Raw genomic sequence first — 72089 nt, 5'->3', positions numbered from 1 at the left:
TTATTAAGCGCCGCGTGGGATTAGCCGAGCGGTATGGTTCAAATGGCCCTGCTGAGCACTATGGGACTTAACATCTGAGGTCATCAGTCCCTTAGAACTTAGAACTACTTAAACCTAACCAACCTAAAGACATCACACACATCCATGCCAGAGGCAGGATTCGAACCTGCGACCGTAGCAGTCGCGCGGTTCGGGACTGAAGCGCCTAGAACCGCTTGGCCACCGCGGCCGGCAGCCGAGCGGTATAAGGCGCTGCAGTCATGGACTGTGCGGCTGGTCCCGGCGGAGGTTCGAGTCCTCCCTCGACCATGGGTGTGTGTGTTTGTCCTTAGGATAGTTTAAGTTAAGCAGTGTGTAAGGTTAGGGACTGATGACCATAGCAGTTAAGTCCCTTAAGGTTTCACACACATTTGAACATTTTGAACATTTCTTAAGCATTGGCATAAAATTTCATTGGGAACCTGAACAAGTTTCGACTTCATATTTTTTTTTAAGTATGCTTTACGGATTTCCATTAAAGCAAACCGGAGATGCGTTAATGAAAATCAAGTGACGGTAAACTTGAAAAAAAAACAACACACATAGTGAACACAAACGAGCATTCACCGTCAGACAGTAACACATCTAACATTTCTCTACGTCCCAGTCCGTAGTGCAAAGTAGTACACACAGCAAGCAATCAGCGTCCGCTCTAAGCCACACCTAAGTTTATTCAAACTAGTGAACTCAAAATTATATCCGTAATTATATTGGTGCCACTTACGATTAAGTCAATAGGTTATAACAACTACGACAGTTCTTACGGCCATTAGCCACAACTTAAATTACGCTTCAGTTCCGTTTAAAACTAAACAGACACTAGCCATAATTGAAAACCAAGCTTCAGTTCAAGGCAGGGACCCCTTTAAAACCTAACAGGTACTAGCCATAACTTAAACTAAAATCCCTTTAATTGTAAAGTGCGTCTTTGGCTACTCAAGGATCGTCAAAGTGAGTATAGTTCTTGGTGTAGGACTCCCACAAAAGAAACTTAAGGGGCGCCACAGAAAGACTATGACGACGGTGACAACAAACACATATCGTTTGTTTCGTAGTATATTACGTGGCCAACAAAATAACTATGGGGACGCCTGCAACAAACAACATGGACAAGTATGAAACATGTTAACACAACGAGACGCAAAGCCTTCAGATTTTTAAAATCATTCAAAATACACACAACATCGAGAGACAACACGTCAGAGACAAGTCAGCACTAATTTTCAGCGGAGATGTACTAAACCAGTACAAGGTAAAACGACGGCGACACGGAATCGCAGACGTACTTACAAGTAGGAAAAACAACATGTAGCAATTAAAACCCAACCAGACAAATGCAATATCTGTCAGGCACAGCTCTCACAAATACGTTCACAGATCATGCCACATAAGTGGACACCTAACGATCGGTGGTATATCGCGTGTCACTGTAGTGTTGCGCACAAGAAATACTCGCAGTATTTTCCGGTCATCCACTCAGGAACGTGCAAATTACACTCCTGGAAATGGAAAAAAGAACACATTGACACCGGTGTGTCAGACCCACCATACTTGCTCCGGACACTGCGAGAGGGCTGTACAAGCAATGATCACACGCACGGCACAGCGGACACACCAGGAACCGCGGTGTTGGCCGTCGAATGGCGCTAGCTGCGCAGCATTTGTGCACCGCCGCCGTCAGTGTCAGCCAGTTTGCCGTGGCATACGGAGCTCCATCGCAGTCTTTAACACTGGTAGCATGCCGCGACAGCGTGGACGTGAACCGTATGTGCAGTTGACGGACTTTGAGCGAGGGCGTATAGTGGGCATGCGGGAGGCCGGGTGGACGTACCGCCGAATTGCTCAACACGTGGGGCGTGAGGTCTCCACAGTACATCGATGTTGTCGCCAGTGGTCGGCGGAAGGTGCAGGTGCCCGTCGACCTGTGACCGGACCGCAGCGACGCACGGATGCACGCCAAGACCGTAGGATCCTACGCAGTGCCGTAGGGGACCGCACCGCCACTTCCCAGCAAATTAGGGACACTGTTGCTCCTGGGGTATCGGCGACGACCATTCGCAACCGTCTCCATGAAGCTGGGCTACGGTCCCGGACACCGTTAGGCCGTGTTCCGCTCACGCCCCAACATCGTGCAGCCCGCCTCCAGTGGTGTCGCGACAGGCGTGAATGGAGGGACGAATGGAGACGTGTCGTCTTCAGCGATGAGAGTCGCTTCTGCCTTGTTGCCAATGATGGTCGTATGCGTGTTTGGCGCCGTGCAGGTGAGTGCCACAATCAGGACTGCATACGACCGAGGCACACAGGCCAACACCCGGCATCATGGTGTGGGGAGCGATCTCCTACACTGGCCGTACACCACTGGTGATCGTCGAGGGGACGCTGAATAGTGCACGGTACATCCAAACCGTCATCGAACCCATCGTTCTACCATTCCTAGACCGGCAAGGGAACTTGCTGTTCCAACAGGACAATGCACGTCCGCATGTATCCCGTGCCACCCAACGTGCTCTAGAAGGTGTAAGTCAACTACCCTGGCCAGCAAGATCTCCGGATCGGTCCCCAATTGAGCATGTTTGGGACTGGATGAAGCGTCGTCTCACGCGGTCTGCACGTCCAGCACGAACGCTGGTCCAACTGAGGCGCCAGGTGGAAATGGCATGGCAAGCCGTTCCACAGGACTACATCCAGCATCTCTACGATCGTTTCCATGGGAGAATAGCAGCCTGCATTGCTGCGAAAGGTGGATATACACTGTACTAGTGCCGACATTGTGCATGCTCTGTTGCCTGTGTCTATGTGCCTGTGGTTCTGTCAGTGTGATCATGTGATGTATCTGACCCCAGGAATGTGTCAATAAAGTTTCCCCTTCCTGGGACAATGAATTCACGGTGTTCTTATATCAATATCCAGGAGTGTATTTCATCAGTAACCACCACTTGTGCCATGTCACTAAGACACCGAATCAACCAGATTTCAGACAGTAACTATAAGGTCTTAACATAAGCTAACACAACACAACGGACAGCTAAATTATACGCTATTATCTTTCAAGTGGTTGACTTGCAAATGCACACGCCGCATGTACGCCTCATTACCGATCGCATGTCACAGTGGGTCCACTCCCAGTGGAGCTGTTACCGATTCCCAAACACGTGATCTCAGGCAAACGAAGAGCACATACGAGTACGTCACTGCCGTTTACTACACCCCGGCTCTGACAACAGCTTGCGGGTTCCGACCGCAGGAAGAATCCTAACAACTGGGCTGCCAGTGCACACCCGACTTGTGTAATTAAATCCACCACTCACCACGGAGCTGTTTTCGATTTCCGAACGCACGACACAAAATAGACAGAGAACACATAAGGCTTTTTCCCTTCCTACAAGAGCACACCGACAAGCGCATGCGAGTTTCCAGCCACTGGCAACAACTGTAATCTGGCCTGGTAGAAAAAAGTAAATAATAATTCAATTAATAATGTGACAGCAGACAGAACAATTCAATACCACTTCCACTTTCTGCAGCACAGTGTACCACCAAAGCAAAACTTTCTTGGCTAATCAAACCCTTAAGACAGCGGGCATAAACAGACGGGTAAAAACACTTGAAACACCGGAAGGCCAGAAGCACGACTGGAGAATCGAATATACACTTAGCTCACCGTAGGCAGTAAGAAGAGTACTAAACGGTACACAAACGGTTATCCGTACATGACGACTGTCTCGGCGACACAGTAGGAAACGCACGAGGCGGCCAAGATTACCAGCTCGTCCCAGTCTGAACCATGTTCATCGAGAGACGACCCTACTGCCAGCGCGACTGCTACAGCAGCAGTTTCGGATCCTGCGTCGGGTATGGATGTGTGTGATGTCCGTAGAATGGTTAGGTTTAAGTAGTTATAACTTCTAGGAGACTGATGACCTCAAATGTTAAGTCCCATAGTACTCAGAGCCATTTGAACAATTTGAACCCTACTGCCAAGCCGCTGCCCGCCGAGATCGAGAAAACAGCCGCCAGGGAGCGTCAAACTGACAGACAGCACCTTGCATGCAAAGTGTCGGGATTTTTCAAATACATTCAAGACAGGACCACACGGCACAATTCCCCTCCCCGACATCACCCAAAACTAGGACAACTACCGGTAGTCCAATTTTAAGACTAAAGTGAGGTTTGCTTACAACACAGCTTTCTCATTAAGAAGTGGGCTGGCGCTATCCTATCCCCAGTCTGCTATTACAGGTCAGGGACACTAGTTGAAACACCAAGAACAATTTTAAGATTAATTACTACCCAACCCATCAGTCCAATGCACCATGGGTACAACAACCCTCTGTTACGGAAATAACATATACAGAAAAATAAACAATTTACTCTCTCTTTGTTAATTTAAATTAACATGAAAAGTGTATAACATTCTTATGACAAATAACAAGAAATGCCATTTTTAAATTTATACAGTATACTAAGTTTATGTACGCAGCTATATAAGAAAATTTACTTCAATCAGTATTATTTATGAACTATGACTTCATATGAAATTTCGTGTCAGATATTGGTGGTCTCCTAAAGAATGACTGGATAAACACAGAAACTCCCTGCAGTCAGATAGCCTGGCAAAGGGGTGCCTGTCTGTACCAGCATGCAAGTGTCAGTTGTAGGAAAGCCAATAAAATCAAATTTGCTAGAGAAAACTACACAAGAGGATGCTGAAAGTAAGGATTAAGAAGGTCATGAAGAAAATGATTGCAGGAAGGAAGGAATGACATCACAAGAAAGTACACGCAGTCTTTGGACTAAATAAGAACCCTGTGAATTAGATAAATAAATCTTTCGAACTTTATTGTGGATCTTTTGAAGTAACAGGTATACACCCCTATCCAGTGTCAATTAATTTATTCTCCGGCTAACACCATGTTATGTTCAACAACCTTTTGTGACCTGAAGATAAATAAAAGCTGATTGAATGATAGAATATTTGAGATGGATGGAGCGTGCATGAATACTATTATCAGTATGTGTATAGTTGGGTCAGAGTGAAAGGGGGTGGGGGCCTTGGTTAGCATAGGTGGTACTTTCGGGGTGCAGGACTCGGTATGCCATCTCAGACCTGTTATCAAATAGAAAAACTAGCATTGATTATAGAGTCCTATTAGAAGAATTGTTGCTAAGATAAAGAATTCGATACGTCGTTTCTACTTATGCTAGCAATAATAACGCTTTTAAGCCGTATGTAGCTGTATATCACTCTTCATAATTTGTTCACGAATAACAACATGATCATGCTTCAGAAATAAAGCTGTATCACATTCTGTACACTTACCAGCAACTGTAATAGGAAATAGCAAACATGTAACCTTGAATTCACTGGCAGTCTGGATATCCAGCTTTAGGTTTTCCATGATTTCCCAAATTCGTTTAAGGAAAATGCTGGGGTGGTTCCTTTATGAAGAACACAGCCGATTTCCTTCCCCATCCTTGCCTAATCCAGGCTTGTGCTGGGCCGCTAATGACCTCATTGTCGACGGGTCGTTGAACATGGATCTCTCCTTTTCTCTTTTAAGTTGCAACTGTGTCGAAACCAACAACGTTCGTTTAGTAATAACTCTTTTCTTAAATTGCTGACGTAGCATAAAGAAGTAGTGTTGTAAGATTCCCAGCTTATTTCTAGTATTCGATGAGAGTGAGGGGAGTTCCATTTTTGTTCGATGAATCATACTTCACACTTGTATCCTTGATACTTTTACAGTGAGAAGTCTTCAATAGGCGATATGTTAGGAGACAGAGGTTGTAAGTACAAGTAGTTTGATGTTTGGTTGTCTGCAGTATTGTCGTTGGCTGCTTGGCATTCGAGAATATTAAGTAAGAGAGTATTGTGTTGCTCACTCTGCTGAGCAGTCTGGGCATAAATAGCAGGACTCAGAAACAAGAATGTAGAGAATATTGATTATTTGAAAACATAGTTTGGTAAAGATTGGATTTTGTAAAGGTTGATGTGGAGAATTCAGATTACGCTGTCGCTGGATTGCTTGCTCGCACGTAATTTATGATAAATTTGAGAAAGGTAAATTATCAGTATACATTTTCTTCAGCGATTCTTTTCGATTAATTTCATTGTCGAGGCGAGATTAAGCATAATTCTGTCTTCAATGTGGTCTGGACTCAGAAATTTGGATTCATAACTGCTTTACCATTTACATGGAAGAGTAATATTCTTATATAAGACGTGGATTCTGTAAAGATTATTGTAATAGACAGAAGTTCGATTCGTAATATAGTTATCAAATGCTGCTGTTTCCTATATGATTCCGTAAGTTCAGTTTCTTCCACCGTCCCCTTGCTAAAGATTTTATTTTATAATTTTATGTCACAGCATTGCACTCAGCGGAATTCAGTGGCCTAAAGCTGAAAGCCATGTGCATAGAAAAATAGCTTGTCCTTGTATTGCACTTGGGCAAGGTTTCTATGGCTGGTTTGTTGTTGTGCTGCGTTCTAACATTTGCCACTTTCGAGCAGTATCGAGTTTCCGTTTGCCACAAGGTAAATACTTTTTAGAGACAGTTTTGGCATCACTGATAGTGCATGGTAAAATTATTTAAACTGAAGCATTGCATTTCAAAATTATCATGAGTGTTAGTTCTGTCGAAGTTTAATTGCGATCTTATTTCTTTTGTGAGACATTCGTACTTCTGCAGTGCAGTGTTAGATCCTCGCATGTGTTATGTAATATTCGTAAGATTCGTAAGTATCAAGGATACGTAATTTTGCAGCGAATTTTAACAGTAGCATTTTCAATATTTATTCTTTCGAAATTCAATTTATAATTAATGCAGAACCGTTACTCTGTTAGTTATGTGTGTTAGAATTGCAAGACATGCACTGTGACGTCACCCATCGATGCATGAGGATCACGAGAAAGACAGGTCGTGGCTCGTACGTCACAGCACGTGACACTGCAGGTCTTAGAGTACCAGCAAACGTCTCTGGAGGGGAGCAAGTTACTATTTCAGACGAGGTGAGTAAATGTTGACTGCGTGTTAAAATGCATGCTAGTTCTCGACACTACACGACAAAATTAAGATCTTTAGTCGGTACCTTTTCCATTAAATACTGATTTCTCATGGACCCTGCACAAAGCCGAGCGTTCCCGAAGTGTGGCAGACAAACCTGCTAGTATGACGTCATAAGTTCGTTTCAGGGCCTCTTATATCTCGCTGGACCCATTGTAGCACTGTTCACTGCACTGCACAATAGAAAAATTCACAATACAGCTTCTTCAGTTCTCTAATTATATTAGCAAATGTTAATTGGAATACATTTACACAGTTTGAGAAAAATTTGGTGACTCATTTTATCAGACAGCATTTACGTCAGCATACCATTTGCAGTGTGTAGTCGACAGACAGAAAATCTACATTACAATACATACACACACGAAAATTAAGGGGACCTGTAAACAAAACAAAAGAAATAAAACAGTTAAAACCTAAAGAAAGGTTGTGTATTACATAGCTATTAACTAACACTTATAGTTCTAATTACCACTATCAGAAGTAGAAGCTAGAATGCATCTGAAAAACTAATGTCCACAACCGCTGATGGGTACCGAATTCAGAATTCGCTTTAGTTGAATTGGTTGCGGTTACGGGAGAAACAGAATTTCCGGCAATGTTCTGCTCTCCGAAGCTGCACTGTGCTTTCCTGACAATAGCAGATGGCCGGGCCCACAACGGCAGTCCTGCTGCGGCGTGTGTGCTCGAACGACAACGAAAATTCGAAGCGGCCGCCCCCTGGGGAGTGGCGGTGATGGCTTACCCAGGAACCCGCCGCGCCACCCGCTACCCTCCACGACCTGCAGTCTACGCCACTTCGCGGCCCGGCGATGCAGCAGCCATTTTCCTACGGCAGGGCCAGCAGTTTTGCCTCCAAACATATCGCGGCCCGCTGTCCGGTTTATGGCAATACTCGGTTATTTACTGTGCGCGCCTCGGAACGCCCTCCGCAGCTAACCCCGAGGTCGCCTCCCGACTTACGGCATCGACCCAGGTTTCCGGTATCTTTGGCTCGTGTTCACAATCCAAAGTTCATAGAAAACAAAAAACTCATTGTCAATGTACACTGCCTCATTGAAAAATCACCTAGAAGAAATGATGAAATTTCATACGCTTATACATCACAGTAGGATATGTAAATGACTAGCGAACCGAGCAATGTTAAAATTTTATATAAATCGGTCAAGAACGTTTCGAGATTTTTGATAACAACTTTTCCCCACATACGAGTATTTGAAGTAAATCGGTCAAACTGGCCGAATGGTTCTAGGCGCTTCAGCCAGGAACCGCGCGACCCCTATGGTCGCAGGTTCGAATCCTGCCTCGGGCATGGATGTGTTGAAACGTCCCCTTAGAAAAATTATAAATGACTGTGCTTAAACTGACACACAATATATTTCGCGTAACCCAATCTGACTTTCAAAAATCCCTACAAAAGAGTGGCCTGACTAACAATAACCTATACCTTTCATGAATTACTTACCTCATAAAAATCTTCTATTACAATACTGCAATACAGCGAGCGCCACTACTGCCAGCTAAATAAAAGATTCAAACTACTGAAGGCACTAACTACTGACAGGCATAGTTAGCAAATGAAAGATTTTGATAGAGAACGAACAATGTATTTACCTTAATAGTGTTCAAAAGTGACATCCAGTCTTACAAATTTACTGTCTTTGATGGACATACGTCCAGATCATCCGTTCTCAAAACTCCGCCATCTCTCTCCCCACATCCACCACTGCTGGTGGCTCACCTCCAACAGTGCAACGCTACGCGCTGTTAACAGGCAACTGCCTAACACTACAGTAGCAAATTCCAACAATGCAAACCAGCCACAGGCTGCACACAGCACATTCAATGATTTTCATATAGAGTGCTACGTGGCGTTACCAACATAAAAACCTAAACAGTCTACCTACAGTGTGTGATGTGCTTAGGTTAGTTAGATTAAAGTAGTTCTAAGATCTAGGGGACTGATGACCTCAGATGTTAAGTTCCATAGTGCTCAGAGCCTTATGGACCATTTAAATCGGTCAATCATTCTTGACACAGTATGCAATGGTGTGTCATTATAGTATCAAAAACTGAAAAAGGTGAACATATACGGTAATAGAATAACGAACGCACATTTAAACATCGGTCCGCAATTGACTCGTTCTCTAGTCAGTTCCAAATGTGTGGTTGCGAGCCACTGACCTCAGTATGAAATATTTTCCCAGTCATTGGAAATGTAATTGCAACGTAAACATTTAGACTGAGTCCCCCATAAAACCGTGGTGGGCACTGCGGTACATGCAATGTGCGGCACCGCCACATTTTGTTCCTGATGTAAGACGACATATAGTCCACCAGCATGGATAGGCCGAAGAGAAACTGTACCTCGTCCTCAGCCCTGTCTGTTTGGCGTCAGTTCAAATGGTTCAAATGGCTCTGAGCACTATAGGACTCAACTGCTGAGGTCATTAGTCCCCTAGAACTTAGAACTAGTTAAACCTAACTAACCTAAGGACATCACAAACATCCATGCCCGAGGCAGGATTCGAACCTGCGACCGTAGCGGTCTTGCGGTTCCAGACTGCAGCGCCTTTAACCGCACGGCCACTTCGGCCAGCTAGGGGTCAGTTCATAACTGAAATGTACAGCAGTCCGGTGAAGTGGGTGGAGCAATGGAGAGGCGAATTGTACAGTCGCGTCGACATATACTCGATTAACTGGCGTTGTTTGAAAGAATTCTTAAGAAACTGCAAGGGCCGAATTTAGTAATGCTTCAAAATGACAATTTTCTGTATAAAATTTGTTCGTCTTGATCAGGCATTTCCAAAATCGTATGACTAGTTTTGACTGCTCTCTTTCAGATGACTGAAATGTCATTGCAGTGAGTAACTCGCAACGTGTAGTATAATCACATACTGAGTCATTAAAACTCTGTACTTTTTGTTTATACTACACGCACGGAGCGAGGTGGTTAAGTGGTCAGCACACTGGACTCGCATTTGGGAGGACGATGGTTCAAAATGCGGCCGTACAGATATAGGCAAATGCTGGAATGGTTCCTTCCGCATCCTTCGCTACTCCGAGCTTGTGCTCCACCTCTAATGATATAGATGTCGACGTTAAACCCTAATCACTCTTCCTTCTCATTTTGTACTACATGTAAAGAGTTACTCACTGCAACGATATTATAATGACCTGAAGATGTTTGTTAGGCATTCCAAACGGGTCATATAATTTTACAAATATGTGAACAACACAAATATATTTTATATTCTTAAGATTTTTGTCGATAAATATGACCACATCAAGGGACTATCGCTGTTTTCTGCTCTGAGAACATTGAATTCCTGTTAAATTTAGGTCTGATTGATGTCCGTTAGAACGTCAGTCAGTCCCACACTCAGAGATAATAGGAAACTATAACAGTGGAAGACCAAACAATGAATCTGTCCGACTAAAAAAGGGTAAGACAGGGATGTAGTCTGTCGCTCTTACTGTTCAATCTGCACATGCCATGTCGGAAATAAAAGAAAAGTTCAACAACTGGATTAAAATTTACACCGAAAGGATATCAATGATACAGTTTGTCTGATCACATTGCTACCTTCAGTGAACGTGAAGAATAATTATAGGATATGTTGAATGGAGTGAACACAGTCTAACAGATACACAATACGGATTGAGAGTAAATCGAAGAAAGACAAAAGTAATAAGAAGAAGCAGGAATGAGAAGTTCGAGGCACTTAGCATCAGAGCTGAGGATCACGAAGTAGACAAAGTTAAGATAATTTGCTACCTAGGTGGCAGAATAACCCATGACGGACGGAGCAAGGAGGACATAAAATACAGAGTAGCACTGGCAAGAAGGGAATTCCTGGCCAGGAGAAGTCTACTAGTATCAAACATATTCTTCTTTTGAGGAAGAAATTTCTGAGAATGTGCGTTTGGAGCACAGTATTGTGTCGAACTGAAACATGAACTGTGGGAAAACTGGAAGAGAATCGAAGCACTTGAGATGCGGTGCTACAAGCGAATACTGAAAACTGAGTGAAATGATAATATAAGAGGTGAAGAGGTTCTGTGCAGAACAGAGGAGGAAAGGAATTTAAGGGAAACTCTAACGATAAGAAGGGACAGGATGATAGTACATCTGTTAAGAAGTCAAGGAATAATTCCCATTTTGGAGGTTAAAACGTAGAGGAAGATTGAAACTGGAATACATCCAGCAAATAATTGAGCAAGCAGGTTGCAACTGCTACTCTGAGATGAAAAGCTTGGCGCAGGAGAGGAATTCGTGGTTGCTCGCATCCAACCAATCGGAAGACAGATGGCGGGAACTGTAAACAGAGACAACGCGTAGCGTTAGCAGAGATTGTTTCCGGCTGCCTTCCTTGTATCTGTTACAAAGTGTCAAGTTTGCATCTGTGTCGAGCACATGACCGTGATGAGCGTTTGCACTTTAGTGTACCTGTTTTTATCGATGTAGAGAAGAGAGTGAATGAATCCTAGTGCCGACACATAGCCCATTATTTTCCTTTAGTTCCAATCGGACATCTGAACTTAGCTTATACATCTGACAGACATTTCACCATCAACAGTTTCTCGTCTTTGCACTGGTCGCCTAATCAATCTAATTATTACATTGGTATTTTATTTAAATTATTTTCTTCTACTGGTCAGCTAGAGTCCACTCTGGTCCATTGCCGATGTTGCCGCAGCATAAATTGTTTGTTAACCTGAAGTGCTGGTGTCTACTATGCCCTTCGTGCACTTTATATGTATAGCCAATAGGACACGTGGCAAAGGCTTCTTGTGTGGACAACAATGCCACCGAAAAGCAACACTGGAAACCACAAATTCTCTCTTGTGCCTGCAGCTAGATAGATACGCAGCGTTTCTCCCTAAATCCTCAGTGGATCTACGTCGAAAACGACAAAGTTACATTTCCAGCGCAATCACCAAACGAACCCATCAAGACTAGCTGGCAACCTTGCTCCTGGGTGAGCCCAACTCTATTCTGTCTACAGTGAATGAACTACTTATGGAACATGTAAAACTTAGTTTCATATTTGGTGCACCCTTAAAGACACATCTTGTCTAATCCCTATCAGGCACGTTCAGCGCCTGCACATCCTCACTCGATGGAATACCGTGACGAAGTTTGGAATTTAATCCAGGATACTGGCGTAAAGTGTCATGCACAGGAAGTTATTAACTCAAAGTGTCTCCTCCAGGAATAAAACAGGCTACCTCCGAGTCGAGCGAAAATACAAACACGTCACCTCGCCTAAGGGAGACGGTTGATATCATTTACCTAAACTTACTCTAAGCTGCTACTAGTCGACAAGACATTGAAACACAATCTCTCGTCCTTTCTTTCTATCACAGGACCACCATGAGTATTTACTATATCACGATCAGTTTTCTGGTCGATAATCATAACTGATCTAACACCACACATTATATAACTAAAATCGGCATTGTTGCCTGTCTTAGGTTGTCTAATGATAGGTCTAACCAATTTAGCAACCATCATTTAAGCTTAAGCAGTGTAATATTGCCAAGGACACTCACATTAAAGATGGGAACTGTTCATAAAAACCATCATAGGTGTGTTACAGACAGGTTTGTTACCCACAACAGGTCTCGTGCTAAATAAATATCTTCAGGTGACACCGAAAATTAATCAACTGTCTCGGTAACTAACGCTCGTAGAGTCACAGTAATATGCCGTAGCCGGCCGGGGTGGCCGAGCGGTTCTAGGCGCTACAGTCTGGAACCGCTCGACCGCTACGGTCGCAGGTTCGAATCCTGCCTCGGGCATGAGTGTGTGTGATGTCCTTAGGTTACTTAGGTTTAAGTAGTTGTAAGTTCTACGGAACTGATGACCTCAGAAGTTAAGTCCCATAGTGCTCAGAGCCATTTGAACCATTTAATATGACGTTGTTATGACTCAACAATTTCTACCCGTTAGATTTGGTATCAGTGCCTGCCGATAATGCCATGGTAGCGAAGGACGAGGAACCAACGATGCCGGCAACCAGCGAACTGGTCGTGGAGGCTCACCCGCACCGTGTGTGTTGAAAAGTGGCTGTGGTGAGCGAGACGAGAAGGTAAGGTGGCCGCACACACACACTTCCCTAGTTTAGAACTAACACCTGCTAATATTGCTAATTACGTGCGAAGCTGACGTTTCTAGCTTGTGTACAGTTTCGACTGGTTTAGTTTTTTGGCCGTTAGAATACTCGCTGTTAACAACCTGATGCGGCACGGCAACCTGTGCTCCCCAATTTGCGAGGTTTAATCTTTAAACACTCACACTGGGAACGAATTGTAAAAGCGGCGATAACTCCGAATCACGCATTGTTGCTTCATCCTGGAAGACTGGTCTAAGGAATTATGGCAGCAGCAGCAGCAAACAACAACAGCAATAATAAGAACAACGACCACAAAATGCTATGAGCAGCTGCATGTGTCGACAACTCGAGAGAAATGGCAAACGCAGGTCCCGCCGATCACCCTTAGGACGTCAAAAATATTAAAAAAATAGGTTTTTCAAAAAATATTCATTTTGTAGCGCCCGTTTTTCTGAAGAGTTTGATATATAAAACGTGCATGTTCGAGGAAATGTTAGAGCTGTTATTTGGTCTTAAGCGTAAAATAAATGCAATGCCACGCCTCTTCACACAGCATTATTCTATCGCACTTCACGGTATTTTGCTCTGTGAAATTCAAACGTGTGTATTTTTCAATGAAAGCTATCAGCCTTTGTTCAGTCGGCCGTTCTGACATCCTACCCCGCTTTAAAAAAAACACAAAATTAATACTGGATGGGATTATTTGTGAGCGGGAGAATAAGAACTCTTCAGAAAATTTGCACTCTTTATTGACTATTAGCTAATAACTTTTTCCCTGTGTGTGACATGGAATTAAATGTAGAAACATAAAACCAGTAAAGACGAGGGAGACGGCCGCGGTGGGCGAGAAGTTCTAGGCAGTTCAATCCGGAACCGTGCGACTGCTACTGTAGCAGGCTCGAATCCTGCCTCGGGCATGGATGTGTGTGATGTCCTTAGGATTAAGTAGTTATACGTTCTAGCGGACTGATGACATCAGATGTTAAGTCCCTGTGCCGTGTGCTCCTGCGATTTGATTGTTCCGGTATAGTGTGTTCGATCTCTTTCGATTCGCTTTGCGGTGCGCCCTCTGGGATTCCGTGCGGGAAGCCGAAAGGGAGTCTCGGGCGGAGAGAGACGAGCAGGCCTGGGCGGAGCGACGCCGGAAGATCGCGGAAGTCGCGTCGGCAAGTGGTGGAGTGTGGCAGTTGCATTGGAGCCGGCCGAGCACCGGAACTGGAGGTGTTGCAGTGACTCGCTGTCGTTCGTTCTGTTTAAGAGTTCAACCTTCCTCATGCTGTGGCTAGGGACTGGCGTTATTCTGGCCATTACCTTATTAGCGGCATTTGGTTAATATTGTTAAAGGTGAGCTGTTAGTTTGGTGCATCTTCATCTGGTGGAGTTACAGCGAGACTTCTTTCTGTCGTATTCTGGCTTGCGCTGCTGAGCAGTGAGTGGTCCCTCGTCGCGTGTAGAAATAAGGACTTGTGCCCTAGTTGATTTACGTATGAACTGGAGTGCCTATGTGGGCGTGTTTTCTTAAATCGTTGAAGTGTTTCACAGTACCCTTACTCGAGTGTCCTTAAATAGCATTTCAATTTGTTACTGAACTTGTCAGTTAAGGGACGCCCATATTGTCATACTAGTTAAGTCTGCTGTGACACCACTGTTTACCTGTTGGATTAAAATTAATTCAATCTTAACCACAGCTAGGAATAATTCAAGGCTAATTGTAAGTGCCGTGTGCGTTTTTATATTTATTTTTGTTCTTTTCTCTTACTACTGTTGAGTGTTATATTGTTTTGGAAATCCCTTTGACGTCATTTCGCAGTGTGGTTTTAGAAAGAGTTCTGTGGGTTCTGCTGTGAACGGCTCCTGTTGCAACGGGTTTTCTGGCCCACATATCTATCGCACGCCAGGGGTTTAGTGCCAACCGCCAACAGTGCGGTAACTTATCAATCCTTTCCGAATCACCGTCTAGCCTAAGACTATTCATGGATTTCTGTGGTAAAATTCAAATAGAAGCACTGTCTTGTTAACTTGTCTGAACTGAATGTGCTTGCCTTGTAAAACAGTTCATTACAGATTCTGAGTAGGGCACTAGTTATTCTGGACCAGACGATACTTGGCATCAATTGCATTGTCTTGGTTAATCGGTGTACTACGTAAGGTTATAACGCAAGCGCCATTGTGGGTAATATTTACCATTTAACTATATGAGTTGGTTCTGTGAATCATTGTGGCACACAAGGTCACGTAAGACATTACTGTAGTGGGCAGATATTGCTATTCGTCTGTGATATTATTTCCCGTAAGCCAATGTGCCCATTAGGTTATGTAAGGCTGAAATACAATTACCAGTTTGGTAATTTTCCTTGTTTCGTAATAAGTTTAAAAGCCTTAAATTGTGGGAAAGGTTTAAATCTCATATTTGCAGATTGTTTGATGTTGGATAACTTGTTGATGATTCATGTTAAATCAGCTGATGTACATTTATATTGAACAAGTTGTATGTCAATATGTTGTTGCCAGTACCTCGCATGAATTTTCTTGTGTAATAAATTAAATTTTATATTCTATCCTCAATTTGTTACTCAGCCTTCCACTCCAGCAGCCCATATATCCTGCTCCCAACCATATCATTGGTAGCAGAACGTGGTTGCGATTTTAACGGAGGGGAGGATAGTAGTCCTTAATAGTTACTGGTAGCAGCATAGTGACTAGTTTGTTGATTTTGTTGTATTTATTTTTATCTTTTTCTTGGTACTGTCCTGTGTTCGTGCTTGTTCTAGCATGGAGGATACTCGAGTAAGGAGGGTCATCGGCATAGTCAGTCTTAGAAAACCGTGTCTACAGTGTGAGCTCCGCATCCGTGGACAAACGGAGGAAGGGTGCGTAGCGGAACTTGCTCAACGCTTTCGGGCTGCCTTGACCATGCCAGTTAATTTCTTGTCGAAAATGGTGGGAGAGGTGAGTGATAATGTACTGTTTTGTAGAAATCTGTTAGCGAATCTGCAAGACGATGTGTTAGGGTTTGAGGCTGCCTCCCCGACGTGAAGGCAAATTTGCCGGGTTCGGGCTTTAGTCAATCATTTGGTAAACAGAGTGAGAGATATTGTTGCCGTTAGTGATGATCCCTCTGAATTGGCTAAAGTTAAGAAGTTGGAAGTAGATTTTATGTGCGCAGCAGCAGGTGTTGTTTGCATTGGCAGGGCTGAGTCGAATGTGGGTGGTGTTGGTGCAGAAAAACCGTTGTTAGGAGGCCCTAGTGCGTTCACGAGGTTACTTAACTCGTTGATGGCTATTCTTAATGTATCGTAACTGTCTGTGGAAGGTATCGATAAATTGCTGCAACTTTTATGGTTGTTAGTGAAATTGCACGTGCAGGCCAACGTATTGTGCGTTAGTCATAGTGTAGTGTTACAGCATATTCACCAATTAGCCATAGGACGTTTATCTAGAATAGTGGCGAAAGCATTTGAGAACCAGGAGTCACTGTGGGATTTTAGGAAAACGCTCTTGAATATATGCCTCGGTACGCGGGAGAGATAAGACATTATTCATAAGTGTGTTTATCGAGTGCAAGGTGAAGGTGAAACACTATCCCACTATATACATGAAGTTCGTCTTGGCATCTTAGCTTTATGTATTGAAATTTCAGAGGCTGATGCCGTCGCAAATATCTTACATGGTATGCGGCCTGCCGTTAGCAGGGCCCTCTTTGGTAGAGAACCAGTGACATTTGCCATCTTAGATGAGCTACTGAGTAGAATTGAAAATGTACGTTATAGCGATAGCAAACGTAGAGAAGTCGACGTAGGCGGTAGTGAGTGCCGGGTAAAGAACGTGGAAATTCAGTGACGTCGACAGGGCTCTGTGGTTAAGGGCACTTGTTATCACTGCAACAAGCCAGGACATTTCGTTAGGGATTGTCCGATACCGAAGGTCAAGCATGAAGGTGGCTGATTACAGGGGGCGGGATCTGTCGGCGAATCGCAACAAACTGCCAGCCGGTTGCCGTAGAATATGTGCCGAGAACGGTGAGCGTCTGCCCTATGTGTGCGCGCTACGACAGGTACGGAGCCATTGTGTGCCTTAGTACATTCAGGCAGTAGTGTCCCTGATTCAGTACCATTGGTATACTAGGTACCGGCGCCTAGCCAAATTGCCGGAATTGTCCTGTTAATCAATCTTGTCCTGTGGACGGACGACCTCTCGAAGTACATTTACATTACATTTATACTCCGCAAGCCAGAGGCAGAGGGCACTTTACGTGCCACTGTCATTACCTCCCTTTTCTGTTCCACTCGCGTATGGTTCGCGGGAAGAACGACTGCCGGAAAGCCTCCGTGCGCGCTTGAATCTCTCTAATTTTACATTCGTGATCTCCTCGGGAGGTAGAAGTAGGGGGAAGCAATATATTAGATACTTCATCCAGAAACGCACCTTCTCGAAACCTGGACAGCAAGCTACACCGCGATGCAGAGCGCCTCTTGAAGAGTCTGCCACTTGAGTTTGCTATACATCTCCGTAACGCTATCACGCTTAACAAATAACCCTGTGACGAAACGCGCCGGTCTTCTTTGGATCTTCTATCTCCTGTTAACCCGACCTGGTACGGATCCCACACTGATGAGCAATACTAAAGTATAGGCCGATCGAGTGTTTTGTAAGCCACCTCCTTTGTTGGACTACATTTTCTAAGGACTCTCCCAATGAATCTAAACCTGACACCCGCCTTACCAACAATTAATTTTATATGATCATTCCACTTTAGATCGCTCCGTATGCACACTCCCAGATATTTTACAGAAGTAGCTGCTACCAGTGTGTTCCGCTATCGTATAATCATACAATAAAGGATCCTTCTTTCTATGTATTTGCAATACATTACATTTGTCTATGTTAAGGGTCAGTTGCCACTCCCTGCACGAAGTGCCTACCCGCTGCAGATCTTCCTGCATTTCGCCGCAATTTTCTAATGCTGCAACTTCTCTCTATTCTGCACCATCATCCGCAAAAGTACTAGGCAGCACGAGATTTAGATTAAAAATTCAAGACTTTGCCTGGCCCATCGAGTGTTTGGTTGTTACGAGGTTGTCGATCAAGGTCATTTTAGGGTGCGATTTTTTGCGCTGAGCTGTCTGCTAGACTATGGTAGTGGTTGCTTTTGGTTTAGGTTTAGGCCAAGTGAGAGATTAAAGTTTTGTTCCCATAATGATAGGGTGAAAACAAGTAAGGTAAGCGATCACCGGGAAAAGGGGAATGTTCAACACCATAACGAAACGCAAGCGGCCTGGATTTGTCTGTTGTTGGAACAATTCCCAGAGGTTTTAACCAATAGGTTGGGTGTTACTAATAAAATCCAGTACAAAATTCAGCTTACTGATCAAATTGCTGTGGCAAACAACGTATCGGTTGTCTCCTCCCAAAATGCTAAAAATGCGAGAAATCATTGAACTTCTCGCTGACGAAGTGATTAGACCTTCTGTCTCCCCATACGTCGCTCCGATATTTCTGGTGCCCAAACCCCACGGCGAAGGTTTTCGGCCGGTGGTTGATTACCGCGCCTTGAATAAGAAGGTACTACTGGAGTCGGTTCCGTTGCCGGAGTTGCATAACTGTTTTACGAGTTTTGCGGGGGCTAAGATATTTACAGTGCCTGACTTGAACCAAGCTTATTACCAGATGCCCCTTGCGGAAGAATCGAAACATGTCACGGCCTTTTGTACCGACTACAATCTGTTAGTCCCCTTTGGGTTGGCTACTGGGGCTGCTGTCTTGTCCCGCTTGTTGGATTCGGTGTTGGGCGACCTTAAGTTTAAATGTGTGTATAATTATTTAGATGACGTGGTGGTGTATAGCGCCAGTTCGGAGGATCACTTAGAACATTTTAGGGAAGTTTTTTCGCGTCTCAAGGGAGCGGGTCTCACCATTAAACCCTCTAAGGTGACTCCAGACCGTGATAAGATTTCCTTTTTGGGGCATATCGTGTCTCAGAAGGGAGTTGAGGTAGATTAGAGGCGCACCGGGGCCATAAAGCAGTTTAAAGTGCCGCGAGACAAAAAGGGTATGGGTCGTTTTATCGGCATAGTAAATTTTGTTAGAAAATATATTCCTAATTTCGCCCAATTGGCGGAACAGAGCTGTGAATAGCCAAAACACCTAAAGTACGAGTAACTGCAGGTAAAGACGCAACTGGTTGGTCTTATTGGATGAAGTTTGAAACAGCAACTACTCAGCCATTCAACTTCCATTTTGTTGTATTAAACCGCAATTCTAGCCAATGCATAGACTATTTGGTATGGGAAACACTTTGTGAAAATGGCACCATTCCGAAAGATAGGGTGAGTATACTTTATGATATAGCAGGAACAATTACGTAGCCCGTGGCATTAACTAAACGTTACATGCACTAGAATCTATATATGCATTGGAAAAGCTAACAAGAAAGTCAACTGTTACTTAAAATTCATTGTTCTAAATTTCACACGTTATTAAGCTCGATTAAGATTCTAGCACAGCAGCGAGAACACTCACCATTTTAACAGCCGTCTCGGACCACGAATATTCACCAGGTGCTCTCCACCGCTTTCTGAAACAATGTTTTCTGTACCTCCCCCTAGAGCAGCTCTTTGAAACAATGTCCTTAGTGTTCGCGTTCCTAATTTCTGAATCTCATCAAATATAATTTCCTCCAACACTCGTGCCAGCCAACAAGGTCTCGTAAAAAGGGAAAGTTTTTCATAAGTCCTTCTCTCGCCTTACTATTGTCAGAACTATTTATATCACATTTTAGTGACCAATAAGAGCTCTAGTCGTTAATATGAGATGTGCATATGCTCTTTTTCTTCCTGCTGCTTTGAATATTTTTCGAAAACATTTTAACTCTTCCCACTGCTCTGGTGAACACCGTTGGTATCGGTACATCGTTGCTGGAAGCGTAGCTTCCACCTGAGTTAGCAAGCTGTTGAATTTCCTACGGCGCCATTATGACACGTGGGCATGAAACAGTCATTAGGTTTTTGAACAGTTTTTGAGAGATGCGATGTGACGTCAGAGATGCCTACTGAAAATTGGCGTCAACGATCTTATGGCTAAAAAAGATATTGCTATTCAGCTCGACGGGATATTGCAGAGTAAACCACACACAGATGATTGGTGCATTTTCCTACTGCCTCCTACAACTGGAAACATTCGAACGTGGTGGGGTCGCGAAGCACTGGTTTTCGTTGTCAGTGCGCTGTGCAGGGGATAGAGAGGCTCCTCTGGTCCGCCAAGGAGAAGAGGTGCACTGATAGTATCTCCTCCTGGTGGTGCTCTTGCGCAGAATTTGGAGGAAGTCTGTCTCAGTGATCTGGACAGAAGTTAAGGTTGTTCCTGGAATTTATCTCGTCGGTTTCTGTCTGTGGTCATCGATCATCGGAGATCCCGGCTGTACAGAGGTCAGAATCTGTACCATCAGACTACTGTTGCTGTTCACACACTGCCTGAGATCTTGACAGTAAAGTATTTGCAGCACTTGTGTAACAAGGACTTAAAATTGTTCTCTGATAGCCCTGAGCAGGGTACGCTCTCGTTTTGCACTGAAGTACCCAAGATTTCGCACGTGCATTTTTCACAGTTCTGATTTGCGGTCGGCATTCTGTCGCACAGTTGGGGTTTATCATTATCTCTCGTCGTTGACACACACATACATTACCGTATTCGGTATTTCAGAGTAGATGCCCTAGTAAAAAACCTGTGCCCTGTTTCTACTAAATTTGTTCAGTGACTCAAATATTTACACGTTTATCAGATAAAATAAACCTCTTTGTGGTACATTGTTTATCATTTGGTAGTCAGATGATGAATTTCATTTCCTGCTCGTTTTTATAACTATAGAGCACAGACTAATTAGTAATTTCATTAAACTTTAGTGTGTGTGCGCGCGCTACGCTTTCTGCTACTCATCCAAAGGGATATTTCATAAATTTCCTTAGCGTTCGTTCCTCCATATTGCCTAAGTTGGTAGTTAAAGGACGGGGAAGGGATGGGGATAGGTTGAGTGTATGAGCAGCTCTCATACAAATGCAGTTGAAGTCAATTGTTTAATACACTTCTCCGCCACGACACGTCGCAAAAATTCATTTAGTGGACACACGCCTGCGTCTTCCTACATTCTTCTTATTAACGTACCTCTTTATCCTTTTGTCATATTGGATTTACATATTCGTTGGATTAAAAAAGAAACGAGAAGTGCAATCCCCGATTATCATTTGTTTGACTTTGTAAAACCCAAAGAAAACAATTGCACGCAGTTCTGAGAGGTTGTTGATATGTTAGTGATATTTGGAAAAAATTGACAAGTGGTAAAAGCCAATGATTAATTTAGAAAATGCAAAGTATATGAGAAGGTGCTGAAAGATCCTTCTCACTACTGAACGCATTCAAAGACCATTTCAAGCAACAGTGCCACCTTCGGGTTGTTAACACTCAGCAGATATGGCTCAAACGCTAAAAGCTAACATATGTGTCGTGTTTGTGAAATGAAATAAAATAATAGAAACGGTACTAGTTTTAGCTTTAGCTTTTGAATAACACTGGCTGAAGATGAGAGCATTTGTCTCTAAAAGCGATTCTGAACTGTGTTAAGTAAGATAAAAGTAGAGGAATGCTACCAGGGATTACTGATAACACATAACTGGTACCTCATATCCCGCAAAAGAGATAAAATTAACCAGCAAAGAATATCTTCACAAAACTTGATGACAAGTATGTCTTTAGCGAAGATATTGTTTCGCAGTTCAGTCAAACACGTATCTTCGATTTTCCAGGGAATATTGTTCTTTATATCCGAGGAGTATACTTCATGTGAAGCAAAATTTGTAAATGATGCTTCAGCTCGAATCAGTTCGATATTTTTTCTACTTTCATTGTACTCATATACTCATGCTCATGTGCATCATTCAGATAGATTATTTTACGACTTGTTTCTTAGATGAAGTTACCAATAGTCTTCTGAATCTTTCATTTGGTTAGTAAGCTATGGTGACTTTTATCCACAATAAGGAAGGTTTTCTGTGTGCTTAAGTGTTAGTGGATGGTGTAAGACGTCATGGTCTCCTGACCTTCATTGCTTACATATTCCGCCCTCACGATCATATTCCACACATCATGACTCTTCATTCAAACCTGAACTCCATAAGATAGTTAATGTTGTATGAATTCATGTAAACGATATGCAAACAACTAATAAATCGCAAGTGTGCACCATGGTTGAAATACTAGAGGCTGGCATACACACATACATTCCAGACACGATGGTCACAGGAGCTTTTAGTTAGGTAGAGCAACCACACACCAGGAGGCCGGTCCCAACCCATCTACATCGGCCAGTGGTCGCCCATGGAGTGGACAGCATAAGCCCGAGCAAAAGGAGGAACGACCCCGTGTTCGGCTTGAAAGCAAATTCCGCTACATTGTGTGGGAGCGGCCAGCCTACACATTCTTTACACATAGCTCGCAGTTTGAGATTTTCACAGGGAGACAGCAAACGCCAATGCTACAGGTTTCCAGATTGGTCACCTTAAACGAAACTTCATTCTCCCATTTTAGAAGAGCAATGCTGATTTGCAGACGATGTTTCTGATGCCTTAAGCTGAAGGAGTAATGGAAGAGAGCAAAAGATGTACCTTCGTCTGGCGTGGCGAGGGGCCTTTCCGTTGTCGCTCTTGGAGCGAGGAACAAGTCTCTCCTCAGTACTTCACTGGGAGAGCAATTCTGTCGAGAGCGAATCGAAGTGCAACTCTCTATATCGAGTCCTTACGATTAAGCATTGTTCACTTGGCCGACATTGTGTGGTGTGAACGGACAGAGTTAGTCAAACGCCTGCGAGCGAATTTTTGAGTGGCATGGCGGTGGACTGGTTATCTGACCGGTGTACCACGCCAGTAGTTAGACTAGGAGCGAATAGGAGTCCTTGACTTCATCAAGGCGTAGGGAGAGTTTGATTGGCAAAGGTCATTCCAGATAGAACGAGAGTTACCTTGTTTGTCAGCAGCGAGCAGCACAGACAGCAATCATCGCAGCTTACGGTATTGCGCACTACAGCTCTTGCGAGCCCCATATTTCCTCCACAACAATACACTTCACTGCATTTTACACAAGACAGCCCCGACCATACCTAGCAACATTCTAATGGATAATTAAAGTTGAGTAGGTGCAGCTCTCAGCCATTCTGCCAAGTCAATAACAATCTTAAACTTTGTATAGAAATTTCATTAGCAAATCCTATCGTTAAGATGTAACTTCACATTCCGAAAAGAACACGGAAATAACTTGTTCAGTTCATAACTAAAAGTGCCATAGTGATTTCTCAGAATTTTTGCAAAATAAATTAATTTTCGTTAGTTTCATGTTTTTCTTACACTAACTAGCACTACTCCAGTACCTAAGTATCCCACTAGTTACGTAAGAAATTTTGTGATTTTTGTGTCATTTCCTTACAGTGGACGACTCCAGAAGATACTTATTGCTGAAAGTTTTTCAGGCATTTCCCTTCAGAACGTTAGGAGCGTCCGCCTGACTTCTGTAGTAGAGTAGGGGAGGGGGGGGGGGGGGCAATTGCATCTTGAGGAGCCACAGCACAGGGTAAAGGGTACATCTCAGATTAATCGCTTGCGCAGAACAGAATCTGATCAACCCCACGCTCACAATGGTTTCGCTTGCTGGCTCAACACTTCCATCGAAAAAACGACTCTTATCTTATCAACGATTTGGCTTTAAGAGCGAGGATTCGCTTCCTACTGACACTGGTAGCTACCACAGCTGCGGGGAAAATAGATTGTAACAGCAGCTGCCTCGGCTGTTGTTAAAATGCAGCCCACAACGGTCATGAGCGCTGGAGACGATAGCGAAGCGCAAACAAGCGTTACGGGAGAAGGCGGCCAGCCGCGCGGCCGGGACACGTCTGCAGACATGAGCGGACGGCACGTGGCTTTTATTGCCGGCCCTGTGGGCACTCCCGGCCTGTTATTAGGCCCTATTCTTGAGGAATGGTTCAATAGGGACGCGCCGGGCCGGCCTGTTGAGCTCACACGTTCACCAACCACAATTCGAAAAGGATTTCAAACACGCAATACTTCATTCATTTTTCCGTTTGTGTTCTTACAACACTGGAACGGGGTTGTATTTATCAAAGCGGAGAAAAGCGCAGGTAGTGCCGGAGTGTAATTCTCTCGTCATTTCTTGACCAAAGCTTCAAATAATACTCAAGTGTCGAAAATGAATATTTATCTGCCACCCCAGCTTATTACCGAGCGAGGTGGCGCAGTGGTTAGCACTCTGGACTCGCATTCGGGAGGACGACGGTTCAATCCCGTCTCCGGCCATCCTGATTTAGGTTTTCCGTGATTTCCCTAAATCGCTTCAGACAAATGCCGGGATGGTTCCTTTGAAAGGGCACGGCCGATTTCCTTCCCCATCCTTCCCTCACCCGAGCTTGCGCTCCGTCTCTAATGACCTCGTTGTCGATGGGACGTTAAACACTAATATCCTCCTCCTCCTCCCAGCTTATTTCAAATCATCTATTTGCTTATAGTGGCAATCAGTTATTCTCTGCATATTACAAAGATTTTCAGGAGCTTCGTGTCTTACCTTTGAAATCTGCTGGATTTATTATATGTCACTTTTGTGACATTGCAAAATTTTGTGCATCTGGATTGCGGGGCTAACAATTTTTTAGTCAGTTTCTAAATAAAACTAATCATCACAATGAAGTGACCAGTGTCATGCCATAGCGATGTGATCATATACAAATGGCGGTATTATCGTCTACAAGGTATTGAAACGTCCCCTTAGAAAAATTGTACAAGATTGTGCTTAAACTGACACACAATATTTTTAGCGCAACGGAATCTGACTTTCAATAATCCCTACAAAAGAATCGCCCTGACTAACATTAACCTATACCTTTCACAAATCTCTTCTCACAAAAATCTTCGTTACTCGAACTACCACAATACAGCGAGCGCCTCTACTGCCAGCTAAATAAAAGATGCAAACTACTGAAGGCACTAACTACTGATAGGCGTAGTTAGCAAATGAAAGATTTTGATAGGGAACAATGTATTTACGTTAATAGCGTTCAAAAGTCATAATATATATAGCAGTTCATGACATCCATTCTTACAAATGTACTGTTTCTGATGGACACACGTCCAGATCATCTGCTCCCAAAAATCCACCATCTCACTTCCCCACATCCACCATTGCTGGCGGCTCACATCCAACTGCGCAACGCTACGCGCTGTTAACAGCTAACAGCCCAACACTACAATGGCAGACAACAATGCAAACTAGCCACAGACTGCACACAGCACAGCTAGTGATTTTCATACAGAGCGCTACGTGGCGTTATCGATAAAAAAAATCTATACAGCCTACTTACATACCCCCATGCTCCCCACAAAAAATTTTACAAATATTTCTTAAAAATTTTTCACAATTGCAATAACAAAGAAATCAAATGCACACACTTATCGATAAAATGTTGGTCAAAAGCTAAAATTTTCTCACAGTCCATATACAGTCCTGATCATTCATCACAGTAAAATTGCAGTGTTTTTCTCAGTCTGAGTAGTAAAAGAAAATGCACACGGAAGTAGTGGATTTCCATGCAGTCTTGAAGTAGTAGTGTTGTCCTTCCAACAGAAAGACAGTGCTGACTCTTGAAATGCAGACAGGTAATGGGCCACAACAGAGCAAACCCACAGCAGTCAGTCGAAGTTTTGAAGAATATTGGTAGGTAGGTCATCACAGAGCAGACCCACTGTAGTCCTGGTAGAGATTATGGTATTAGTGGGCCACCAGAGGTCAGACCCACTGCAGTCCTTGTAGAAATAATGGTATTGGTGAGCCATCAAATGTGTAGAGCCACTGTAGTCCTTGGAGAGATGGCTGCTAGCCATTTGTTGCAACTGTGCAGGTGCACAATCACCATCAAAGAGTCTTCTGGACAATATAGCAGGTCCATGAACCACCACTTGTGCACTCTGTTTTTTTTAAATGTCCTTAGAACCAGCAATGCTGTTATCCAGTCCCTTGCTGAATTATTAACACATGTGCAAACACTAACAGTCCTCTTTTTTCACATATTGTGCATATACTATGACAAACAGAAACGTGTGCACTGAAATGAACGCTTACAAGTTACTTAATTTGATGAACTGGTGTCCATTACAATTTTATAACATGAGAATACAATTACAAAGATACAGAAAACATCATTAAAACATAATAATACAGATAACATTTGTAGTAATACAGGCTTTACAAAAGAATAGAAATAAACATATACATCAGTGTTACAGGAATTATGACATAAGTAAATATAAAAAATGAGAATAGTTTTCGAAACATTAATTTCACTCACAAGCATTGACACAGAACAGAATTAATGTCTATAATTATCTTTACAAAGAAAATAACATGTTATTAGAAAAATTCTACAACATAACTCATATCAGCTAAACACATAAAGACAGGAAAAACACAAATATACAAGGTTACACAAACACATAGTGGGATAACACAGGGAAAGGACAGGGTTTGTTTTACTGCAGTATTTTGCAAACAAAACTTTCTTTACTTCTTGGAGATCTCCCATCATTCATCATAATTCCCAAAAAGTCCTATCTATACCTCCTTTCTGTATTCTATTCATATTTCTTTCAAAATAATTATTTCTCTTTGTACAATACTCATTTTGGCCCAAATCTCTTTCATATAGCTTCTCAATGCATTCTTTCCCTATTCTTCATAGTTAGTTTCTTACATAGTCTACCCCATCTTAAGCTAACTTAAATCTACTGAGCTCAGATATATATACTAAGGGATGAGGCAACGCAGCAACACACAACAAATTAACACAAACAGCAATGACAAATTGCAAATTGGCAAAGCAAGCTACAGTAAATCTAAATTACCAAGTAAATGCAACATTACAACTAATATGAGCCAATGTGCAGCAACAAGAAAACTAAATCAGTAGTAAAACTGGTTTAACGGAGTAATACAAAGTCAAACTTAGTAACACTGCCTGGTAAACAGCAGCAGAAAATGCTATAACTCATACCTAAACATGACAAAGCTCAAGCAGAAAAAATATTACACTAAAGACAAAAATGCAGATAAGGGAAATGTACATTCACATCTTTATATCTATGTAATTAAAGCGGTGCACCACAACTTATTCTACGAAATAAATTACCAAGTACTTGACCACCCGGGGTGTCCATAACTCTTTTGTGCATACGTGCATGGCGAGCATGGGGCCCCGAGCCATTGCAGCCTTCTTTCTCTCCTGGGCTGCATTTCCTTTCCCTTCCCCTCCTTTCCCCTCCATGCTCCTTTCCCCTCGCCCTCTCCTCTCCTCTCCCTCTATTGGTGTCCTTGCTTATGTTGGCCCCCGCTATCCTCCTGGTTCTGTTGGTTTTACCCTCCGTCTTTGTTGCGTAATCATCTCCTCCTTTTGGCATTCCTTGGTCCCCCTCTGGGGTTTGACCTCCATTACAAAATTTCTCCTCCGTAGTGTGAGCCATTTGGGGAAGAGCACCTTACCTAGTGTCTCCGACGTGCGCCCTCCTAGTACATTCCACCTTTTCTTTCGCTTCATTGTCATGCTAGGGTGCATACCAAGCACGGTAGCCAGCCCATGTGGTGGGGTCAGGTCGCTATGTACCCTTTTGGTTGAACCCCCTGAACACACAGGGATCACACTTCTGATACCTGAGCTGTGACCTCCTCATGCTTACCTTGGAGTGGTTGCTCGTCATCCTGGAGCATTGGAACTCCCGGCAATGGCCGCCGTGCCAGACGGCCCTTGCTGTGGCTGGATGGCGCCCGTGAGGAGAGCCCCTGATCGGAGTGGGTGGTATCACGGCGGACGCTATGCACATGAAACGCATACGGGTCCAAAACTCTGGCCGTTCTTCTGCGGCCGTCTCTCTGCATGGAACTGATTCCTCAAGTGCTGCTTCTCTTGCCCCTTCCCTTCCATGGCTACCCCCTGGGAAGTGGGTCAGGCCCGTCATCTAGGGGCAAAACCTGTCCCCCGTTATCTAGGTTGCACCAGGACTGATGGAGATACTTTCACCAGCGTCAAACCTTTATTCTTTGTGGAACACATTGAAGACAAGTTTGGCGAAGTGGACTCCCTGAGCAAGATGCGGTCGTGTTCGTTGCTGATAAATACTGCTTCAGCTGCCCAACCTGTGGCCCTTCGTGCCTGTACCCATTTTGGCACAATTCCTGTGTCCATTACCCCTCACCAGTCTCTAAATATGGTACAAGGTGTGATTTTTCACAGGGACCTCATCCTTCAAACTGATGAGGAACTTCGGGACAATCTCGGACGGCGGGGTGTTCACTTTGTTCAGCGTGTTCAGAAGGGTCCTAAAGATAATCGTATTGATACTGGTGCCTTTATCCTGGCCTTTGAAGGGGATACCCTCCCTGAGAAAGTTAAGATTATGGTCTATCGCTGTGATGTGAAGCCGTACATCCCACCTCCTATGAGGTGTTTTAAGTGCTTGCGTTTTGGCCACATGTCTTCTCGCTGTTCCCAGGCCCCTCTCTGTGGTGACTGTGGACGTCCACTCCTTGAGGGGAGTCCCTGTGTTCCCCCTCCTGTATGTGTAAATTGTCATGGTAGTCATTCTCCACGTTCACCAGATTGCCCAGTATATAAGAAAGAAAAAAAGATACAGGAGTATAAGTCCCTCGATCGTTTAACCTATACAGAGGCCTGTAAGAAATATGCACGACTGCACCCTGTGTCCATGACATCTAGTTACGCCTTGGTTACATCTTCATCCCTTCCTCCCCCTTCCTTACCCCCATCCCGGACCCTTCTACTCCCTCCCTCCCCTACCTTCTCCTATGGGCGCTGCTCCCCCTCCCCAGCCGGGGAAGTGTCCCACTCCTTCGGCGTCTGCCGGTCAAGGGCGCCTCTCCCGGGATGCCCCTTCCCGGCACCTTCCAGGTCAAAGGTCTGCTGCCGCGCGACGACCGCGAGAGCCACGGTCTGTCGGCCCCCAGGTCGGCTGGTCTCTTTCTGTTCCTGTTCTTGCTGCAGCTGGCTCCTTTATGCCACACAGCCCTCCTCGATCTCAGCCTGAAAAGAAGAAACATAAGTCCCGGGACAAAGAGCCTCTGGTGTCACCGGAGGTCCCTTCCCCGACTTCAAAACCGGATTCTGACCTGTCGTTCATGGATGACGCCCCCTCCTTGTCGGTGACAGATGGGGACCCAGCGGTATGACTGGATTTAGCGTGTTCAGCCCTCATTTAAACCATCGTTCTGTGGTTCTCCAATGGAATTGTAATGGATACTATCGTCACCTTCCGGAATTGAAATCCCTTCTTTCGTCCTACTCTGCAGCTTGTATGGTTCTCGAGGAATCTCATTTTACTGATCACTCACCGACCCTACAGGGTTCCGTGTTTTCTGTCGAAATCGGGTCAGACCCTTGCGGGCTTCTGGTGGCGTTTGTACGTTGGTCCGTACAGACATTGCTAGCGCGTGGATTCCTCTCCAAAGTACATTGGAAGCGGTTGCTGTTAGGGTCCACTTAGACTCTGCAGTCACAGTTTGCAATCTTTATCTCCCTCCTGACAGGACTCTTACCCCTGCTGCCTTAACCACCCTTCTTCAGCAACTTCCTCCTCCCTTCCACCTCCTTGGGGATTATAATGCTCATCATCCTTTGTGGGGCAGTGCCTTTCCATCTAGACGAGGTCTTCTTATAGACCAATTTATGGCAGACCAGGACTTGTGCCTTCTTAATGATGGCTCCCCTACTCATTTCAGTGCTGGTCATGGTACCTTTTCTGCCATTGATCTTTCTCTTTCTTCTCCCTCTCTCCTCCCTTCATTACACTGGTCGCCACACGACGACCTTTGTGATAGTGACCATTTCCCGTTGATTATCACGCTCCCTTCCCGCTCCCCGATGGACTGGTTACCTCGTTGGTCTTTCCACCGCGCCGATTGGCGTCTATACACTGCACAGGTCGAGTTTTCTCCCTCTTTGTCAGGTTGTATTGATGACGTCCTACGTGACGTGTCTGACGCGATTGTTCGCGCTGCTAACCTTGCTGTCCCGCGCTCATCTGGACAATTTCGTCGTCGGCAAGTCCCGTGGTGGGGTACGGCCATTGCCATTGCCATCCGTGATGGCCGTCGAGCTTTGCAACACTTTAAGAGGCACCCATCTGTAGCCAGCCTTTCTACCTTTAAGCGCCTTCGCGCTAAAGGCCGTTATTTAATCAAACAGAGCAAGCGGATATGTTGGGAACGATTCGTTTCTTCCCTTGGTTCCACTGTCCCTCTGTCACGGGTATGGGCTACACTTCGCTCTCTCCAAGGTTGCCATCGGCAGTCCACCCTCCCAGGCCTTCACCTCCCAGATGGCATTTGTACGGACCCATTAGTTCTCGCAGAACATCTTGCGACCCATTTTGCAGTGGCATCAGCGTTGGCCTCCTATCCAGCTGCTTTCCTTCGTCAAAAACAGCAGGCTGAAGCTGTCACCTTATGTTTCACCACTTGTGAGTCAGAATCTTACAGCGAACCTTTCACTGAATGGGAATTTCTTTCTGCTCTATCTTCTTCTCATGATACGGCCCCTGGCCCAGATTCCATTCATAACCAGCTGCTTCAACATCTCAGTGCTCCACAACGGCACCATCTTCTTCGGGTGTTTAACCGTATCTGGCTCCAGGGTGACTTCCCTTCTCAGTGGAGGGATAGCATTGTGGTTCCTGTCCTTAAGCCTGGTCAGAACCCCCTATCTGTTGACAGCTATCGGCCAATTAGTTTGACCAATGTTGGTTGTAAGTTACTTGAACGGCTGGTAGCCCGTCGGCTCACTTGGGTCCTCGAATCTCGGGATCTATTGTCCCCTTACCAGTGTGGCTTTCGAGAGGGACGATCTCCAATCGATCATTTACTTCGCTTGAAATCCGCAGTTCGGCAGGCTTTTTCCCAGCGCCGCCATTTGGTTGCAGTGTTTTTTGACCTTCGCAAGGCCTATGACACGGCCTGGCGCCATCACATCTTACTAACCCTTCATCAGTGGGGTCTTCGGGGCCCACTCCCGATTTTTATCCGCCAGTTCCTGATCCATCGGTCATTCAGAGTTCGAGTTGGTACTGCTTTTAGATCTCCACGGACCCAGGAGACGGGCATCCCACAGGGTTCTGTCTTGAGTGTCCTTTTCCTCATTGCTATCGATGGACTTGTGGCCTCTGTCGGTCCCTTGGTCGCCCCTGCCCTGTATGTGGATGATTTCTGCATTTGGGTTAGTTCCTCCTCGATGCCATCTGCAGAACGGCAGCTCCAGGTGGCTATACGGCGTGCCTCTGCATGGACCCTCTCACACGGGTTTCAATTCTCTCCTTTAAAATCGCGGGTGGTCCACTTCTGTCGCCGTACTACGGTCCACCCTGATCCAGAGCTCTATCTCGCTGCACAAAGATTGCCTGTGGTTCCACAGTTTCGTTTCCTAGGTCTTCTTTCCGACAACAAGCTCACTTGGCTGCCCCATATCAGACTCCTGAAGGTAGGATGTTTCCGTAAACTCAATGTCCTTCGCTTCCTTGCCCACTCCTCTTGGGGTGCGGACCGTTCCCTCCTCCTCCGTCTTTATCGTGCTCTAGTTCTGTCACGTTTGGACTATGGTTGTCAAGTTTATGGTTCAGCTGCTCCTTCCACGCTGCACGTGCTGGATCCAGTCCACCATCGTGGTATCCGTTTGCCCACCAGTGCCTTCCCTACTAGCCCTGTTGATAGTCTCCTGGTTGAAGCTGGGATCCCCCCCTTTCTGTTCGGCGGTCCCAGCTTCTGGTGTCTTATGCCCTTACTATCCGTTCTTCTCCCGCTCATCCTTCCTATTCCATCCTGTTCCCAGACCATGGACGTCGCCCGCCTGACTCCCGCCCTCGGGCGGGTTTACCGGTTGGGCTGCGCCTTGCGTCTCTTAACCGTGATTTTCGGCTTCCTTCTTTGTCCTGTCTTCCTCGCTCCCTCCCCTCCACCCCTCCTTGGTTAGTTCCTCGGCCTCGAATTCGGATGGATCTCCGCCGCGGTCCGAAAGATTCCATCCCCCCGGTGGTGTTCCGTTCCTTTTTCCGCCAAATTTTATGGGAGTTTCGGGATGCTGTTGTTTTTTACACTGATGGCTCTAAATCTGCTGATCATGTTGGGTATGCCTTCACGTCCTTTGTTGGAACGGAAAATCATCTGCTGCCACCCTCATGTGGAGTGTTTACTGCGGAATTGATGGCAATTTCCCGGGCCCTTACCTTTATTAAACAATCCCAACACAACCGCGTTTTGTTATGTACGGACTCGATGAGTGGCCTTCTTGCCATTGACCGGTGTTTTTCGCGCCATCCCTTGGTCTCTGCCATCCATGACCATCTCGCTGATCTCTACCGTGCTGCTTGTTCCACTGACTTCCTATGGGTCCCGGGCCATGTGGGTATCCCGGGTAATGAGCTCGCTGATCGTTTGGCTGGGGGAGCAGTTACTTACCCCCCCATTTTCTGTAACCCCTCCTGCAGCGGATTTACGGCTTCACATCAAATCCCACTTTGCACAGTCATGGGCCAGTTCTTGGGAGGCTACTCCACTGTCTAATAAACTTCGTGCCATTAAGGTGAATCCAGGCCCATGGCGTTCTTCCTTTCGCCTCTCCCGCAAGGACTCGACCACACTGTGTCGTCTCCGCATTGGCCATACCAGGCTGACCCATGGTTTCCTTTTGCGTGATGAGCCACCCCCGCTATGTGGTTGTGGAGCCTTCCAGTCAGTGGCCCAAATTTTGGTTGAATGCCCCCTTCTTTTGGCTCTGCGTGCTAAGTACAGACTCCCCCACACTTTACCTTTGATGTTGGCTGACGATTCCCGGATGGTCTCTCTGGTTCTAGGTTTCCTCCGGGAGAGTGGTTTTTATTCTCAGTTTTAAAGTTTTTAATCTCCCTCTGGTGTTGGGGCAGGGCGGTGAGTGTTTGGGTGTCTCCCACTGTAGGCAGTGTTCAGAGATTCCAGTTTCACCTCCCTGACCGGAATCCTCTTTTCTTTCCCTTTTACTCTGTTTTTACCCCTTCTTTTTAAGGCTTGGTTAGTTTTTCTATTCCCATACGTACTTTCTGCATTATAGCAGTTGTACCTTTTAAGTCACAGGTGGTCTTGCCTATGCTGCTTCAGCATAGTGTTGGGTTCGTTCTCTTGCCAACTTCCCTCATTTGATTTTATTAATGACAACGTGACTGCCCTTTTACGTTTCCCCTTTTTCCGTTTTATTGTTCTGACTTTTCTGAGATGTCCCGTGAGCAGAATGGAGTCTATTTGAAACAAGGGACTGATGACCTTGCTGTTTGGTCCCTTTAACCTCAAACAACCAACCAACCAACTCAGGTCCACAGTAGTTCTACCCAGGGATGTGTAATTCCACTGGCGTTTGTCTAGAATGCCATCACCTCCTCTAAAGCGTCTCCTAGCGCGCATGTTATGCTACTGCGGTGGTTTATGTATGTCCTTTACATAGCAAATCATCAGCGTCAATCCAGCTTTTTCGTGTAGCAGGAAAACAAAGCCATTTGTTTAGTGCTTTATTTCCCCGATGTCTTAAGACTCTCTCCACGTGAAGAACATCCGGTGCTGAGCTTTTCTGCAACACCTCAGTTGTCCAGTGGATCCAGCATTTTAACGCAATAGTACATCGTATCCAAGAGTCCATTACCACGGACATCGATGGGTCTAATTTTTATCGTGGTATGTTTGGTTCGATCATACTGAGCAATTATTTCTGAGAGGATATCTGTCCATAGGTATGAGCTGCGAAGTTTCGAACGCATCCCCATTCGACCTTTTATTGTTCTGTTCAGACACTCCACAATACTTGCCTTCAGAAGAGTGAATGTTGAGTACTGATGTATTCTGTACCATTGCATCACGGTCTTGAAATATCCCTTGTAGAACTCCCCACCGTGATCTGTTTGGAATTTGTCTGGACATCGATTCCTCCCTGTTGTAGCAAACGCTCAAAAACATCGGTAACATTTCTACCCGTTTCCGTTTTGACAGGTAATGCCCAGGCAGATTTGGAGTATCAATAACCATTAAAATATATTTGAATCCATTATTCTCATGTGAATATTCTTTCATATATACAAGATCAGCTTGACATAAGTCATCCAACCCTTTAATCACAACACGTCTACGAGGGTATGTTTTGCATGCTGGTTTATGTAGTTCTCGAACTACTGTCTCCATACTTATTCGATGATACCTCTAAGTTGAGACAACCTCATTCGAATGAGCTGTATTACCTGCAGCAGCTGATGCCATGAGCAGCCGTAGTCGATCTATCAGCTCGTTGGGATCGTCATTATACTGTGGATTCGATTGTTCAATGTCAGTACCATCACCGCTGCTGCTGCCGTTGTAAAATTTGAAATTTTCCCGGCGAATCAACTGTTCAAAAAGATTTCGGGCTTGCAGCTGGTCGTCGTAAACTTCATTCCACGATATTTCAGCTGGACAACTGCCAGCCATCTTCAGGTGAGTCGAACGGGGACTGACGAAGACGTTCTCCGCTCCAGCTTACATAGTGCGCTGATAGTACTGCCGTGCATGCGTTGCAATTGCGGAGACATAAGGGCCACACCGCCCGGCGGCAGCGCCCTCGCTGGTAGAACTGCAGTACTCAGCTGCCGTCGGTATTGTCGCTGGCTGCAGCTACCTAAGTCTTCTGGCGTCTTCGTCTCGAGCAAATTCGGAGATGATGGGATTCCATGCGCTATTCACTTGGTAACCACTGTCACGGTTCGTTAGATTTCCCGCAATGCATATTTCAACAGATTCTTTGATAATGGAGTCCCAAAAAGTTGTTGCAGTGGCCAAAATCGAAGTTTTGTCGTACTCCATTGAATGTCCGTTAGAAATACAATGTTCCGCAACTGCAGAAGTACTGGGTTGCAGTAGGCGAGTGCAACGTTGATGTTCTGTACAACGCTCTTCCACGGTAAGCGTTGTCTGTCCTATATAAGCCATACCACATTGACACGTTATTTTGTAAATTCCCGCCTTCCGCAGTAACAAATCATCCTTCACCGATCCCAGCAAATCCGCAATCTTAGATGGTGGACGAAAAACCACTTTCACATTAAAATGATTAAGAATGCTTGCTATCTAGGAGGAGATATTTCCAACAAAGCGAAGAAAAGCTAGGGACTTGATTGGCGCGTCCTCCTCTTCATCCACTTCCCGGTTCCTGGCTCTAATTGAAAAGGCCCTGTTAATTTGCCGGGTCGAGTACCCATTGTCTCTGAACACTGTTCTCAAATGTGTCAGTTCCTTAGGCAAATTGTCTGCATCCGACACTGTGTGGCCTGTGTACAAGGGTTTTAAATACACTCATGGTCTGGGATGGGTGATGGCAACTTGAAGAATGTAAATACAAATCAGTGAGAGTGGGCTTGCGATAGGCAGAATGTCCCACAGTGCCGTCACTCTTCCGTTTAACCGAAACATCCAGGAATGGAAGGCAGCATTCTTTCTCTGGTTCCGTAGTAAATCGAATATTCTCGTGAATGGAGTTCAGATGATGAAAAAGCTCCAGTAACTTTTCTTCTCCGTGGGGCCACACTATGAAAGTGACATCGATGGATCTACAAAAAACAGTTGGTTTACAGACCGCTGATTCAAGTGCTCTCTCCTCAAAATCCTCCATAAAGAGGTTAGCCACCAGAGGAGACAGAGGGCTGCCCATGGCGACACCGTCAGACTGTTCAAAATATTCCTGGTTAAAAATAAAATAAGTTGAGGAAATAGTATGTCGCAACAGTAATGTCCTATTCGAACCGTTGACCAATCAGAATCAAGGAATCCGCAAGAGGTACTTTTGTGAAAAGGGAAACTACATCAAAACTCACTAGAAGATCCGAACTACTTAAGTGGAGAACCCCAGTCTTTTAATAAAATCAGCATAGATCCGTGTATGGTGTGAACATTTGCCAACAAATGGTCTCAACAAAGAAGCTAGATGTTTGGCTAAATAATATGTGGGTGCGTCAATATTACTCACTATAGGCCGTAAAGGCAGACCTTCCCGATGCACTTTAGGAAGACCATACAGTCTCGGTGGTACGCTGCTATATGGTCTTCACCGCTTGATGGTCTCTGGAGCTAGCGAGAAAGAGTTCAAAAGTGCTCATGTCTTCCGTTGCACACGTGCTGTTGGATCTTGATCAATTCTCCGATACATAGTATCACTAAGTAGACTATACATCTTCTCCAAATACAACCTGTAACACTCCCTGTCCGCTACTGCTATACCATAACCTTAAAGTAGGAGTCAGTTTGCAAAACAGAATTATTTTGTTATAGCAATTATGGTATAAAGCAACAGAGCAGTGTTACCCTCTGAGAGGAATTTTGCTAGGTTGACCGTGTTGTTCCTAACGGAGGTGGCTTATCGGAAATGAAAGTCAGAATTACGTAAATACTTGAATAGTAACAAACAAAATTTTGCCTAGCTATACTGTTTATAGAATAATGGAAACGGTCGCCAGCCTAATTAGGCAAGAGAAAGAGTAATGTTCTCGTTTAAGAAAGTAGTTATTAGTAACTTTAATGGATAAACACAACCTATACTTGGCCACACGCGAGTGCAATGAACTCCGACACTCATATGTTTACGGTAAGATTGAAACTAACAATTGGAGCAGCACAAACTATTTGCAAAATTATAACAGCTACCGAAACACACTATTACTTTCAGGGCTTACACAAAGTGAATGGTCTTTATAACATTACTATTAATATGCCCTTCTAATACACAAGAGAGACAAACACTTAGCAAACAAGAGTGTATAACGTTTCACCACTGCAGCTTTCTCACTTTTACTACATCGAAACACAATGCTAACAAAATTGCAAGAAACTGGCTCACCTTTTAGAATTTACTACAGATATCAAAGTGATCATTAGCTAAGCAAAACTTTAGAAACCTCAGTCTTAAGGACTTTTAATTTTGCAGTTGGCAACAGCACTTTAATAAGCAGTATTAATAGGAAAATTATTTTCATCGAACATCATTTACTTTAACCCACTTTCTTGCCACATTAACTTTAACTTTCTTTTTACTAAGTTCAAGAGACATTAATTTGCATAACATTGGTCATAAGTTCTTTCAATAGGGACACTCGGTAATTACTTTAGTTCAAACGGAAAGGAACCTGAGAGGTGTTATGATGAGGAGAAAAATCAAGGTTGGTACATAAATTCAGATATAAATTACCTTATATTTGAGCACAATAACACATCCATTAAGCTGATCCTTCACTGTACATCATTATAGTATTACGTTACAGTGATTGCGCAACGTGGTGGCAACTGCATGTTGGTAGGTGGATTCGCAGACAGAATTGCTAGACTGTCATTTCTTGGTGGCGATGATAGATAAAAATTCCAGAATAGTTCCAGCTATTTATCCATCCATCCGAGGCCTTAGAAAGAAGCAGGAAAAACCTCTCTCAGAATCAGCACAATATGCATCCTTTACATGGTAGTGCATGGACTCGTAGCTCGTCTCCAACTGCTTGCTCGTCCTCGACTGACTATCAGTTCCACCTTTTCTACATAGGCGAACCACAATTTGCGCGCGCTACACAGTTCCGTTCCCGAGGGGAACCACTACAACTTTTACATATAGAATAACTAAGAGCCCTAAGTGAGGATCAGCAATTTACATAACAGTAAACAAATACATTAAATAAGACAGAACATTTTCACATATTGACACTTCTACAAAAAATTATTCACACAAAATTACAATTATATATAGTAAGTTTTGTTCCCTCCAAATGGGACAAAGAATTTTAAATTACAGATACACTACTTTGCATAGAATCAAATCACGACATCAAAGGCTTGACAAAGAAAAGAGTACACAATTTTATGCTATCGATTCAAACACATTTACAGACGATCAACAATGTAACATTAAGTAAAGCAAAAAAAAAACAAAATAAATCCATACAGCATAAGAGCTGTGGTGTTACAAACCCACAAGGTAACAAAACGGTAGAGTTACCTTTATCAGCCTTAAGCACCATTACTTCCGGATCTTCTCGTAGGTTCTGTAGTGCAACCTCTTCTTCAGCGGTTATATTACTGCGTTGATGAGGTGCTTTCAGAAGAACCCGACCAGTTTCCCTTCTTATTTCTTCAGCCGCGTCCATAGGAAGGTTCAACACCACTTACGAAACTTATAAGAGGTACTGCACTAGGCGTAGGTGCAAAGTTAAGACCTTGGCCCAAAACCGACAGCGTCGCATCGTCTAAAATCTTCTCCGTGAAATTAACCACGGAACGTCGTGCAGTTATTTCCTCTCCGCAGTTGCAATGCATGAGCGGCAGTACTATCAGCGCACTATATAAGCTGGAGCGGAGAACATCTTCGTCAGTCCTCGTTCGGCTCACCTGAAGGTGGCTGGCAGTTGTCCAGCCGAAATATCGTGCAATGAAGTTTACGACGACCGGCCGCAAGCCGAAAATCTTTTTGAACAGCTGCTGCCGTTGTTGTTGTTGTTGTTTTCGCCTTCAAGTACCGTTTTTATAGTGGTTTTATATTTCTTGTTGGTCAGGCTTTTCATGATCTTATCTACACCAGTCATGCGCAATATTTCACAGTACGTTTCCCTATCATTAACTGAATAATTTATAGCTTTTTGGTAGGTCTTAGGAAAATAAGATTCATTAAGCCGGGTGTTCTCTCAGACCGTCTATCACCAACCTGTACTGTGTCATCAGTTACAAATACAGGATGCGTACCCAACATGTACGGTCTTCCCCTGCTAATGCTGAATGTTCCATCTATCTGTCCGGGGGTGTGACGGATAATGAATTTGTCAATGGCAACATCCTCATTATCATGTTTTTGTTTTTGGTGAGAGTTGTGGGAGAGATGCAGTGACCGGCTTAAAGGTCTCTCTTAGTGTTTGCGGTCGATCCATATGCCCTAACCTCAGAAACCGCGATTCCTCCCGAACTCCTTTCCGTACTTGAATCACTTTCTGCTTGATCGACATCTCAGTGTATAATAATCAGACATCTCCACAGCGTGAAGTTTTATATATCCGATCATTTTCTTCTTCCTTTTACTATGTGCCTGCTCCTCCGTCTCAACAACAGGAAGCTCTACATCTATTTTCCCCTGAATAGCATCGACCTTTTCAGTTAAGTCGGCTATTTTGCTACCGACTTCATTAACTAAGTTATTTAACGCATTCACCATTCTCAAGAGTCAGGTAATGTGTTTCTAGTTCCCTGCTCATACCTCCAACTTTATGGACAACAGCCTGAATTTTCACATCCATCTACAGGCGAATGTTCTGTCTGTGTACACACATTCTTCAGGTTGAGAGCTAGACATACTCGCGAATTTGTCCATGGCGCAGCGTATACTGATGTACTAACCACTCTTACCGTGGTATATATGCAAAAACTCTTGTAAGTTTCGCCTGTAACTACCGTCAATCAGTTTTCGTGTTTTATCAACGACGAGAAACCCATACTGTGAATGAGTCCGCCAATCTGCACACGCCTTTACAAAATCAATGAACGACATGTCCGTTCCGACATGGGCCTGGTAAATGTGTTTTAAATTCTGGTTGTCTTGTCTGAAGGCTATAATGAAGGTTGCATTATCCCTAAACAACTGTTTCGGGATTCAGGGTTACATAAAATACATCAGCCCCAAAACATGATGACAGAAACAGAAATATTTTAGAATTTGGTCTTGGTTTTACACAGCAACATTGCCAAATATGAAGACAGTGTTTGGCTTTGCTTTTTCAGGTGGAGCGGTATCACCACTTTCACTGAACGTAGTGTATGTAACGCCATCTACACAGTGCAATATCTTCTGCAATAGCTGATACTTGGTTTGAAATAGTGTTTTTGAGAATACACAAATATGCTCAAATCTGACTGCATCTGCATATGTTCGCCGCGTGATGGATGGACCTACAATAATTATTGACCTACTCATTTGGAGTAGTGAAATGGAGTAACACAGACCTAGAAGCACTAAATACACTTACACGTTCACAATGCCACAAATATAGAATACATCACATACATTCAGCAACAGAAAGATTCACATTAAGCAGAAAGGAAGGAGGAAGGGATTCACAGACATGAAAAACCTACATTATGGACAGGTAGACATTTTAAGAAAATTATTTCTAGAACGAGCAGAAACTAGCAAAATATACAAAGCAATCACTCATATAAATACATCGGCTACACCACTGCAATTTCATAACCACTTCCACAACCCTTTAGATCACATAACATCAACAGATACGAAGAAAGTAAATTGGACAAAGAAAACACTACATGGCAAGCACCCATATCATCTAACACAGCCACACATCGATCAAGACGCATCCAACGCATGGCTATGAAAAGGCAATACATACAGTGAGACGGAAGGATTCATGATTGCAATACAGGATCAAACAATAAACACCAGATATTACAGCAAGCATATTATTAAAGATCCCAATACCACAACAGATAAACGCAGACTTTGCAAACAACAAATAGAAACAGTAGATCACATCACAAGCGGATGTACAATACTAGCAAATAAGAATACTCTAGAAGACATGACAATGTAGCAAAAATAATACATCAACAACTTGCCATAAAACATAAACTAATAAAACAACACGTTCCCACATACAAGTATGCACCACAAAATGTACTGGAGAATGATGAATACAAATTATACTGGAACAGAATCATAACAGATAAAACACCACATAACAAACCTAACATCATACTCACCAATAAAAAGAAGAAATTAACACAACTAATCGAAATATCCATACCCAATACAACAAATATACAGAAGAAAACAGGAGAAAAAATTGAAAAATACATCCAACTGGCTGAGGAAGTCAGACATGTGGCATCAGGATAAAGTTTACATTATACCAATTATACTATCAACTACAGGAGTCATACCACACAGTATCCACCAGTACATCAATGCAATACAGATACATCCAAGCTTATATATACAACTACAGAAATCCGTAATTATTGATACATGTTCAATTACCCGAAAAGTTCCTAATGCAATTTAACATATACCGTACAGTTAAAAGGAAGTCACACTTGATCAAGGTCCGCGTCACTTTCCATTTTTGACCAGACATAACGACTGAGAAAGGCAATAATAATAATAATAATGTATTGGTTTGAGCCGAGCCGGCAAAGCGCGTTGCGTGCAGGGGAGCACGCAGCGCTGCTAGGCGGGGCTGCGTGCCGATTGCGCTCTTTAGGCCTTCTTCTCTGTCTTCTTTGGCAGCAGGACGGCCTGGATGTTGGGCAGGACACCACCCTGTGCGATGGTGACGCGTGACAAGAGCTTGTTGAGCTCCTCGTCGTTGCGGGTTGCGGATGGCGAGCTGCAGGTGGCGCGGGATGATGCGCGTCTTCTTGTTGTCGCGGGCCGCGTTCCCGGCCAGCTCGAGCACCTCAGCCGCGAGGTACTCCATGACGGCGGCGAGGTAGACGGGCGCCCCGGCGCCGACGCGCTCGGCGTAGTTTCCCTTGCGCAGGAGGCGGTGGATTCTGCCGACCGGGAACTGGAGCCCAGCCCTGCTTGAGCGGGACTTTGACTTGCCCTTGACTTTGCCTCCCTTTTCACGTCCGGACATGGCGATGGGCTAGTGGCGAGCGACGGTGTAAACGGTGCGAGCTGCAGCGAGTCGAGCAGCAGAAAGAGAGATGTGATACAGGATACTAACTTTTTCCATTTCTTCCTGTTCTGCAGGGCTGTGTTGTATTGTGACTGCTGTTGATGCTTCACAGTTCTTCTTCTGCTGCTGTTCCTGCTGCTGACTGACCGAGCAAAAGTGATGTCCCAAAGCTGCAGGGTCTCCCCTATACCCCATACAATGACGTCATCAGATACTATCATCCTACTGGCTGAAATCTAACACTTGACTGGGTTAAGGTCTCCTATAGGTTATCACCATTTTCCCCCACCCCACACTGACATCTTGGATTACATCACAGAATGGATGACAGCACGCTCTGGTGGTGGTACTGTGTACTAGATCCAGGCCTCATGATGAAGACACTGGACCCTGCCGTCTTGGATAATGGTACTCACGATATCAGCTGACATCATAGCAGCTATCTTGGATTACATCACAGATGAGAGCACCCTTTGGTGGCAGTACTGTGTACTAGGTCAGTTGGAGGGTGAACTTACTGGATGGGTGTACTGCATCAGATTGTTGAAATAAAAACTGGTGCACGCAAAATAATAAAGACTCATGTTTAGCACAGGCTGATTCCTATTCCCACCATTTCCTAGGAGGAGGTGGCTGTTGGATGACTTAGGTTAGTGGAGATAGTCCAAGTGACCTGTCTTCCTGCCATTCTCTTAGGTTAGTAGAGAGGTAACTGTGGTGTATTGCATTATGCTGTTGGAATTTGAACTTCCCACCATTTTCTGGGGGAAGGGGTTATGTTACTGGAGGTAACTCAATTGATCTATCTTCCCACCAAAATTCAAACTTCTGCAAAAATCCGCCATCTAGGATGATGTCATACACTGTTGCCAAATATACATGCCGCCATCTTAGATGACATCATCGCCACCATATTGGATACATCTGGTAACAATGCAGGGTGTGCTCATACCGCCTTTGTCCCAATCCTTATTCCTTTTTTTTCATTTTTGGATTGATTTAAATGTCATTGAATTTGCCCAGTTAAAGTTCAGTTTGATGTTAGTGTGAGTTTATGTAAATTACACCGATGAGCCAAAATTTATGACCAATATCGACCACGAGATTGTGTGCTGTCTGGTAGCGCTGAGGGCAAGTGACATGGTAGGAGCATATGAGCAGAGGAGTGTGCAATGGGGAATCATTTAGCGACGATTAGTGGCGCAAATGCGAAAATCCGCCGACTTCAGTGACTTTGACGAGAGCCCAATTGTTGTGGTTCAGTTTCTGGTAGCCAGAAAATCGGAAGCGGTGAAGCTGGTCGACTGTTCGGGTGTTACTGTCGTGAGCATCGTCGTCGAAGAACGCTGAAACCGCGAGTAGGCGACAAGAAGTTGGACGTCCGTACCTCGTAACATAACATAGGGATCAGAGGCTTACCCCCTCTCTATAGCAGGACTGGCGCCTATCTGGCAGATCTGACGACAGAACACAGTGCTGACGCAGGCTCAAGTGTTTCGGAGCAAACCGTTCAGCTCAGTGTTGAGTATGTCGTTCCGCAGAGGAGGACCCCTACGTGTTCCCAAGTTGACCCAAAACCATCGTGAATTATGATTGCAGCGGGCTTGATTTCTTCGAGGTTGGACCTCACGTCAATGGAATAGTGTCGCCCGATTGGATGAATTACGTTTATTGTTAAGCGAATCACTGTTCGAAAAATGCAGTGCACCATGGACACAGGCCATTGGGAGCAGTATTATATTATGGGGGACACTGACCTGGGCTTCCATGAGACCTGTGGTAGTAATCGACGGCAGCTTAACAGCTGTGGACTACATGAACACTATCAGCGGCCACCAGTAACATCCTTATGCTTGATGTTTTCCTCAACAGCAATGGCACCTTCGAACAGGGTAACTGCCCGTGACACGAGGCCAGAATCGTGCTGCAGAGGTTGGAATAGCAGGATAATGAACTCACATTGATGTCTTGGTCATAAAACTTTGCTTATTTTAATCTGATGAAACCCATCTTGGACACTATCGGGTGCCAGCTCAGCACCCGCAAACCAACCGCCCATAAATTACGGGACGTGTACGACCTACGCGTAGGTATCCGGTGCCACAGACTTCTGGAAAACTACAAAGTACTTGTCGAATCCATGGCATTCCGAATCGTAGCTGAATTACGTTCCAGAAGTGGACCAACACGCTTTTAAGTGGCTGGTCTTAATTTTTCGGCTCATCAGTGTATTTCACGCACTGCTAAAGGATTTTAAGTGTTATTTCATTTTATTTAATGGCCTACACGGTTAAGATTACGTAATTTTACGCTCAAATGCTCAATCGTGCAAAGAATATTTCGTAAATTTCATCGTATGGAAGTCTTAGTTTTGAGGTACTCTCAATTCGGAAATTGGAATTTTAAGTTTGATAATTTGGTGAATTATGAAGAATTTTGTACTTTTAATAACTTGTAGTTCAAATGTGCATCAACGAATGATGTTTAGTCCCCACTTACCTGACGTTCCTTGTCCCTAGTAGAGGCACATTGAAGCGTCTCAAATTAAGTACTAAAACATGATTTATAAAGTCGAGACGCTATTTATAGACGCTCACATTTCAGAATAGGATGAGCTCTACTGGGGTAATCGGTATTTTCCCACCGTACACAGCAAAACGCGGCGCTATCTTCTAGGGAGAAGATGCTGAGTGAGGAGGGTGGGACGTTACAATGGGCTTCAGGGTTCGGCGTCTCCGGTTACCTGCACCGTGTCCGCTGTCTGCTGTGCCCGACCTCCGCGATTAAGGTAATACCGCAGGCTCACCCCTGCCACTGCCCCGACCCACTATTGAGCTGCCTGCTCAATGACGGCTCTCCCGGATTGCTGCTGACCTAAAGGCGAACGCCCCAGTTCCGATCACAGCGTCTCGTGTTCCTCATTCATAGCACAATATCGTCTTGCGTTTACCGGACAGACGTATTTAACTTTTTTCGATACTGAAGTGATACATATGACAAGATATTCTAGAGCGTACTTTGAAACAATTTTAGGACTCCCTGTTGTACCCGATCTGCGTATATTAGAGCGAGGACAAAATGATTATTATCACGGCTCCGTATGCATCTTAATCCCTCCTATCTTATCAAGACTGTTATAGAGCTTGCGATAATTTTTGCAGTCTACCTCGTCTACAGATTTTGAACACTTACCAAATCATATTTTACGAGAATAAGATCTTTACTTCCAGTGATTCCCATTTAGGTTTGGCATCTTCATTCCATCAGATGCACTCGACATTTCGGGGATTTTGCTCACAATCCATGCTTTCCTTCTGATTTCCATACTATTAGTTTCACAAGTTTGATTCATTTCATATTATCTGTGGTCACAAAACATTCAAATGATGAGGCACGATACAAACATTACTAAGGCTTTAACATGACAGCTTCATATTCTTTTTAAAGCTCTTATCGAGAATCTTTCTGCATTTAAAGATTGCTACAATCTATTGCGCCAATAGGAAATGGCGTTTAACTCGTTCGTTTCGAATTTCCTTACGGTTATTTAAATCTACTTCATCCTTATTGAAAACATCACTGACAGTGAACGCAGTTTATTCCACCTGACAAAAGTCTTAACTGATATGAATAAATTGGTTGCTAAGTTCAAAAATGGCTCTGAGCACTGTGGGACTCAACATCTTAGGTCATAAGTCCCCTAGAACTTACAACTACTTAAACCTAACTAACCTAAGGACATCACACACACCCATGCCCGAGGCAGGATTCGAACCTGCGACCGTAGCAGTCGCGGGGTTCCGGACTGCAGCGCCAGAACCGCACGGCCACCGCGGCCGGCTTGTTTGCTAAGTGATTTACTGCATACCATGAAACTCATATTTAGGACAAAGAAAAACCCAGAATTTTTGCTCATTAACTTCCCGCTTGGCATCGTACACAGCGTGAGATACTATGTTAGTAAACGTCTCAAGGTAATTTATTGTTCTCTTCTATCGGAATTTCTTCGTGCTGCTTATCTATTGAATTGGTTAATGCAACCTCTGTAGTGCCATCCTCTTCGTCACAGATATTCACGAAAAAGTCATAGATAAATATTGAGTGCCCTCAAAGTTGTGAAATACGAGATGAATTCAACAAGTAACCCAATACATTTCTTCTGAAAGTGGGTTCGTTTCATTCAGGATTCCAATACACCATATTATTCCCAGAACAGTTTGTTGCACCTTGAGAGGGGACATCAGAGTAATTCCCAAAGAGTCCCAGAAGACTGTCACCAGTACTTTGCCAGCTAAGGGAGCGGTTTTGAACTTTTGTTGTGGACCCAATCCATGGATTGCTGTTTTCTTTCCGCTTCGAAGTGTACATATCTTTCATCGCCTGCAACGATGTTTGACAAAAAATTGTTACGGTCAGCCTCGTAACGTGCGATAAATTCGTTGCTCTTCTTCAGCATGGAACCCAGCCGGCACGCACCTTTACGTGTCCTCCCCCCCCCCCCCCCCCCGGTGGCTGAGTGTGTCACGAATACCAACAGGGTCGTCCAACTGAGTACGGCACGAATTCACGAATTCGGCGTTCCAAATCATCCCAAAGGTATTCTATAGGATTCAGGTCAGAACTCTGCTCAAGCCTGTCCATTACTCATTCTTATTTATCGAGTAACATGAGCTCTGGTACTCACAATTAAGTTACAAATTATTCCCCTGTTTGAATATTACGCAAAGGAAACGGATAACGCACAACTGACTATTAGTAATTTACACAACTCTGATTGTTCACTACACACCGGCAATACCACATTTTCTTTCTCACTCAACGGCTTTGATCAACACGTGGCCATCGCACTGAATATGAATGGCGCACACATTATATATTCTGGATATCATGACAACATACTATTCGAAGGAACAGGCCACCAATCTTTTCCTTTTCACTATATTTTTTGTTACGATAAATTCTATAACCTAAACACACCATTACATTTTTTCATAATTATCTAACACTACAGTGCACTTTCTGGATAGAATGGTAGATCTTTGCTGTATCTCACACTTCGACTCTCACACCCATCATCACGAAAATTTTCTCCAGACCGAGCGGTACAAAAAGGAACATGCATAACCCACTGCCTCTGAACCTATCTTGCTACATGCAACCCACACATACTTATATTACATGAAATACATCACACTGGCAACATACAATACAACACCAAGAATAGTCGCAACGTTATAATCACATCACTTTCAGCTTTCCCTCTTCAATTAATACTCATCCCAGTTTCGCACGACACTGCCCCACTTCGTAACTTTTCTTTCCTACTACGAACTCTGGAGGATATATGCACGTCTTCCTGTGCAATGCAAGCCAAGTGGCGTTGCTGGATAGATGGCTGACTCACCTTGCTTCTCTCTGAGTATTAGTTTGAATCCAGCGTCACACGGAAACATAACACGCGGAGCAATATTAAGAACATATTCGTCACACACGGGAGTCCTAAACTGATACCAAGGACGAGTACCTCTCTTTATCCTTTGTCACATACACAGATTGAGACTCATACAGTACTCACCACATGGAAGTACTCGTCTCTAATTTAGTCCTGCACACACTATTTCTTAAATATTTCCAACTTATAGTACACACGCAAGTAATTCAGCTTAACTTTAGCACTCGGAAGTATTTCAACTTATTGCTACACGTGGTTTCATTGTGACCGTTGGTCACTTTCGAAGATTACTACGATCCCCTTAATATTACCAGCCTGACATTTAATTCTCCCCACAAAAGTTCCTGAAATAGAGAAATTATTATTCCAAACTACTCTTGAGTATTCCACATGCATACCATTCTCTCCACTCTTTTTTCTTTACGGAGCACACCTAGGACAGGTCTTACCAACACAAGATCCAGCGCAAGAGTCCTGAAACATGGCCGTTCTTCAGGTCATCTCGCACCTCTGCCGAAGTGGGGGAGCACCTTGCTACTGTATTGGTCAGCCACATTTCAGGCGCTCAAAGCTCAGGTAAATTTCATCTCCTTGGTTCCGCTAAAGGTGACCAAAGGACCGTCTCAAAGATGATCATATATTGCACATTCACTATCTGTGGTTAGCAGACGACCATACATTCATTCATTTCGCAGATCTCACCAAATTGGATATAGGGATCTATTTTTTGGGAGTGCACATGTGATCGATTAAATAATTTGTCATTCTTTCCTACAATGGTATCCAGCTTCGGTGTATTAAGTGAAATTGAGTTATTATTTCAAAAAATATGTTGTTCTGACAAGAATAACGAAGAATGTTGTACCTATTTTCAATGTCGGGCGGTACTGTACCCTTTCAATGCAATCGCCATCCCGAATTGCTCTTCACCAATGGGAGGCAAGAAGGTACTTAAAACACAATGCATGTCTGTGTTGTGATAGTGCCACGTTAAGTAACAAGGGGGCAAGCCCCCTCCATGAAAAACACGACCACACTATAACACCACCGCCTCCGAATTTTACTATTGGCACTACACACGCTGGCAGATGACGTTCACCGGGTATTCGCCATACCCACACCTTTCCGTCGGATCGCCACGTTGTGTACCGTGATTCGTCACTCCACACAACGTTTCTCCCCTGTTGAATCGTCCAATAGTTACGCTACTTGCCCCAAGCGAGGCGTAGTTTGGCATTTACCGGCATGATGTGTGGCTTATGAGCAGCCGCTCGACCATGAAAGAAAAGTTTTCTCACCTCCCACCTAACTGTCATAGTGCTTGCAGTGGGTCCTGATGCAGTTTGGAATTCATGTGTGATGGTCTGGATAGATGTTTGCCCATTACACATCACGGCCCTCTTCAACTGTCGGTGGTCTGTCAGTCAACAGACGAGGTCAGCGTGTGTGCCTTTGTGCTGAACGTGTCCATTCATGTTTGCACTTCACTAGCACATCGGAAACAGTGGACCTAGGGATCTTAAGGAGTGTGGAAGTCTCGGGTACAGACGTATGACACAAGTGACGCCCAATCACCTGATGATGATCGAAGTCCGTGAGTTCGGCGGAGCGCCAAATTCTGCTCTACTGAAGTCGCTGATATGGAGTACCGGGCAGCAGGTGACAGCACGAAGCACCTAACATGAAAAACGTATGTTTTTTGGGGGTGTCCTGATACTCTTGACCACATAATGTATGTCTTCTCCTGCTTAACCACATAGTCCAGCATCAGGCCATTGACACATCCGAAAGCACCACAGACGATTGTACAATTCGACCAGCCTACCACGTGGATAGCCACAATTAGCCCCTTTGAAATTTTTAGGTGCTGATAATGCTGTCTTACATGCGTACGCGTCATTTATGTGTCCTTCACAGTGGTCACGCAACTTCTGGCACTGTTCACGCTTCTTACAGACATACCAAGCTTCGTAACAATAGTAATGCCTCTTCTACCTAGAACTTCTATTGGTTACATACCCGCCGATGTTGTATACGCCTAAAAAGTTGCATTCATATATAACCATGTCTTCTGGATGCAAGGCAATGTATATTTTAATAAAAGTCCGTCGACTGCATTTTTGTTTTCAAGACTTACGTTTACCATGCGTGTTTCATAGTGAAACCTCCATTCATTTGAGGATGTTGTTATGACCTGTTGAAGCAATCGCAACTGAAGAAAGTTGTTATATAACATGAGAGATATTGAGCGCTAGTAAAAACCAAGCTTTTAGCACACTTAGAAAACACATTCCTCCAACAAAACATGTATGAAAATCGAAAATAAACATCGCATGTGACCATAGGTTACCTCTTAAAGTATTTCTACGGATATACCACATTTAAGGAACAAGATTGCTATCAAAGATCATAACTTTCTTAGTAATAATTAGTAATGATTCGTAAGGTTTTCATCACCTTAGTTCTGAGAGTTCCGGAACCTGTACAGAAAATTGGAATATAGATCAACATAAAAATCATTTCCGCTTTTTCTAGTGATCGTGAAGACCACACATTGCATGTTGTACCACCATACAGCGAGACCTTCAGAGGTGATAATCCAGATTGCTGTACACAGCGGTATCTCTCATACCGAGAGCACGTCTTCTTGCATTGATGCATGCCAGTATTCGTCGTGGCATACTATCCACAAATTCATAAAGGCACTATTGGTCCAGATTGTCCCACTCCTCAACGGCGATTCGGCGTAGATCACTGAGTGGTTGCTGGGTCACGTCGTCCATAAACAGCCCTTTTCAATCTATCCCAGGTATACTCGATATGGTTCATGTCTTGAGAACATGCTGGCCACTCTAGTCGAGCGATGTCGTTATCCTGATGGAACTCATTCACAAGATGTGGACGCTGTATCTCTTCGTGTCCGAACGCTTGGACACTTCACTTATTGAGAGCCGTTTCTGGCACAAAGTAACAATGTGGACACGATCGAACCGCGGTATTGACCGTCTAGGCATAGCTGAACTACAGACAACACGAGCCGTGTACCTCCTTCCTTGTGGAATGACTGGAACTGATAGGCTGTCGGACTCCCTCCGTCTAATAGGCACTTCTCATGCATGGTTGTTTACGTCTTTGGGCGGGTTTAGTGACACCTCTGAACAGTCAAAGGGACTGTGATTGTGATACAATATCCACAGTCAATGTCTATCTTCAGGAGTTCTGGGAACAGGGGTGATGCAAAACTTGATATACTTCACTCCAGTTTTCAGAACGTCTTAAATAAAATATAGCGTGTTCATTTTAACTGACGACGTTGGAATATCTCGAAAGCTACACATCGGATAAAAAAGTTATAATTGCAATTGGTTTGTCTCGGAGGGGGCATCGAACGATACCAACACTCGACCTGTCACCCCAACCTATGCGTGTGCCATGGTGGGGGTGGGGTGGAGGGGGGGGGGGCGTAGGGGGAAGCAAGTGAAATCTTCAATTGGAAACCCCGTTCTTGTTTTTGTGCATTAATAAGATGCTACGGCAAACTCTACGCCATTGCGGCCGTGTAGCGAGCTTCGACGTAACATCACAGGTAGTACTCTGCGACAGGAGTTCACGTATCGCGGAGGCGTAGAACAGATAGCGGCTCTAGTTATTACAACACTTGCGCAGTGTTTATTGCCTGCACAGCTATCTATCATTTGGATAACAGACGAGCAAGTGGACGATGACTGTTGCAATTATGGATGAAAAAGCTGAAATGATCCTGATTTACAGGGAATGTAGAAGATATGTTAAGGCTGCTGTTCATTCGGGAGGACGACGGTTCAATCCCGCGTCCGGCCATCCTGATTTAGGTTTTCCGTGATTTCCCTAAATCGCTCCAGGCAAATGCCGGGATGGTTCCTTTCTAAGGGCACGGCCGACTTCCTTCCCCGTCCTTCCCTAATCCGATGAGACCGATGACCTCGCTGTCTGGTCTCCTTCCCCAAAACAAACAAAAAACATAAAGGCTGTTGTTTCCTTGTACGCCGAGCGTTTTCCAGTGCAAGCTCGCTCTAGTTCGTTCTTTTACAAGGTTATGAACGCCTTTATGTCTGATGGCAGCGTACAGACCGTCAAATGGAGACGAATCGAACGTGTTACTGAAGAAGCTAATAAAATAGGTGTACTGGCGGCAGTGCACCACAACCCACGAATAAACGACAGGCAGTTACACCGCAATTGCGGTATGTCCGGAGGTAGGACTGTCAGAATACTGCATCGTTTTAAAGTATTGTCCATACCACTTGTCACTGCATCAAGAGCTTTATGGTGATGTGTTTTTAGAACGGGTGCATCAACAAATGCAACCAATTCCCACGTTCTTTGCGGAGGTAGTATTTTCCGATAGGTCTACATATACGAATAATAATAGCGACAACCGGAATAGTTCTGGGCGCTCCAGTCTGGAACCGCGCGACCGCTACGGTCGCAGGTTCAAATCTTGCCTCGGGCATGGATGTGTGTGATGTCTTTAGGTTAGTTAGGTTTAAGTAGTTCTAAGTTCTAGGGGACTTACGATCACAGCAGTTGAGTCCCATTGTTCTCAGAGTCATTTGAACCATTTGATAACCGGAATAACATGCATTACTGGAGCGTAGACAAGTCGAACCGACGTCTTTGGTCGGTTAACGTTCGGTGTCGCATGATGGGGAACAAATTGATTGGACCGTATTTAATCGACAACACTTTGTGTGGTCGCAAATATCGAACGTTTTTGGGACAGTAACTACAGGTACTTCTTTAAGTTCTACAATGTATGTGGAACTTTGCAAGTCTTTATTCCATTAATAGGCATTGAAATCTGAACTTCTCTGGTTACAAGATGTAAGTAGGCTGTTTAGGTTCTTATATTGGTAACGCCACCGCCACGTAGCGCTCTCTATAAAAATCACTGACTGCTGTGTGCAGTCTGTGGCTGGGTGGCACTGTTGGAATTTGCTATTGTTGTGTTGGGCAGTTGACTGTTAACAGCGCGTAGCGTTGCGCAGTCGGAGGTGAGCCGCCAGCAGTGGTGGATGTGGGGAGTTCTGGACAGAGACAGTAAATTTGTAAGACTGGATGTCATGAACTGCTATATATTATGACCTTTGAACACTATTAAGGTTAATACATTGTTTGTTCTCTATCAAAATCTTTCATTTGCTAGCTATGCCTATGAGTAGTTAGTGCCTTCAGTAGTTTGAATCTTTTATTTAGCTGGCAGTAGTGGCGCTCGCTGCATTGCAGTAGTTCGAGTAACGAAGATTTTTGTGAGGTAAGTGATTTCTGAAAGGTATAGGTTAATGTTAGTCAGGGCCATTCTTTTGTAGGGATTTTTGAAAGTCACATTGCGTTGCGCTAAAAACATTGTGTGTCAGTTTAAGTACAGTCTTTTATAATTTTTCTAAGGGGACGTTTCATAAAGAGTTTAACCCATATATTTTATGTAACACACAATGTTGCCAGCTACTCAAGTAGTTACGGGGGCACAAGAAACATTAACTAATTATCACATTAATACTATTCCAAACATGTGGCCAAGTAGATCTAGCCAAAAGAAATGCAAAAATACGGACGCCCAAGATTATTCCCTCCCTATCTCACACTCGCCCACTACCGTATGGTTATTTACTCGTCTCCTGTATATTTTCAGACTGAAACTGCACTTCACAAATGTGGAGGTTGCTTCAACCAACCACGTAGCGAGAAAGCAAGTACACAAAGAGAACATAAGAAAAATAAATAAACATCCCTCAGAATATTACTGCTAAGTAAAGACCACACTAAAATACATTAAATGAGTGAGCTTCCGTTTTACATAGTGTGAGCTTAAGGTCCATGGTGCGTGGCCTGACCAAGGCAGAAACGCAAAGTTATTACTCAAATCTGACTAAATTATTAATCACCCTAATGGGTGTTTGGTAGTAATCCCACACCTGATTTCAACATCTGGACTTCATTATTAGCAGTTTTGAGACATCAGAATGTCTTTAACATTATCAAAATCGAGAGCTGCGTCTCCACGTCCGTCCAGCACCGCTATCCAGGAACAAGTGGGGCCTGCAAACACGTCGCCTAACCGTTGTTCGTTCAAAATGTGATGGACGGGGTGGTTCGTCAACCTGACAGAAGGTTCGTTTGAGCAGTTGCCAGCTCGCTCGTGCGCATGCGCAGAGCTGAATTCGCGTACGAGCAGTGCCTTCTCCCGCTTCTGGCCACTTCAAGCGTGGCTGTTTGCCGTATGAGCAGTAGTAGCAAGTAGCCAGATGCTACGCGGAAAAATTTTTCAGGCACGCCCAAGCTGCTAGATCCGCACATGCGCAGGGCAAGCTAAGTTTAGTGGGGGGAGGGGGGGGTCGTCCTTCGCCAAGTGACCCGTGTATATGTTTCGTGATGGTGCTGGTCTCTTCTGTGGCCGGGAGCCATCAATTGAATTAATATACATTCTCATGATCATGAAAGACAAAATTAGTTAGTACTTTCAGTTTTCTGATTTTATATGATTTGCACGTTATTAGCAATTAACCACTAATGTCTTAAAGGAGCTATTTCTATCAGTTTTTTAGAGAAATTTGCTTCTATTTTTTCCGCTAAGACAGTTAGTTTATTTGAAACGAAGTGTTTCATTCTGCACTATTGGCAACTTTCAATTTCGTTCAATTTCATGAGCAAATTTTCATTTTCTGGGACGAATGCCATTATAGCATAATAAAGAACCAAACATGAGAATACAGTACTCGACCTCCAAGAAAATTGGTATCACGAAAACCAAATAGAAAAGCTGAATATCAGGTACTTCAGAGTGCATCTGGACATAGAAATGTGCAATTAATGCGGAATGAAGAATGTTTAGCATGTTTACGAAATTCCGATGCTGCTGGAGTAGTATCTGATGGCCTGTTCCTTTTATGACACTGTAAGATCTCTTAATGCTATATACGTACGAACATACGTAAACATTGACATGAAGCTGACTAAGTAGACCAATTTGCTCAGTATTTTTGAACTAAATATTTTGTTTCAACTATGTTCACAGCTGTAGCAGAATTTTACAAATCTACCTTCTGTGAAACAGTGTTTTTCGATCACAAGGCACTTGTCTTGTACTTCCTCTAGGCCTGAAGTTATTTCTTAATTCGTGTTCACATCTTAAATTTATAGAATTCCATTTTATGCTAAATTGTACACTGGCAGCATACCGTGTTTCGTTTTAACTCCCCACATGTCTTTATATTTATGGAGTAGAATATAAACTACCAGTTGTATAGTTTCTTTGCCTCACAGACAACCTTGTTAATTTTTTACATATTTTGAAATAGTCATGAAATTTATTGTCCTTTATTCTGGTGTAAGCTACACAAGAATTTCTCTTTTTTTGCAAGAAATTTATATTCCATCTTACTACCTTTTGCAGTGCTGTGTAGATGTAAACCTGAAATGCTACATAACAATATAGCAGAGTAATAATTTAAAAAATCTGTCAAAGTGACCACATAGCGAAATGTTACTGTACTTCGAGCTGTGGAGTGTAGTATTGAAATAATACGCCAAGAACTACTTCCTTATTTGCATTCCTTATCAGGGTAGAATTGATAAAACAATTGCTCCAGGTACAACTCCCTAGGTCCACTCGAGAACATGCAGCAGTGCTGCACGTGGTCACGTGATGCCCCACCACGCACGAAATTCCACACAGAAATGCGACGTAAGGCGTATGAGCAGAGCAAGCACGAAGCACAGGCTGCCTACGTAGCTGCGCATGCGCAGTACAGCCTGTTGTCTGGCAACTGCTGAAACGAAGCTGGAGCCAATACTAGTGCTTTCGTGACCTCTCTGACCTGACCTGCACACTATCTTTGACAAACCTGTCGGCTTTTATGGGTTGAACTATCCTACTACAGAACCAATCTATTCATGAAGTGCTACAACCTCTGACAAAAGCTTTCAACTACTTCACATATCATCTCGTTCATATAGTCAAAGGTTGCATAAGGGAAAGGATGCAGGGAAAAATAGCACACACTAATTGAAAAATCAGTAAATAAATAAACACTGCTTGGTCCATCCTCTTCTGCTTGTTACTCACAGACTTAACTCCGCAGAGTAGACTCACTCTCACCATAATTCTCACCATAATTCTCATGTATCAGAATTTATTGACAAAAATATGGAACGGGACAACAAGTTCCATTCAATCACTCTCGGGTATCTTTGAAGGAAATGGACTCAGGGCTGTCTATCAGATAGAATGACAAAAAAGGTTAAAATGGCTCTGACCACTATGGGCCTTAACATCTGAGGTCATCACTCCTGTAGAACTTGGAAATACTTAAACCTAACTAACCTAAGGGCATCACACACATTCATGCCCGAGGCAGGATTCGAACCTGCGACCGTAGCGGTCCCACAGTTCGACTGTAGCGCCTAGAACCGCTCGGCCACACAGGCCGGCTGATGGAATTACAATCCTGGACATTTTTCAGCTGGTGCCGGGAGGAGGAGTCCCTAATCTCCACGCTACACCAATCCATTATTAATTTTTTTTGCTGTGCTTGGCAAGTTCAAGATACATAATTTGAAATGGTTAAATTTCCAAGACCAAACAACAGAATACCACTGACAGTGGCCATTGCCACAAATATTCATAACATTACAAAAATTCTGTAAATGAAATACCTAATCAATTAATCACACTTATATCCAATACAGGTTGGTACTCATTATATAAACAAGATAAATTATCCTAAGATATAATAATCAAGTACTGATAACAGGGATGACTGTTAGTGCATCTCAACAAAAACAGAATGTTCTTTGCAATGGATTGAAAAAGTAGTAAGTATTCAACACAATCAATAATATAAAACACTCATCCTAAATTGGCTTCAAACGATTTTCTGCTATGTCCATTACCTATTCGTCAGTTGTAAAAAACATAGAAAAAACAATAAACTTTCAATGCTACTGAAAGGGTACAGTACCGCACGACATTGAAAATAGGTACTACATTCTTCGTTATTCTTGTCAGAACAACACATTTTTTGTAATAACTCATTTTCACTTAATACACCGAAGCCAGATTCCGGTGTAGGAATGACAATTTATTTATTTAATTGATCACATGTGCACTCTTACAAAATAAATCCCTACATCCGATTTGGTGAGATCTGCGAAATGAATGAATGTATGGTCGTTTGATAACCACAGATAGTGAATGTGCAATATATGATCATCTTTGAGACGGTCCTTTGGTCACCTTTGGTGGAACCAGAGAGATGAAATTTACCTGAGCTTTGAGCGCCTGAAATGTGGCTGACCAATACGGTAACATGGTGCGCCCCCACTTCGGCAGAGGTGCGAGATGACCTGAAGAACAGCCATGTTTTCAGCACTCTGGCGCTGGATCTTGTGTTGGTAAGACCTGTCTTAGGTGTGCTCTGTAAAGACAAAAGAGTGGATAGAATGGTATGCATGTGGAATACTTAAGAGTAGTTTGGAATAATAATTTCTCTATTTCAGAAACTTTTGTGGGGAGAATGAAATGTCAGGCTGGTAATATTAAGGGGATCGTAGTAATCTTTGGAAGTGACCAACGGTCACAATGAAACCACGTGTAGCAATAAGTTGAAATACTTCAGAGTGCTAAAGTTAAGCTGAATTACTTGCGTGTGTACTATAAGTTGGAAATATTTCAGAAATGGCGTGTGCAGGACTTGAAATTAGAGACGAGTACTTCCATGTGGTGAGTACTGTGTGAGTCTCAATCTGTGTATGTGACAAAGGATAAAGAGAGATACTCGTCCTTGGTATCAGTTTAGGACTCGCGTGTGTGACGAATATGTTCTTAATATTACTTAGCGTGTTATGTTTCCGTGTGACGCTGGATTCTAACTCTAATGCTCTGAGAGAGAAGCAAGGTGAGTCAGCCGTCTATCCAGCATCGCCACTTGGCTTGCATTGCACAGGAAGACCTGCATATATCCTCCAGAGTTCGTAGTAGGAAAGAAAAGTTACGAAGTGGGGCAGTGTCGTGCGAAACTGGGATGAATACTAATTGAAGTGGGAAAGCTGAAAGTGATGTGATTATAACGTTGTGACTATTCCTTGTGTTGCATTTCACGTTGCCACTGTGGTATATTTCATGTAATTTATGTATGTGTTGTTTGCATGGGAGAGTAGCAAGATAGGTACAGAGGCAGTGGGTTATGCATGTTCCTTTTGTACCGCTCGGTCTGGTGGAAATTTTCAATGATGGGTGTGAGAGTCGAAGTGTGAGATATATATATAAAAAAATCCACCATCCTATCCAGAAAGTGCACTGTATTGTTAGATAATTAGGAGACCATAAGATAGAGAATCACCAATGTAAAGCCATGCCCTCTGGGCGGAGTTTCTCATGTGTAATTTCTGTAGAAAATGTAATGGTGTGTTTAGGTTACAGAATTTATCGGGATAAAAAAGACAGTGAAAAGAAAAAGATTGGTGGCCTTTTCCTTCGAGTAGTATTTGTCATGATATCCAGTATTCATAATGTGTGCGCCATTCATATTCAGTGCGATGGGCCACGTGTTGATCAGAGCCGTTGGCTAAGAAAGAAAATGTGGTATTGCCAGTGCGTAGTGAACAATCAGAGTTGTGTAAATTACTAGTAGTCAGATGTGCGTTAACCGTTGCGTAAAATTCAAACAGGAGAATAATTTGTAACTTAATTGTGAGTACTAGAGCTCATGTTACTTGATAAATAAGAAAGAATCCACTCGCTTGGCAGACCACTTATCTTGCAGGCCTGCCTGCTTGATGCCACAGTATGAGCAAGGCATGTGGGTGCCTCTCATAATTTCGACCCTGCCAGGATTGTGCTGTAAGGGTTTGCTGTTAAGATTTTTTTTGATGGGATATATTGTGATAGCGCTAAGAAGTAAAATTTTTTGTTTGCGCTACGTCGCCCAAGGCTGGGAGATCGTTGTATAATTTTTTTTCGTAATGTCAGTTGTAACTAGGTCGCAGTGAAAAAGTGTAACACCATGGAGAAGAGTGATTATGGGGTGAACGTGGCAGGCGGCATAGTGGAGCAGGAAGTAGTTGTCGACCTTGGGTTAATGAGCGAGAACGGCGAACGTTCAGTAGGGGCTGCATTGGTCAGCGGACCGCGGCTAGGTGATCCGTTAGGTGGCGTGCTTTGTCCACAATCGGGGGCTTTTCCCGACGACGCGGGTGAGCCGGGACTAGGTCAGGTATGCAGTGAAAGTGCAGCTACCTTATCTAAGCTACGGTTTCTCAGGCGAACGAGGTGACCGCACCGAAAGTAGCAAATGACAATGTGCTACTGCAGTTTTTACAGAGGATGGATAGAGATAATAAGGAAAGATTTGAAGCGATGGATAGAGATAATAAGGAAAGATTTGAAGCGATGGATAGAGATAATAAGGAAAGATTGGAAGCTATGGATAAAGATAGTAAGGAAAGATTGGTGGCAATGGATAAGGGAAATAAAGAGGCAATGAGGAAGCTACGTACAGTTATCGATGAGCGTCTGTCCACAGTTAATAATCGGTTAGATGAGGGGGAGAAGAATGTGGGTGCATTGAAGCAAGTATGTGACGCCGTGAAAGAAAAAGCCAATAATTTGGAGGTACGAATAATTGCAATAGAGAGTGATATTACAGAACGTAGGGACGTGTTGCTGGATGAGCGAATCAAAGAGATAGTGGAGGACTTACTTGCAGATAAACAAGGGGCATTAGACAGCGTGGAAGCTCAAGTCACCTGGCAGGAAGTGGCGCTAAATTAACACAGGGGTGAAGTTGCAGAGGTAGTGGTCAGAATGAATACGATTAGCGCAGATGTAGAAAAGATCAGTATAAGAGGCGAAACAGGCTCTGACAGTACGCAGCGAGAGGTTTATGCCGACCAGGAGTAGATACAATCATTATTACAGTTTAAAGAGGCACAATTAGAAATAAATAGGAAACATAGGGAAGAACTAGCACAGTTGCAACCAGCGTACAGTAGTGAAGGTGACACACCACCAGGTAGATTGCAGAGGGAGAGTGAGATAAATTCAAAAAGAGAATAGGCAGAAAGAGGAAGACGAACTCAGAGTTAGAAGAACGGTTGTGTCGGATAAAACAGGTGGCAAAGCCAACTGGGTATAGTCCGAGGTCGGAAAACATAAATGCAGAAGAAGAATGTAGGAGGCACTTCGTGTCGGTACAAACATACACTTGCTTTCCGGATCCTGATAACAACCAACATGCATGCCTGTGGCTGTCTCATTTTCAAAATTCATTACCTTCATCGTGGGGACCGCTCCTCAAAATGAAGTTTGTGTGTAACCATTTGAGGGACGAGGCTAGAGCGAAAATGCAGGAAGTTATTAAAGACTATAGTAGCTACAAGAATTTTTGTGAAAAGTTTTTAAATGAATTCTGGTCGAAAAGTAAGCAGGACCAGGTTAAGCAAAGCATATTGATGATGCCAAATTGTAACGAAGGTGGTATAAGAGATCCAGTGGCGTGCTATCAGGAAATTCTGAGACGAAATAGGTATTTGGATGTGCCATACGAACCTGGGGAGCTCATTAGGATCTGTATAACGAAGTTGCCAGTGAAATTGCGCAGAGATATAGTGATAGCAGGCAGAGGCTTAGACGATTCTGCATCATTTCAGCCCTTGTTACAGGAACTGGGTAATGAGAGCAACATCATGAACGGAGATACGACTCATATGTCAGAGTCGAGGACAGGAACGGCAGAAACTACCAGAATGATAGGAGAGCATGGGATCCTGGCATTTCATTTTTTTCATAATGGATTGATTGATAGGAGAAACTAATCAAACATATCAGCCATTAGCATCTTGCCCTAAAACAGATGCCGCTGGCACAGAAAATTGTCTATGTAGCAGACATAATCTACTGATATGTAGGAATGCAAATACCATACTTCTGATCATAGAATAAAACTCTAGTAATGGCATCTGTGAGGCTGGTCTCTCAGAGCAAAAAGACATTAAGGCTTACAAAAATTTGCAAATTTTGATTTGGAACACTAAAGTAAAAGGACTGTTTCCTCAAAAACCAGTTGCTAAAATTGTTATGTAATAATGCCAATGAGTCCAGTTTAATTAGTGCGATTTGACTATTGCAGGTACTTAACACGTAATGTAAATAGTCAACATTGTGATGGAAGCTTTTAGATTGGCTGCCATCTGATCTATAGTATGTCATTGTCGAGGTGACAAATACAATGAAGTGATGCGTATGGATGTTCGGAATCTGGTGTTAGGGAAAGAGGCCACTAGCACCAAAGTTTCTGACACTTGTGCTGTACCTTTCTCCCTGCTTGCACATTCTCTGCACACATTTAATTTTCATATAAGCACAAATTCCTTACTAGCAAATTCTTTTCTGTGTATAGTGGACCATTCAGAGTGAGGCGGATTGTCCATGAAAATGCTGTACTGATTGAGACGATCAAAGGAAAAAAATCGCGTGGGCTTCATCACATTTCTAACATCAAATTATGGAAAAGTTAAGGATAGATCGAAAGTAGGCAAGTTAAGGTAGATAGTCAGTGTATTTATTTGTGGTGTGTAACGTTGTGCATGGTCAAATCAAACATGAGAATTTTCAGGCGGGATGTCAGGAAGTATGACAGAATAGACTGGTCGAATGAGTCATGAACAGGAGTCGACAGTGGTGTAAATACGTATTTTTTGTCATATGAATAAGGATCAAGCAGAAACGACGTGATAAGTAATGAGTCGATAAAGATGGGAGATAGAGAGAGAAGCGACGTGATAAATAGTAGTTGATGAAAGTGATATTTAAGGAGAGAAGTAACGTGAAGCAGTGTGATTGAGATTCGACGTGATAAAACAGTGGTAAATAAAGGTGAGTAGAATTAATAATGTGGAGATGTCTTAGATGTATGTCACAGTAAAGCCTGTGTATGCTGCAATCGAGATTGATGCCAATGGCGAAGGAAGACCAGGAAATGGAGTAATGGACGGACGGAAAGCCGAAATACGAATAAAGAGAGGACAACTGCACAACGTGAAAGGACATAAAGGGAGTATGAGATCCAGATGGTGGACCTTGTGGAATACTGACGTAAGATGTAATATAAGTGTAAATCTAATTCTTACCATAACATTTGCAATATGGCAAAAATAATGTTTTGTTGTTGTTGAAGCCTGGTACCAGTATAACTAATCAAAACGGTACCGAGAATGTGTAAAGTTATTTTGCAGGATGGATAATTTGTATATTTTTTGTTCTTAAATGAAATGTTGCAATTCTAAGTTGATATTTAACAGGATGAATAATCGGTAAAGGGAATGCAGTGGTAAGCCGATGGAGAGAGGTGCCAGAGTGAAAGGACGAATTCGGAGACTGGAATGCTATCTCCGAAACAAATTCATGTGTTATGTGGTTGAGTATAAGGGAGCAAAGGTATGGTATGTTGTCGTGAGTGTGGTGGTGTTAAGGTTAGCTGACTTCTAGACCTATTCTGTTGGTGTATTAATGGATTGAATGAGAAGGAAAATGTGATGTCTGGTGAGTGAGAGTCGTAGAGTAGTGTGATCAATGCGCACACTCCTGTAAAGGGGATGCTACCGATCCATAACTAAAACATTATTGAGCTTTATCGTTTGATTTGGATGAACCTCGATGGCAGGTCAGGATATGATGTCATGTGGATGGTACATACATGTCCTAGAAATGTTGTAATATATAATAAAAGGTAAAATATATAAAGAGATACTAATTTCTGTCTGTCAGAAGCATAAAGGTACATTGTATGTTGTAGATTTAGAGTAATCAGTTTCTAAAATGTTTATTGTGTTAGGATGTTAAAGTAGTTTACTATTTAACATTATGTGGTAGGTAATCGTGAGTTGTATCGATAGTTTCTTATTTTTTTGTTAGAACACTTTCCAGGTACATTAATTTCAGTCTGTCACAAGCACAAAGATGCATCGCATATTGTAGTTTTAGAATCAACAGTTCCTAATATGTTCACTATGATAGGGTGTTAAAGTAGTCTACTATTTGATATTGTAAATAATTGTGAGCTGTATAGATTGTTTCTTATTCCCTTTTTTTTTTTTGGACACTTTCATGTTTTGTATGAGGGACCACAGGTACAATCAATAGCACAAGTGTGGGCTGTACATAGAAACGGGATAAATGTTGATGTTGTATGTGTAGAAAACTAGGGTGTGCGATTTTATGTTTTTTAGAACAAAGATTATTTTATTACCAATATATCTAATATATCATACAGGTAATCAATGAGTATTTAAATACTGTAAGAATATCCTTTTGTCTGTAATTTTGCGAGATGCATGGAAGGGTCTGACTGATTGGGTGTCGTAGTGCTGAGTTGCCCACGCAGAACGCGCCCCTACCTACATAAAAATGGAGGCCAAGCTGACGTCACCATGGGAGAGGCGGCAGAGCTGTGGCGCTCCCCACTCCACTGTCGTTCGGGGTACACTCCACGCGCCCACTACAACAGGTCAACGGCCTGGGGCAACACGCACCTACCACTGGCCATTCATAAGTTGTGCCACCATTACGACTGGAGACAGTATACCGCAGAGGCAACAGCGGGCTGTTTTTCTGCTCAACGGCTCGCGCAGAGGCGGCGCGATGGCAGAATGAACGACGCGTAGCAGAGTCCGGCGGGCATTTTTAACAGCAACTATTAACTAGTACTGGGCTGTGGAGCCGTGAGACAAGATGACTGCTCGCATGTCTCAGTAAGGTGGAAAGTGAAGGATTGGTGTTTCCACATTGTGAGTGGTGGAAAAAATTTTGTCTTTAGCAGACAGGACGATTGTTTTGTTTTGTATTGACCACTGAACAGTGGGATCCATAAACTTTTGGCAGTGACTTGTTAAGTGTACTTTGTAAATTGCACGTGTGACGCTTGGTATACTTAAAGAGGACAGTTGTCGTTTGGTGACTAATTATTGTATGAACGCAAGAAACTAAAGTGGGACACTGACATTTGCATTTGTAGTAGGAGACATTTCTTTAATTGGTGTGGGAATAAGTGCTGTTTGTTGGAACTTAAGACTTAATTACACCATGAACTGAAAGGGCAGGACCATGGATAATAGTAGTTGCAGGGCCGTTTCTGGACGACCAGATTCGTGTGGATGGTACTCTGAGATTGACTATGACATTTGTGTTTAATGTGAGATACACTTTACTGTTCAGTGCGTGTTCAAAATGCTGATTCGAGTGACCTAAAGACTTTCGTCTGGGTAACCATGGGAGAGTTTTGGCACCGATACAGTGTTTCTAGGAAAACTATCAGCAACTTTGTGACCCCAAGAAAATTACAGAATGGAATGATTCCGTGTGACTCACAAGACAAGGATTAATGTATTTGTATTTGTAACTGTGTACATTTTTTATACGTTTTATTCCTGAAGGGACAGCAAGTGTAATTGTATTTCATTAACGTAGGTATTTAGAATAGTTAGTGTGTTTTTTTGTTTGTTCTGGGTCATCAAGTTCACGTAGCATGTTTATTAGAATATTTGGTACAAGAATGCTTTAGTTATTAGCCAGTGGCGTAATACTAACGTAGTGGCTCTTGTTGCATTGGTCAGTAAGGTTGTCACAGGGGACAAGAATTTGCATTGCACAACAAATGTCAGAATTAACTGATGCATTTTGATGTCGTGGACAGTAATAGTCTTGTTGGTGTGTTGACTGAAGCCTCTTATTTTCATTATGACAGTGGTGATATTTCACAGTGAAGTGCAACGAAGGCTAGTCGAAATGCAAGTTCTTGTCGTCTAAAAATGTTACAAGAGAGAAATGAGCAGTAGAGTACAATACGAGAGTTACTGGTGGATTCAAGCACTTATCGCTAACTATTTACTGCGTGTATCGATTAAAGTTGATGGGCTGACTAGCTCAGCAGCAGGTATTTGTACTGATGGACAAGGATAAGGTTAAACTCACAGTCGAGTAGTGATGGCAATAGCTTAAGTGATGATAGTTAACAAGGTAAGACATGATGTCTTAGATGAACTATATTATGTAACCTGTGGTATATTTCATTGTTTTTATCTCAGTTTTATTTCTCTGCAGGTTTGATGAACATTTTAGAGTAATCGTATGGAGCCTGACATTCCACACGTAACTAATGTACACAATTCTTTTCTTTTGTTTTTGTTTTGTATTTAGACATTGCTGTGTAAAGATTATTACCCTGCAATTTATGAATGTTAGATTACTTGCTCAGTGTTTGGATGGTGAGCTAGTTAAAATTTCATGAGTACAATTAGTATTTTTTAAATTTGTTATAGAATTAGTGAAGTTTGGATTACTCCTAAAAATAACGGAGATCCCGGAAACTAAACAAATTTTTATCTCACCATTATTTTTTATTTGTATGATTTAATGTTTTGTCATTTGGATTGTTGTAAATTTGTGTGTGTATGTTACTTCGGATTGTGGAGAGTACAATAATGCAACAAATTTGTCAATAATTTGGTAAAGTAACAGCATTTGGTCGTCTATTTGAGGTCACCAGGGGCTGAGGTCTCCTCCTGGTTATTTTGATGACTTGCTACGTTTGTTCTAATACAGTTTTCTTAAAAAAATGTTCGGAACTACCCTCGCATTGCAGGGATAGTACCTTGCCATTTTTTTCTGCATGGGTAGCCAGTGGTGAAAGTTTACAGTCCCGCGCAACATTGAAAATAGGTACTACATTCTTCGTGATTCTTGTCAGAACAACATATTTATTCTAATAATAACTCAATTTCACTTAATACACCGAAGCCGGGTACCAGTGTAGGAAAGAATGACAATTTATTTACTTAATTGACCACTAGTGCACTCCCACAAAATAAATCCCTATATCCAATTTGGTGAGATCTGCGAAATGAATGAATGTACGGTCGTGTGATAACCACAGATAGTGAATGTGCAATATATGATCATCTTTGAGACGGTCCTTTGGTCACCTTTGGTGGAACCAAAGAGATGAAATTTACCTGAGCTTTGAGCGCCTGAAATATGGCTGACCAATACGGTAGCAAGGTGCTCCCCCACTTCGGCAGAGGTGCTGGATCTTGTGTTGGTAAGACCTGTCCTAGGTGTGCTCCGTAAAGACAAAAGAGTGGAGAGAATGGTATGCATGTGGAATACTCAAGAGTAGTTTGGAATAATAATTTCTCTATTTCAGGAACTTTTGTGGGGAGAATTAAATGTCAGGCTGGTAATATTAAGGGGATCATAGTAATCTTCGAAAGTGACCAACGGTCACAATGAAACCACGTGTAGCAATAAGTTGAAATACTTCCGAGTGCTAAAGTTAAGCTGAATTACTTGCGTGTGTACTATAAGTTGGAAATATTTCAGAAATGGCGTGTGCAGGACTTGAAATTAGAGACGAGTACTTCCACGTGGTGCGTACTGTGTGTCTCAATCTGTGTGTGAGACAAAGGATAAAGAGAAGTACTCGTCCATGGTATCAATTGAGGACTCGCGTGTGTGACGAATATGTTCTTAATATTACTTAGCGTGTTATGTTTCCGTGTGACGCTGGATTCTAACTCTAATACTCTGAGAGAGAAGCAAGGTGAGTCAGCCGTCTATCCAGCAACGCCACTTGGCCTGCATTGCACAGGAAGACGTGCATATATCCTCCAGAGTTCGTAGTAGGAAAGAAAAGTTACAAAGTGGGGCAGTATCGTGTGATACTGGGATGAATATTAATTGAAGTGGGAAAGCTGAAAGTGGTGTGATTATAACGTTGTGTCTATTCTTGGTGTCGTATTGCATGTTGCCAGTGTGATATATTTCATGTAATATAAGTATGTGTGGTTTGCATGGGAGAGTAGCAAGATAGGTACAGAGGCAGTGGGTTATGCGTGTTCCTTTTGTACCGCTCGGTCTGGAGGAAATTTTCGATGATAGGTCTGAGAGTTGAAGTGACATATACAAAAAAAATCCACCATCCTATCCAGACAGTGCACTGTAGTGTTAGATAATTGCGAGACCATAAGATAATCACCAATGTAAAGCCATGCCCTCTGGGTAGAATTTCTCATGTGTAATTGTTGTAGAAAATGTAATGGTGTGTTTAGGTTATAGAATTTATCGGAATAAAAAAGATAGTGAAAAGAAATAGATTGGTGGCCTTTTCCTTCGAATAGTATGTTGTCATGATATCCGGAATTTATAATGTGTGCACCTTTCATATTCAGTGCGACGGCCCCGTGTTGATCAAAGCCGTTGGGTAAGAAAGAAAATGAGGTATTGCCAGTGCGTAGTGAACAGTCAGAGTTGTGTAAATTACTAATAGTCAGATTTGCGTTAACCGTTGCGTAAAATTCAAACAGGAGAATAATTTGTAGCTTAATTGTGAGTACTAGAGCTCATGTTACTTGATAAATAAGAATGAATCCACTCGCTTGGCAGACCACTCATCTTGCAGGCCTGACTGCTTGATGCACAGTATGAGCAAGGCATGTGAGTGCCTCTCACTACTAATAACACAAAACACCCAGTCTTGAATGGCTCCATAAACATTTACGGTTATGCGTATTATCTCACTACAAATCATAAACTCTGACAAAGAAAATGCATATTTGAAACTGATATATTGCCCACTATTTATTCGTAATGAAACTCTTAATAAGTAATCTTTGATTACCTCCAAATCTCGAATTAAACCAAGATAGAACTATATAGTACATTAGGTGGGCCACAAGTTACGTCGAAAAACAACTTTGTTCTTTACCAACTAGCAATCAAGTAATGTCTGTCACACAAACAATGTAATGAACTATCCTGATCTAGTCAACTCACAGAGTGAGAGTACTTTTAAACGTTGTGATCAGATAACCCTTTACTTTGTTATATCTACTATTTTCATGCTTATGGCCTCCTTGTCAGTACACAAATCTAGCTTTGGTCAGACTGGAATGAGGGAAACACCGTCGATCTACTTTCTAATTGAGTTATTAGACAACATTTTGCCTTGAGCCAGCAAACCTTTTTCCATCTCACTGCTCCATTTTGAGGCTGATAAATGACAGAAAACAACAAACCATCGATTACGCTTCTAACATTAGAAATAACTCTTTTTATTAAAGCAAAACATTCCCGCTTTCCTCTCTGCTCAAAATTGTTACTCAGTAAACAAGGTACTATCCTGTTGCACGTTTCATCAACGAAGGGAAACACTAATGAAATGACCAACCTAAGATAATAAACATTTTATATCCTACCCAACATATTTAACTAAGTCGTAAATAAAAACACAGGATGACGAAGATCCCCATGCACATTCTCGAAGGACCAGCTGTCACACTAGTTCGGTTATTGTTTGGCACGCCCTACGTTTGAGTAGTCACACGGCACTATGAAGCCCCCCCCCCCCACCACACACACACACACACACACACACACACACACACACCATCGAGGGTAATCGCTGGGGAGGGCTTCCTTCCAAAGGAACTTGGAGGTCTCCTTTTACACTCTGTAAACATTCCAGTCCATGCTGTTTCCTTAAATTTATAGTTCTTAGACAATTTCCTTCTGCCGAATTACGGCAGCAAATTAGTTGTCCATTTTCAGTGAACACACTGTCAGAAACCAGTTTCCCTTTTGTATTAGCCTTGGAGCAATTTGACTAGTGGCATGTACTGTGCTAATAGCACATCAGTTCCAGTGATCTAAATAAAACCGTAAGTCGAACAGCTGCACTGCACGTAAGTGTCCTTAAGTTGACCTTTTCACTGTCCTGAGTCTACTTCCGAACTCTTTAACAGGAATTTTGCCACAGTTTACGGGCCTAAGTTCTGTTATGGTCAGTTTCGAATAGTTTCTGGGTTGGCACTGCTGTTTGTGCCTACTCCTCAACGTCATGAATCACCAAAACGTAAGTGAAGTCCCTCACCACTACACACACACACTTTCGTCAATTAAATATCGGCTTATTGATCCCCTCTTTCTAAGTTCGAAGTCCGCTGTCTTTGCATTGAAAGTTCTACAGCGTGTTCTCCCTATTCTCAGTGTTCCTGCATCCAACAAGGGTTACTAATGAGCTTAATAGTACTTAGTATTTTGTCCGTTATTCCTTGACCTTTGCAAAAGCCAAAGTGTTCACCGTCACCAACTAACAGGTTCAGTAGCACTAATAGCCTCTGCCAAAGTCACTACCTCCTGAGTCCCGGCGGAGCGACATTGAGACCTCTGTCTAAAAAGATGGCTCTTAGCGATGACAACAGAGGTCTCCTTTGTAGTGGAAAGAGTTTAGCCGCTCTGACCGGCCGTTACTCCTCTGCAGGTAGCAGCATGTCGTACCTCGGGGCCATGCGTCAAAGTTCGCTGCTACGGCCGCTGTCTTCCTTTCAGCCGTCGCCACTGCCACTTGGAGGATGAGAGAAGGATAGCGCCCCACTCCATTCATGAGTCCTGCCCTTTTGCTCGCGTCCCTGGGATCAGCTGTTTGACAGGCACAACAGGTCGTCCCGTGTCCTTGCCGTCCGGACCGAACAGGCTGCCCTTTTCTCCTTGCTGTCACCTTGCAACATCTAAATGGAACAATTGTCACTTCCTTAAACCTTAGGGGTCCTTAGTTCCTCTGTATGTACCAAGTACACTTTTTCACTTAACCTACTGTACATCGAAACTTTATTATCTACAGATTTCGTCAGAGCTTTACAATAAATTGCGAACAGTTATTAATAGAGTAGAACAATACTAAATCTCTTACATATTACATGTTTTCTTACAAACATAGGCCTCTAATATGTCCAATCTCATATGGGAGGCACTTTACACTTACTAAATGAAATGACAATACGGGTCTTTTGATCTCTGAATAACAATTAAATAAAGGAAGTACGTCTCTAGAAGTCGTACAATGTTGGAGACGTCCTACAAAATCTAGCCTATTTATTTTTTAAATGTAATTGATTGCCCATAAAAGACCAAATTGTGCAGTCAGGACAGGTATCATGGGTTGTGAGGATCGGTATGCATTTCACTACACCATCTAAATCTCCATGTCCTACAATTCGGCATGCTCACATTCTCTGGGTCTAAGTTACATACTTATCATTATCCAAGACTTTTACAAATCGCAATATGGTCTTCCTGTCATCCTTTCCTCTAATCTACTTCCAAAACCGGTTAGATGTTTTATTACTGTTCTTTTACCACACACAAACAATCAAAACAGGTGACGTATCTGCTCATCCATGAGGGTATGAGCAGAATAACACACCATCAAATGCTAAGCAGAGAATTACACAGTACAAGAGAATATACAAAATCTAAGCTTACTGGAACGATAGCACTGGGTGTTATTACCTCTCAGAACACTCTAATGTGTTAACAATTCGGACATTTTGCTCTTCGTCCTGTCCAGTTTAGTTCGCCAAGGAAACCACTACGGCGATTCTCACTTAATATCTCATAAAAACCTTATACCTCCACTTTAGTCATTGCACCAATTCTTGGTACTCGCAATTCATCTCAATGTATCGTCATCAGCACTCATCCTCTTTAGTGCCTTTTATACTCAGTGAACAAAGAATCAAGCACAGATACGGCATATCACATACAATTGGTTTAAAACTAAGGGCACATTTTACATTTACTTCTTATTCTACAAGCGTCATCTTTCGCCAAATAGATGTCGTTAATGACTGACCAGTACTCTCTTCTGTTGGCTCCATGGGCTTCTCTTCAGTTAGTCCTGCCTTCATTCCTCTGGATGGTTTACCTCCAGGATCCTTAACTTGCCTCCATCTGATTTTCCTCGCTTTGCTCTGTCATGTACTCTTTACCGAGTTCAGCTCTCCCTCGGGGTCTCTCAGTCTTCACTGCGTAAGTCAATAACACTTCATAGCGCTGCGTCTCTGCACACCACTATAACACAAATACAACAACACACAAAATTCGGTGCCTTTTGCAACCGACAACTGGTCCCGTCGCTACATCGGCGCAAGCCATTATTTCACATAAGCGCCTCTACGGCGCGTTTCCCCATCATTATACATTGCGAAAGGTTAACATTTCCAAGTGTAATTTATTCTTGATTCCCTTACAAGTGATCATCGCTCCTCCAGAGCAAATCACGACCGTAACGTATAAATATCTTCCTTCGACACTCGTTATAATTATTCCTACCTAACTGGTGACCAGGCAAAGATAGTAAGGAGTACCAAATCCTTTAGACGTGACGTTGTAGAGTACTATTTTTTATATATAAATCTAATTTGTTGTTTACGAGAGGCGACACCTCTGCCCCTAATTCTCCTAGATCCATTTCTTCATATTAGATATGTGATGCAAACCTCTAGGCCTACGAGACCTGATCGTTTCTATTTCAATCGTGTTCTGATGAGCGACACGCCTCACCCTAAAGGCTCCAGAATAGACGCTGAAGAATTTGCTGCTAATGTACTGGTGTGTTCTGGACAATCTATGAGTTTTAACGATAACTTTATCTCCTATTTAAAAAAGTAATTGTCTTGTACGTCCCTTTTGTCGTCGTCCCCTACTTTCCGCTTCCTTTTTTTGAAATTTTCTATGGGCCCAGGCAAATCTGAAAAGCCGGCCGCGGTGGTCTAGCGGTTCTGGCGCTGCAGTCCGGAACCGCGGGACTGCTACGGTCGCAGGTTCGAATCCTGCCTCGGGCATGGGTGTGTGTGATGTCCTTAGGTTAGTTAGGTTTAATTAGTTCTCAGTTCTAGGGGACTTATGACCTAAGATGTTGAGTCCCATAGTGCTCAGAGCCATTTAGCCAAATCTGAAAAGACGTTTTGGTACTTTTTGTAAATCCCGCGTAGTTGTTCCCACACCTCTGTCGATCCTACATGCCGCGTTAACAGCGTATTACCTCCTCTACTGTTTTCTTGCCATCCCGATCTCCATCCTCTGTATAGCACACTTCGGCGTCGTCATCTTCGCCGATCACGCGTATACCAAGGGACGCACATTCCACTCCTTTTACGCTTCCCTCATCGAAAGCAACACTCATTCTTGTTTTACGAACGCGCAGATGGACGCACATACCATCAAAATCTAGAACGGCCTTATAATGTCTCAGAAAATCCAGGCCAAGCACTGCCTTAACTGCTAGTGACGGCACTATTAGGAACACGGCCGTAAGGTCGCTTGCTCTTTCGTCTCTACGCTCTTACTCCCGACGACACGATGCACTCTTGTTTTATGAAAAGAAAGCGTCGCCCACAGACTCTTCGCGCTACACAGCGCCAACACATCTTCTGTCTTCACCAATGCCTCGCTTTCTGAGTCAAGTAGACAGGGAATTGCAATTTCGTTAATTGTTATTTTGATTGTAGGGCATTTGACTGTGTTCACTAGTGTTGTTTCCTCTAATAATACGTCCCGGATGTCTTCGTATTCCAGGCACATTGCGTTGACATGGTAAGTTTCCTTATTCTGCATCGCAGATGTGCTCGCTCCTGTCACTGCTAGTCACGCGTCCACGCTATCGTTTATATTGTTGCCTTGAGAAATGTCGTGTGGCTCCACCGACCTCCAGTCCGTTGTGTGCAACACATTACCATT

This window comes from Schistocerca piceifrons, chromosome 5 (genome assembly GCF_021461385.2).
Source record: "Schistocerca piceifrons isolate TAMUIC-IGC-003096 chromosome 5, iqSchPice1.1, whole genome shotgun sequence".
Lineage (NCBI taxonomy): Eukaryota > Metazoa > Arthropoda > Insecta > Orthoptera > Acrididae > Schistocerca > Schistocerca piceifrons.
Note: the sequence above shows the minus strand (reverse complement) of the source record.